A 60,948-nucleotide genomic window follows, 5' to 3' on the forward strand; every position below is an offset into this window, starting at 1 on the left:
CCCCCCATTCTGTTCTTCTTAATATATTTCAATTACATTTATTTCCTTAGTGTTTAAATGCACAAATGTACACAGTCCACATAGAGGTAAGAAGACAACCGGCAGCAATCAGTTCTCTCCATCCAGTCTGTGGCAAGTGCCTTCTTCACTTGCTGAGCCTCCCCCTCGTCCGCACCAATCAAGATCTTTTATACCTCGGGCTGCTCCCGAACTGACTCTGTAGCTGAGAAAGACCTGAAGTTATGATTTCCCCACTTCTGCCTCCCGAGTGCTGGGATGATAGGCAAGCCACCGCGCCCACTTATACAATGCTGAGGATCCTCTTGAGTTTCCTGGTTGCTAAGAAAGCACCAACTGAACTATGTCCCCACTCCCCCAAACAGAAACATGGTGGCTACTGGGCCTGGAAACTCCTAGCACCAGGAGGGCAAAAGGAACATACAATTCTATCTGTAACAACTGCCATGTCTTGTCACCTCCTACGGACACCAAGAGGTCTGGGTGCAACACTGCTTTGCATACACCCATTTTCTCCTCTCAACCTAGGACCTAGTTGTAAGTTTTGTCATTCTGGGGGTAACTGAAGTAAGTGCTCACTGTAAAGTTGGTCGTTAGAAGTTTCTCAATCTTTTCCTTTTCTCTAGTTGGCCCTATGGCCTGGAATTACTACATTAGTTGCTTCAGAAGTCCAGTGCCAACCAGGTAGCCCCAAGGCAGTAGAACATGGGATGACAGATTACGATGGAGGAAGGGACAGTGGTAAGGGCGGGAGGTCTGCAGAGGAAGCAGTCTGACTGGGGGAACCCGTCAGTGGTAGAGGTTTGCATCCTAGGCTTCTTGGTCTGTTCCATTCAGCGAGGCATCAGTCAAGCATTTCCCTGGCGGCCTCTGAGTCAAGCCTTGAGGTCCAACCAGAATGGATGCGGTGTTTCCCTGATTGGTGTATGGGGGAAAGAGAAATGATCGCCTGGCGAGGGCGGTGCTAGCTAGCGTGAGGATTTAGTGTGGCAAGGCAGGCCTCTGTCCTGTCCTGGAAGGCCACAGACGATTTCTCCGGGGAGGCGAGAAGGCAGGTTCCTAATGTTCCACAGAGGATAGAAAAGCTGTCATTTAGGAGGACGGGCAGCATGCAGAAGAGACGCTCATGTACTGCTGCGGGAAGAGACGGGTCTGGAGAGCTGCCACGGCCATGTTGCCTGTGTCTCTGGAGCTCTCGCCGTCCATCGCTCTCAGAACAGAACCTAAACCCTCAGTCTCCACTGCTCTTTCACGCTATTAGCCCTGCGCAGGAGTGGCTAGAAGTGGGTGGGCTGCACACAAAGCCTTGGGAATGCTTAGCACGTAAGCTCCAGTGAGCTCCACCCCACCCTTGGCCTCTACTTTGGACCTCCGAGCCTTTGTATTTGCCATTCGTTCCAGCTTCCGTTACTCTTTCAAAAAGTTGACTCCATTGTTTTTCTTAGGTCATCTGCCTCCCCGGAGAGCTCTTCCTGACCCACCTCACTGGCTACCATAGCTTCTCTTCATACTGGAATGAAAAGGACCTGAAGTACGGCCTCTCCCTCTCCCTTTGCTTCCTTATTTACTCCCTTGTCTACAGCCCTTCTCTGCTGTTAGACTGTAAGTTCATGAAGACAAGTATTTTTTGTCTTTTTTTTCCTGGCTATGTTTCTAGAATCTAGACCAATACCTAGCATCCAGTAGCTGCTTAACAAACAAAGTAAATGAAATGACCAGACAGGGTAAAATGGGGATAGTGGTAAAAGCTCTGCTGAGAAACACTTTAGGGAAGAGATCAGAACCCAAGGCCTTTGGGTTAATGGAGATGTTGAAGATGGGAAAGTAGGAGTTCTGGTCTCGTTCCTGCAAAGGGTGATGGGAATAAGGGGGCTTTGGGATTTGGAGTGGGCTCTGGGTCTCCAAGATTTGAGCAATAGGGCTGGCCTGTGGAGCCCTTGAGGAGTGTTTTCTTGTGGTGGTAGTTGTAATGATAAATAAAAAAGGAAGGTGAAGTGGGTACCTTTCGGCGGGCCCGCTCAAAATATGCCACTAAGCAAACACGCCGTGCACAACAGAGTTAGTGCAAGAGGTTTATTGGGGAGGAGGATGGGGGAGAGTGAAAGGCTGTGCTGGAGTGGAGAAGAGGCAAGAGAGGACAGAGGCAAGAGAGCGAGCTGTCCCTGGCAGGCACATTCAAGGGGTACACATGTCACACATCTGGCTGTGGTAAGGCACCTGGGGACAGGTGATGATGTAACTGCTTTGGCAGCAGAGGCAGGCTGCTGCTGCAGTGGAAACTAACACTCCTCCCTTTGTTCATATAAAAAGGTGAGGACCTAGGAAGGGTTAGCAGGTGAGGTGGGAATGAGGGAGCCATGTTCTCTAGACTGCTTTCCTGTTGTCTGGGAGCATTGGCATAACTTGGCAGGGTGGGCTGAAAGGTACCCATTTTGCCTTTCTTTTTTATTTATTATTACATTGGTGCTGGTACATTTATTATTACATCAGATAGGATCTCCTGGCATTTGGTCTGGTCACACTAGGTTCAGACCTGCCCACTCAACCTGCAACAGGTCAGCTCTCTTCCACCTACAATAGATCTGCTTTCTTGTTCACCGATGGCTTTGCCTTCCATTAAATACTGGCAGTTGGGTCTCTGCCGGGGATACCCACTTCTGACAAGTCCCCTGGATGTGAGGCTTCATTTTTCAAGCACAGTCCTCACTTTCTGGCTTTTCTTGAAGTCCTGGTACCAGGCAACTGGGTCTCACTCAGGCTCTTAGCCTTTGGCCCCTGCTCCTGTGTGATGACTCATTGAATAGCCTGTGTCTGCTCTGTTTGATCCTCCTCCGAGGACGTCTGAGAGTCTTAGATTCTTATAGTGATATTTTGTTTGTAATCTAACAAATAAAGCTTGCCTGGAGATCAGAGTGCAGAGCTAAGTCACTAGTTAGTTGTAGAGACCAGGCAGTGATGGCACACACCTTTAATCCCAGTACTCGGGAGATAGAGGCAGACAGATATCTGTGAGTTCAAGGCCATCCTGGGCTACACAAGATTTAATCTGTCTAAAAGAAACAAAACTCACACAAAGGTGATTCCAGCACCTGGAATCATATGCCTTTAATCCCAGCGCTAGAAAAGTGAGACAGGAGTGATATGGCTGGGCGGAGAGAGGATATATATATATATATATATATATATATATATATATATATATATATATGGTGGGAGGAGACAGGAGCTCACTGCAGTCTGAGGATTTGTAGAGACAGGATTGCCCTTTTGATCTGAGCATTGGTAGAGGTAAGAACTCTAGTAGCTGGCTGCTGTGCTTCTCTGATCCTATCCTTCAGCTTTTACCCGCCCCCCCCAATATCTGACTCTAAATTTTTATTATTAAGAACAATTAGAATCTGTGCTACAGGTTCTGGACTTCCCTCTGCCTCATCCTTGGGAACTGTGTCATACACCTTGCTGTGGGATCCTGTACACTGAATATGTATTGCTCTCATTGGTTGATAAGTAAAGCTGCTTTGGCCTATAGCAAGGCAGGATAGAGCCAAGTGGGAAATCCAAGCAGAAATACAGGTGAAGAAGGGTGGAGTATGGGAGACACCTGCCAGCTTCTGAGGAAGCAAGACATGTAGAAAATGAGGTTAATTCTACAGCCACATGGCAATACATAGATTAATAGAAATAAGTTAATTTAAATGTAAGAGCTAGCTAGTAACAAGCCTGAGCCATCAGTCAAGCATTTATAATTAATATTAAGCCTCTGAGTGGTTATTTGGGGACTGGCAGGTGGGAGAGAAACATCAAGTTACACATTGGGATGTCTTTTGGAGACCCTCTGTTCACTCTGTTCAAATCAAATCTAGCCTAAGTCAAATCTGACTTCAGTATACCTTGGATATGGAAAAAGAATTCTTCACTCTCTTCCTTTTACTTTGCTCTTGTTTCTGTCTGCTCTCCTCTCTAGTTGCCTCTAAACTTTGTACATATCCTGCCTGTATGTTTGTGGCAACATGGGAGTCAGAGATGGAGAGGCCGTCTTCATCTTGCTCAGCACACAACAGTTCTCGCCTGCCATGTCTGCTGATGCAGCTCTCAGTAAGAGAGGTTCCTGGGAGCACCCCTATCTCCTCCAAAGAAGATGGGCAGGCACAGAGAAACCTCTACCTGGAGCTTGCTTAAATGTGGCAATGCCGGCCACTGGGCAAAAACAACCAACCAACCAACCAACCAACCAACCAAAAAACTGCTTTTCACCTCAACTTCTGCCAAGACCCTCCCCAGACTTTGGACAAGCAGAGCAGGTCACTAGGGAATGGATTGCCCCACTATGTCTAGGAAAGGTAGCCTGGCTCTTCCTACCCCAAGTTCCTACTCCACAGGAAAGTCTGTTGTATCTTCTGGGCCTGTCAGCCGAAGACTGCCTCCAATGACCATGAAGGAACTTGGGGTAGCCGTCTAGGTAGCCAGACAGTCCCTGTCATTTTTAATAGATTTGGAAGCTGCTTGGTCTGCACTTGGACTTACTCAGGTGAAGTTTGTCCTTCTCAGAACTCCGATGAATAGGCCAATGACAGCTTTGCTGGTTTAACAGCAACAACCGAGGCTTCAGCTGCCTGCTCAGTTGTCTGTGTATAAAATTCAGATCACAGGCCTCACTTTCCTGGAGCTGTTATTAGGTCTAGACACAGTTTACCTTGTTATCAGACACAGAAAAGAGATAAACTCACAAAACAGATTTCAACACAGCGTTTTTACTCCTCCTTTATGTAAACAAAGCTCACTATACAATGACTACTCTCAGTAACCTGTGTCTCCTGGTAAATGATAAGATAGAAGAAGGGGGAAGTTTATGTGAGGAAGCCCGGCAATGATGGTGCACATCTGTAGTAATAAGGGGAGCGGCAGCGGGGCTGCGTCCCCAAATCCCCAGCCGCCTGGCTCAGCTAGCTTATGCCCCAAATAATTACACGGACACTGTATTCTTTTAAACACTGCTCTGGCCCATTTCTAATCATCTGTGTAGCGACCCTAGGTGCGCTTACCGGGAAGATTCTAAGCCTATGTCCATCCTGGGTCGGAGCTGCATAGCGTGCATCTTCCCTGGAGCGGGCAGCATGGCGTCTCTCCTGCGTCTGCTCCGGAGAGGAGAGCTGTCGAGTCTGACCTCACTTCCTCTTCCTCCCAGTGTTCTGTTCTGTTTACTCCACCCACCTAAGGGTGGGCCTATCCAATGGGCCTAGCAGTTTCTTTATTGCTTAGCCAATGAAATCAACAGATTGTTATGACACTCCCACATCACTTCCCCTTTTTCTGTTTAAACAAAAAAAGGAAGGCTTTAACCTTAACATAGCAAAATTACATATAACAAAACAGTTATCAAGTAAAAGTTACATCAGAAACATTTATACATATAACAAAATTGACCTTAAATCTCTATAAATAAAGCAAAATCTATACTAATGCAAATTATTCATATCTATATCATATCCCCCTTTAAATGTAAAAGAACATTTATAAACTATATTTGGGAACATGGGCGCAGTTTTTTCTCTCCAAACTGCTTCCTGCTGAATGGGGGCGTCGTTAATTAGGTCTTTCATGGTATAACCTGTGTGCTAGTTTCATCTCAGTTGGCAGTTGAGCAAAGCAATTTTCTGAAGATGTTCACAGCAACCCTTCAGGAGGACGTGGTCCATCATACCAAATCGGAATAGAAGAAATGAACAGGGTCTCATCCTCTGCGAAAACAAAAGAAGACTCTCTCCAAAGCATCATATCCTTAGACCCAAATTCAGAAGTCATACCCTCATGATATCCGTTCTGGTTCCACTTGGCAGCCCATATAATGAAATGTCTCTCTGTACTTAGCTCCTTCACAGTCAAAAATTTTAAAGAAAACACAATGTACATAATCCAGACTCTCTGTGAATTTTCCATCTTTACGCGGCTTATTTTTATTTATATCTATAACTATCTGTACTCTGTCTCTTTAAAGACTTTACTTTTACTTTTTTCTTTTTAAACCATTAACTTTATTCTCTATATTCCTTTTCTTCTCTCTCCCAAGCCTATGTACATTCATCCAACAGTGTGACTCGTTTAGTGGTCTGAATCTGTCCTATTGTGAATCTGCAATTTTTTACTATCCAGGAGCACTTTTGATTTGCGCCTTTAAATCACTAGGCGCTTAAGAATCTAAGCTGTGACATTCCTATGTTAACTTTTTGCTTTTTGAGCGCATATCTTTGACCTGGAATAACCCTGTAGACCAGGCTGTCTTTGAACTCTCAGAGATCCGCCTGTCTCTGCCTCCCAGGCATTGGGATTAAAGGTGTTTGCTACCACACCTTGAACTCACAGAGATCTGTTCGTCTCTGCCTTCTAGGCACTGGGATTAAAGGCGTGTGCTACCACACCTTGAAGTCACAAAGGTTTACTTTAAGAATTTTAACTTTTAGTCTGCATATATTTTTAACACACTTTAAATCATTTAAAAATTTTCTTTGTCTTTGAATCTCTCTTTACTGTATATCTCTCTTTTTCTGACCACAAGAGCCTTTAATTTACCAAGCAATATCAGTAGGACTAAAGGCGTGGCTTTGCCAGCTAGATCCAGTCCATTCCTTAGCTTTCCAGCCTCACGGCAGATGTACAGGCTGTAGCCATGTTTATAGCATTTCAAGGTCCCTGCCAACCAGCAAGCTACAACAGACAACACTCAAGTCCTCTCTCTGTAGCCGGCCCTCCTGCCTCAAACAGTCAGAGTTTGCCCTGGCAGGATGGCCCAGAAAGCCGGCATTTTTAAACGGCACAGCTTTTTTCCTGCTACGGCTGAAAACCGAAAAGCATGTGTTCAGCTTTTCATCAACACTGTTTAAGTGTTTTGTGGCAGGACCTCTTAATGAGCCGCAGGGTTTTGCAGCTAAAGCTGAGTCAGGAAGCCTCTTGGGGCTACCAGGTAGGAGCGGCACTCAGCACTTTAATTCTGAGACTGAGCGTGCAGCACAGAAATTCTTTTCATCCAAGTTACATCCAAATCTGACAGGCAGAGCACTACGCAGTCTGAAAACACATCTCTGTATGGCAGCAGGAATCCGCCATGCTCTTCCGCCTGCCTAAGCCTGATTCTGCCTTCTGCCCAGGAGCAGGCGGGGAGCTCTGAGTCATCGTCAAGGTCTCAGAGCACTCTCCTTCAGATCCCAAGCGGGAACACAAACATAAAGCCAGAGTTTGCACTGGCGGCACAGCCCCAGGAAGCCATGCTTTGAAATGACACAGCGTTTTTTCTGCTGCTGTTGCCGAATCAGGAAATCTCTCTACAGCACGCCACCAACAAACAGCAAAAATCTGTGTTAAACTCTCTCTCCCTTATTTTTAAGCCTTCTCAGGTTTTTTAAGTGGGTTTAGTCCATCATGTGGGGCGCCATCTGTAGTAATACGGGGAGCGGCAGCGGGGCTGCGTCCCCAAATCCCCAGCCGCCTGGCTCAGCTAGCTTATGCCCCAAATAATTACACGGACACTGTATTCTTTTAAACACTGCTCTGGCCCATTTCTAATCATCTGTGTAGCGACCCTAGGTGCGCTTACCGGGAAGATTCTAAGCCTATGTCCATCCTGGGTCGGAGCTGCATAGCGTGCATCTTCCCTGGAGCGGGCAGCATGGCGTCTCTCCTGCGTCTGCTCCGGAGAGGAGAGCTGTCGAGTCTGACCTCACTTCCTCTTCCTCCCAGTGTTCTGTTCTGTTTACTCCACCCACCTAAGGGTGGGCCTATCCAATGGGCCTAGCAGTTTCTTTATTGCTTAGCCAATGAAATCAACAGATTGTTATGACACTCCCACATCACACATCTTTAATCCCAGCACTGGGGAGGAGGCAGGTGGATTTCTGGGAGTTCAAGACCAGCTTGATCTACAAGACCTAGTTCCAGCACAGCTAGGACTGTTACACAGAGAAACCCTGCCTCAAAAACAAAACAAAGCAAACCAAAACAAAAGTTCATGTGAAGATATGAAAGTTCAGTTGTGAGGACAGAGGAGCATGTTTTAGGGTCTAAGGTGTTTTATTTAAGGTGTGTAAATTCGAGTTACAAAGCTCTAAGGATGTGAGCGTCAATGGTGATTTTTAAAGGGTAACGTAAGGTATATAACAGAACGGGACATGTTCCAGAGTTCTTTCTCTTGCTATGCTACTGTTATATTAAGTCTCCAAAAGTTCAGAGTCTTGAGGTGACTCAATGGAATTCTGCAAGCGACCAGTCTAGCTCTGGCGGAGCGCCCTCCTATTGTCATAGTCACAGCTCGAGACCTTAGAGCCCCTTTGGTTGTTTTCTAGCTATAGACTTAAAAATGTTTCTTGTTGTGCTAAAACACCTGTCTAATCTATATACACTGCCTTCTGGATAGAGAAAAGAGCGTTAATGCTTCTAACCAGAATCATTTTTGGGTCCCTTCTGACTCAAAGGCGTGAGAGTCCACAGCCTCTTCTACAATGTGGGTTTCAGTACAGATTGCAAACAGCAGGAATGTTAATGTGTCTAAAACGAATCTCTTTTTATAAACTCAGAAAATTATTGTAAGCTCCAGAGTGATGAGGTATTATGGAAAAAGGTCACCAGCCATTCAGGCTCTACAAGAACATACAGCAAATACCAAACCTTTAGAGGTGTGGGGAGCCGTTCCCACATACCCCATTGCAAGATGGCGCTGACCATCAGCACCACCAAGCCAGTGTGCATGTGCATGGTAAATGACAGTTTACCTTGTCAAGCCAGTGCGCATGCACATAATAACTTTCCATCCCTTGCTCTTTGCCTCTCCCGTGGCGTCATAGGGTTTGACAGGCTGCAGCCAGTCAGAGTTTGACACGTCCAAGGTGAGGACTGTTAAGCTAAATAAGGGCCGGGTTTTCGACCCTTGAGGTCTTCTCTCTGTAAGCTTATGCTCTCCCTCTCAAGACGCATAAAGCTTTTCTGCAGAAGGATCCTGAGTGTGCCGCATCGTTCTTGCTGGCGAGATGGTAGCGCGGGACAAAGAGGTACCAACAGCCCTACCTTTAAAATGGCTAACTGAGAAGCCAATATGGATCAAACAGTGGCCTCTAGCTGAAGATAAACGACAGGCATTGGAACAGCTGGTGCAGGAGCAACTAGATGCTCATCACATTGAAGAATCAACCAGCCCTTGGAATTCTCCTGTGTTTGTTGTAAAAAAGAAATCTGGTAAATGGAGAATGGTGACAGATCTAAGAGCTGTCAACAAAGTAATTCAACCTATGGGCCCACTACAGTCTGGAATTCCTTTGCCTTCTCTGTTACCAAAAGGATGGCCTCTTATAGTTATTGATTTGAAAGACTGTTTTTTCACTATACCGTTACAAGAAAAGGATAGAGAAAAATTTGCCTTCACAGTGCCTACTTATAATAATTCTCAGCCTAATAGGAGATATCAATGGACTATTCTCCCACAGGGTACGCTCAATAGTCCTACATTGTGCCAATATTTTGTAAGTAAGCCATTGGAAATAATTCGTAAACAATTCCCCAAGTCCATAATTTATCATTACATGGATGACATCTTGTTATCTGATTCAAATAAAGATACTTTAGAAAGGATGTTTGAAGAAGTAAAGAAAGTCTTGCCTAGGTGGGGATTACAAATTGCCCCTGAAAAGATTCAAAGAGGAAATTCTATTAATTACCTAGGTTACAGAATAGGATTAGAGAAAATTAAAACGCAAAAGGCACAAATTAGGAGAGACCGGTTAAAGACTCTTAATGACTTCCAAAGATTGTTAGGAGACATTTCCAGTCTACGACCAGCTGTTGGGATAACACCTGATCTAATAGTTCATTTAAACAAAACCTTAGATGGTGATAAAGATTTGAATAGTCCAAGAGAACTGACAGCTGAAGCAGAAAAGGAACTGACAATGATTGAGGAAAAATTACAGGAGGCACATGTGGATAGGGTGAACCCAAATCTTAGCTGCATCCTAGTCATATTGCCTTCCAGAATTTCTCCTACAGGGATTCTAATGCAGAGGGAAGATATTATTTTAGAGTGGATATTTATACCTAATAAACCAAGTAAAAAAATTAAAAACTTATGTGGAAAAAGTCTCTGAATTAATTATAAAAGGTAAGCTGAGACTTCGTCAACTAGCAGGTATAGACCCAGCAGAAATTATAGTGCCTTTTACTACTGAAGAAATAAAAAAGTTATGGGAAGACAATGAACCGTGGCAAAGAGCTTGTGCTAATTTTTTGGGAGAAATTAATAACAACTATCCCAAAAGTGGTAGACTTAACCTTATAAAAAGAACTTCTTGGATTCTTCCTAGAATTGTACGTGATGCTCCAATAACTGGAGGCCGTACGTTCTATACTGATGCAAATAAATCAGGGAAAGCAGGTTACAAGTCAGATGAATTGAGTAAGGTGGAACAAAGCCCTTATAATTCTGTCCAGAAGGCAGAATTATATGCCATTCTTATGGTGCTAAGGGATTTTAAAGAACCTCTTAATATAGTTACAGATTCACAATATGCAGAAAGAGTTATCTTGCATATTGAAACCGCTGAATTTATACCAGATGACACAGAGTTGACTTCATTGTTTATCCAGGTACAAGACATAATCAGGAACAGGCTTTGTCCGATGTACATAACACACATCCGGTCCCATACAGGTCTGCCTGGTCCTCTAGCCCAAGGCAACGCTGAGATTGATCAATTATTGATTGGAAGTGTGTTGCAGGCCTCAGAATTTCATAAGAAGCATCATGTCAATAGTAAAGGCCTAAAGAAAGAATTTTCCATTACTTGGCAACAAGCTAAGGACATTATAAAGAGATGTCCTACTTGTTCTTTCTATAATCAAACACCGTTGCCTGCAGGGAGTAACCCAAAGGGCACTAAGAGAAATGAAATCTGGCAGATGGATGTGTTCCACTTTATGGAATTTGGTAAATTAAAATATGTACACCACACCATAGACACGTATTCAGGTTTTCAATGGGCTACTGCCCTGAGCTCAGAAAAGGCTGATTCAGTAATCACACATTTATTGGAAGTTATGGCCATCATGGGTATACCTGCGCAAATAAAGACAGATAATGGTCCAGCATATGTATCTAAGAAAATGAAACGCTTTTTTGATTATTATAATATAAAACACATTACAGGTATACCAAATAATCCTACAGGTCAGGCAGTTATAGAAAGATCAAATCGTACTATAAAGGATATGCTGAACAAACAGAAAGGGACCGAAAATACCCCCAGAAATAGATTACATAATGCTTTATTAACCTTGAATTTTCTTTTCTTTTTTTTTTTTTGGTTTTTCGAGACAGGGTTTCTCTGTGGTTTTGGAGCCTGTCCTGGAACTAGCTCTTGTAGACCAGGCTGGGCTCGAACTCACAGAGATCCGCCTGCCTCTGCCTCCCAAGTGCTGGGATTAAAGGCGTGCGCCACCACCGCCCGGCAACCTTGAATTTTCTTAACGCTAATGAGAAAGGAACGACAGCAGCAGAGAGACATTGGATAATGGAAAAGTCTGCTGAACTAAATCAACCGATTTATTTCAAAGATGTGCTGACCTCTCAGTGGAAGCCAGGAGATGTGCTACGTTGGGGAAGGGGTTTTGCTCTTGTTTCCACAGGAGAAGAAAAATTGTGGATACCATTAAAATTAATAAAGTTTCGATTTGAAGAGGAGAAACCTCTTGGAAAGGAGAAATGAACTCATCCACAATGATGATATTCATACAGGTGGTAAGAAAAACATATAGAATGGGGGCAGGGTTCTGTTCTTATCTCCACAGGAAAACACTCATCTTTGAGAAATTCAAGGGACCCTGGATGTTTGGATGCTGACAGATGGAAAAATACCTGCCCAATAGGAAATATCAAGAAAACTGAATGGGTTGTGTAAGTAATATTAAACCACATTTCTAAATTTATAAAGCTGGTTTTGAAGTTGGACTCTGGCTCAGTCCCTCTCCAATTCCAAGCCTGTTAGTAAGAGAAAAACCCAGAGTTTCTGGAGTTTCTGTCTCATGTCAAGAGCCATGATGTGGGACAGAAAGAAATATGAGTTTAGAAAACATCTTTGCTTTTCTTCATATCTATTATACTTTTCATTGAATATATCTATCATGTCTTTCATTGAATATATATATGTCTATATATGTCTATATGATTAATGTTTAAGTTTTTCATAATGAACAATGAGTTTTTCCTGAAGTGACATTTGAAGTTTCCAGGAAGAAGATGGGGCCCCATAACAACAACTCCACCTGGTTGATATGACGTCATGATACTGATAGCGCTACTACAAGACCTGCTTTGGGTACCAGCTGCATAAGACAGTTCCAACTTGGTTAGCTGAAATGGTGTACATCTTATACAACATTTTGGTCAGACCTGCACAAAATACTCAGAGACTATTGGCAATATTAAAAGACATTGATCTTGAAATTTAACCATCATTTTACTTTCACAGGATCCCCCAGAAAGAACGTCGCCCCCATGACAGCTGGAAGTAATTCTAGAGGACGACGTCTCCTCTCCCAGTAAAGTTTGCCCTTGGGTTTAGGGACATCATTTAGGGGTTGATTATAATTAGTATACGATTGAGGGTTGGGGGAGGAATTTTATAAGCTCAGGGATCATTTTGAAAAAAAAAAGAGGGATGATGGGATAATAGATTTGTAATTGTGAGTTACTGTTTTTAGACAAATATATTGATATAGATTCTTGTATATTGATACAAAGTTAAATTATATTGACTATTGTATGCATGCATGTTTCTACCTCTGTTTAAAACATTCTTATGTATTGACATATATTGTATTGATATATATATTGTATATATTTACCATATTGCAGTGTACATTTCTACCTCTGATTAAGATACTTATATAATGTCTGTGTATTGATATATATTTACCTACTGCAATGTATATTTGTACATTGTTTATATTTGGAGGTCATTGTCCTCATTTGTTTCACAGTCGTTTATTGTCTTAGTCTTTAAGTTAGATAGATATTGAGAATTATATAGACTAATAGTCATCTAAGTTTGTCATTTATAATTAGACTAATCAGGTTCTTTAGATACATAGAGATTATACTCAGTATAGATAGATAATCTTCAACTTCTTCAAAGAGCTGTAGAAAATGGCCTTTAATCTAACTCAGAGTTTTGTGGTAGTGAGACACAATTGCTCCTGGCAACACCACTCTATTCCCGAGAGAATGTTGAGCACCAAAGACACTCCACCTGGAGCCTTTCCTTTTGGCAGAACTGGCCTTGGGGCAAAGAAATGCCCATACCTCAACCACTGACAAAGATACAGAGCATGCATCAATGGATAAAACAGGGCTGTCTTATCCTGCCAAGACAGGGTAAAGATAGTTTTGAAAAGTTGCTTGCCTTTGAAAATGGTGTGTCAGTTATGTTAGGCCTTAGTCAAAGTTGGTGGCTTCAACGCTGCTAATGTGACTTTGGGTGATTGCCTAGGTAGCTAGTTGTCTCTGTGATTTGTTGCATGTTTTGGAAGTTGTTTTACTGAACTTCCTAATTAACCAGGTAACATTATTTCCCTTCTCAGATCTTCGATGGGGTTGAAGACTATATAGATGTAGTTACTTTTCTCTCATGACTTGGCCAAGTTATTTATTATACAAGACCTAAGCTAGTTAGAATAGGATATTTGTACTTATTGTATATAATTTCATAGTAGGTTTAGAACTCTCTTATTTAAACAAAAGGGGGAGGTGTTACGGGAGGTCCTCCCACTCCTCCAGCCTATCACCACTGAGATACCAGCCCATTGGGGCGTGGTCTCTCTCCCTTTAAAAAAGCGGCCACTTCCCTCTCCTCTCGCTCTTCACTTCCTGCTCCGATGGCGACTAGACTTCCTTCCTGGTTGCGCATAGGGCTGACAGTGATCTGTAAGTTTTTTCCCCTTTAAATAAATACCACCCTATTAATCATAATTCCAAACTGGTGTGGCATTGTTTATGACTTACGTCTTCACCAGAGAGTGGACGTGGATTCACCTTGAACAGGTCAAATGATCTACAGTTAAGTACTGTCAATCAAAAGCCTATGTTTCCCCACCTACACCTGTTCCTGATGGTGAGATCTCCTCCACCTTTCCCTGGTCTTGGGGTTCCTTTCCCTCAATTACCAGGGCCTAAGAAAAAAATCCCCCTAAAACTTCTTAACTTTATCTTCTGCTCTGCCAGCATCCTGCTAGGGCCCAGGCATCCCCTCAAAATCTACATCCTGGCAACTTCACAATAGCTGCCCCAAGTGGTCCAATCCCACAGACTGCTGCAACTAAGCCTGCAGTTTCCTAGCTGCTATAGACAGTTCCACAAAGCCTGGACAGAAGTGAAACAGCCAGACATACAACCAGCAACTCCAGGACTTGGCCAGCACCCCAGCTTTCTCGGGTCCCCCAAAGATTTCAACACCCCCAGACAACAGGAAGCAGTCTAGAGAACATGGCTGGATTTTTTGGTGCCCTCCCTTTGCTGGAGATTCTCAGAGAGGGTAAGGTTTGGGGAGGGAAGGAGAGAGAGAGAGAGAGAGAGAGAGAGAGAGAGAGAGAGAGAGAGAGAGAGAGAAACAGGAACAGGGCTTTATGGACCAAGCAGGAGTGAGCTAGAGGTTCCAACCAAACAGTAAGACCTAGTTAGTAATAAGCATAAGCTATCGGCTGAGGTATTATAATTAATAATAAGACTCTGAGTGGTTATTTGGGAGCAGTTGCCGAGACACAGAAACTCCACCTACAGATATCTACCTGCCTCTGCCTGAGAGGTGGAATTAAAGGTTGCCAACATAGCCAGCAAATGAGTGGATTTTGTAGGGAGATTTTCTCAGAGCTCAGGTGTTTGCATAATGGGAGGCAAAGAACAGCAAGGGGAATGTTTCATGTTCAGCGCAGGCTGAGGAATCCACAGTGGGGACATGCAGATGGCTTCGGAAGCAAATTAGTAGAACACAGTAGCAGTGTTCCAAAAGAGAGGAGCTTTGAGCGCATTTATTTCTTAATTTTTGGAGTTTAGTGGAGAAAGTGAAAACTGTGGTTTGTATTGATTATTCTTTTGGCTGAGGCTTAAATAGATATCTGTGGATAAACAAGGAGGATGTTTGGAGTCAAATACGTGGTAGTCAGTCTTAGAACAATATGGCTATGGTTATGGAAGCCCATCCATTGCTGATGGTATCTCTCTGGTTCCCCTTTCCCTGTGCAGGCTTCCTCCAGCTCTTCTGTGTTGCTCAAGGGTAACAGATTGGCATCCCTTTTGCACACTGCAGGTAAATATTTTTAATGATTCACTTTTATTTTATATACATTGGTATTTTGTCTGCATGCGTGTCTGTGTGAGTGTGTCGGAGCTACAAACAATTGTGAGCTGACATGTGGGTGCTGGGAATTGAACCCAGGTCCTCTGGAAAAGCAGTCAGTGCCCTTAACCACTGAGCAATCTCTCCAGCCCCACAATTATTTTTAAAGATTGAATGTTCATAATATCAACCTGTCCTCTACATTCCTATCTCTCTGCCCATACACTATGGTAGTTCTCGGCCATCATCAGAGAACTTTCTCTGCGCATGAATGACAGCTAACAGAAACTCACAGCTGGTCACAGCGTCAGTGGAGTGCACAGCCACAGTGAAAGGGGCCTATATCTTATATCTCTTCCCCCTACCAAGACTCCTGGATTGGGGGGTGGAAAGATATAAGAGCCAGAGGCCGGGGAGGACTGGGGTGAAATAGTGTCTTGGAAATGAAGGACTATAATAACACATAAACTCAGACCAGCTTCTGCTTTCTTTGCTTGCACAGGATCAAGTCAATCAACATTCCAGAATGCGCGAGGGAGGAGCTCACACTCCCCATCAAGGGCTGCCTTGGGAGAGTAAGCCAGTTTCTTTTAAGGCTGTAGTCCCTGGCAGACCATGCTCCAGTGGATGACCCCACACCAAACAATATACAAATTAGACCTGGTAGATTATAAGCAAAACAAGAGGTCGTAGAAATGGTTCCATTGGCAAAGGTACTTGTTATAGAGCCTGAGTTCAATCCCAGGGTTTCATATGGTGGAAGAAGAGAATCGATTCCTGAACCTTGCCTTCTGATCTTCATACATGGGCTGTGGTGTGTTTGTGTGGGAACAGACACTTGCTATGTGTGTGCATACACAAAAATAAATCAAATAAATAATAAACGTAAAAAAGAGGACATGAGGGACTGGAGAGATGGTTCACTGGCTAAGAGCACTGGCTGCTCTTTAGAGAACCTGGGTTCAATTCCCAGCACCATTCACAGCCATCTATAACTCCAGTTCCAGGGGACTCAACACAGGCACACATGCAGGCAAAACACCAACGCACATAAATAAATAAAAGGGCATGAAATTAGGGAGTGGAGTGGATCCCTATGAACTTGGGATAGGGATGGTTGAGATGGATATAGGGTTTGTGGCAGAAATGGGGTCTCAGAGATCAGGGTCGAGAGACGTGAATAGGAATGGAGATTGCCCTCAAAGCTGGAGATCGGGGTTAAGAAGAGTCTTAAGAGCAGGCAGAGATGAGAGTCATTCGACAAGGCTGCTTTCCAACATGCGTAGTACAGTTGCAGGGTGGTTGGTGTTGCAAAGCTGGAGAACACTGCGTGTAGCGATAATGGGATGCGTGTTGCAGAATTGGGGTCGGTGCCAGCGTTAGGAGGTGGAGTGCGAGGGTCGGACTTACGTCCGTGCAGAATTGGAACCACTAGGGGACTGGGTCTCCGGCGGACAGCAGGGAAAGCTGTGTTTCCGGGGCAGGGGGTTCAGCGCCGGCTCCTGGGCGCCCCCTGGCGGCCCCGCTCCCGCCACCACCGCCGCCGCGGTTCCCACAATGCTTGCGTAGCCCGGGCTCCGACTCCCCCGGCGGCGGCAGCTCCAAGATGGCGCAGGCGATCTTCGAGGCCCTGGAGGGTGAGCGCGCCGGGCCGGGGCAGCGGCTGTTCCGCGTGGCGCCCCCTCCCGCCGCGCCCTCGCAGCAGCGGGCCCTGGGCGCGCGGAGGCCGCGGGGCGGAGGGCGGAGGGCGTCCGGGCCGGAACAGCCGCGGGGCGGGAGGGGGCGGGAACAGCCGGGGAGCGCCGGCCCTGCGGGGAGGGGGCCTCGGGACCGGAACAGCGCGGCAGCCCAGGCCGCTGGCGCGGGAGGGTGCACGCAGAGGAAACAGCCGGGGGTCTGGCGCCCTGACCACCGAGAACTCGAGCTGGGGTGGAGTCCTACTAAATCCAGAGCAGGGAAGGAGGCGCTGCCTGTGTGCACAGCCGGGTCTGGGGGAGATCGCAGGCCCACACCAGTAAACACAGGGCGCTCCCTGGGTACTCCTGAGTCAGAACCGCCGCCGCCCTGTGCCTGCTTGGGCCACGCTGGTCCCCGATCCTACTGGATCCGATCCTGTGATCGGCAAGATCACAGAGGTGCCCAGGCCTCAGACTCTGGAGGAAGCGAGCGCCACCGTGTGCACCTGCTGGAGTTTAGCGAAGGATAACTCTAGAGACAGGAGTGGAGTTGGGCACAACTGTCGCCGCCAGGGTGGAGTGAGCAGCTAGAGTGGACACTTGTGGGCAGGCCGGGCAGAAGGAAGTTTTCTAGATGGCAGCCACCTAGGTTCTTGAAGGATCAGTTCTCACCATGGGATGAGAGCGCCTTTTGCTATCTACGAGGGTCCCACTTAACCAGATTCAGTTGACCTTATCCTCCCCCATTTCTACCCCACACCACGCGCATCGCCAATATTGTGGGAAAGATTAGTAAACGAAGGTAACTTCAGCCAGGTGTGGTGGGCCACGCCTGTAATCTCAGTGGTTGGAAGGTGGAGACAGGCAAGAAAATCAGGGGTTTGTTAGCCTTGGTTATATATCGGGTTTGAGGCCAACTTGCGACCGTGAGAAAACGGACAATTAGGAATATGTATGTACAAACTTTGCATACATATATGCACACAATAACATTTTTTTAAAGGCCATGAATTTGAAGGAGAGTGGTGAGGTTATGTGGGAGGGCTTGGAAGGTGGAAAGCGAAGGAACTGTTGTAATCAAATTATAATCTCAAAAATAATAAAAATGTTAAAAATAAATATCTTCCAGAAAACAAAACAAACAAAACCACAAAACAACAAAAAAGAAGACTGCAGAGACAACCCCAGTTTCAGTGTTCTGTGAAGAAAATAGGAGGGATGGTGTGAATCTGGGCAGTCAGGGTCATGGGTGTTTCCTCTTGGAGCACGGTGGGATATTGCATTGTTTTAAATATTTATTACAAGCATGCATTTGTATATTGGATGATGAAAAAATTAAAAGAGAAATCGGAACGTGTGGCTTCACTGGCCTTGGGAGGTCCCCAGCACGAAAATAAATAAAAAATCTGAGTGAGGGAAGCATCGCAGGTGTGTGTGGATCCGGGTTGGCATCCGAAGGACCAGGTGGCGGAAGCAGGTTTGCAAAACCCTGGGGAGAGCAAGATTTCCCATAATTCAGTTCAGCATAGGCGAGCAGCTAGAGAAAAGACCTCCGCTGGTTTGATGAAGCTTCTGAACTTTACCTTGGAATCAGTGTGGCGCTAAGAAAAGGTTTTCATCAAGGCAGCCGCATCATCTGATGTATGTTTTATAAAGTTCAGCCTGTCTTCCGGGGATTGGCCTGGAGGGGGCTGGCTGGCAGCAGGGAGGTGAGTGGGAAGCTCGGCTAGACAACTGAGCCAGTGGAAAGAGTGGAGCTCAGATATCTGTGGGAGACAAAATAGGTGAGATCTGCCAAGAGTCTAGAAACGGCAGGAAGGAAAGAGTGGGGTAAGAGAAAACTCGGGGTGCCCAGGGGCCTTGCTTGGAAGGACAGTGCCCTGCTGCCGTGCTGGTCATGATGGGTGCTAACCGGAAGAGACAGGAGTGGAGGGTAACCTACTTAATTTGGGGCTGTATTTTTTTTTTATTCTTTTTAGTTCATGCATGCAAGTTCTAAGACACAATACAGAGTGGTTCCAAGAACCGATTTCCCCCAGCTTGTGCTGATGTTATCTTTAAACTGGTGACTCTTGCCATCAGTGTGGAAGAATTCCATCGCTACCAGCTGATGGGTTCCGGGGATCCAAGATCCTAGATGGTTCCAAGCCACACTCCGCATCCCTCTCCTCCCACCATTCCTGACTCCTAGCAAGCACTTATCTGTTCCTCACCAATAAAATGTTGTCGTTGCAAGACTATTTTGTAAGTGAACCTTGCCTTTGAGACTTTTATATATTGTATTTTGCCTACCAATTTCTTCAAAGTGCATCTAGCTTGTGTGTTTGTTGGTGTTTGCTTTTTTCTTTTTTTCTTGAGACAGGGTTTCTCTGTGTAATAGCCCTAGCTGTCCTAGAACTCTCTTTGTAGACCAGGGTGGCCTCAGACTCACAGAGATCTGCCTGACTCAGCCTCCTGATTGCTGGGATCCAAGGTGTGTGCTACCACCATCTGGCTAAATTCAGGTTTCTGTCTGTCAGGAAAGCCACTACTTCCTTTTCCTGCTGCTGATGGTCAACTGATGGGGGCAAAGTGCATCTAATTTCCATGTAACCTGAACAACCTGCATCAGCTCAAAGACCCCACCCTGCTGACCGTCATATAAAATTCACTTTCCTTCCCACCATGTTGTAATGAGAGCTGCTTGTTTGTCCCTGGCGGCTCAGCCCCAAAATAATCACACAGAAACTATATTATTTAAAACACTGCTTGGCCCATTAGCTCTAGCTTCTTATTGACTAACTCTTACATATTAATTTGACCCATCTTCATTAATCTGTGTATTGCCACATGGCTGTGGCTTACCAGGTAAAGTTCCAGCATCTATGTCCAGCAGAGCTACATGGCTTCTCTCTAACTCTGCCTTCTTCCTCCTAGCATTCAGTTTGGTTTTCCCTGCCTAGCTCTGTTCTACCCTATCAGGCCAAGTTTATTTTTATTAAACAATGGTATTCACAATATATAGAGGGGAATCCCACGTCACCTCCCCTTTTCTGTTTAAATAAAAAGGGAGGGTACATTGTAAGCAACTTCCAAAACTCTAGAAATGACAAAGACATCTTGCTGCCTAGACAGTCACCCAAAGTTCTTCTGTATTGTTGGGGCATCCATTTTCAGCCTACAGGCCCATAGTATCCAGCAGACTTTTCCATGAAGCAGGAAATTTCAAAGATAGTTCCACCTATATTGGCAGTTTGCCAGTCACTTTCTTCTGTGTCCTGAATGTGTCTGGCAGACTCTTTCAGGAAGCAGGAACCCTGAAGGATCGTCTCACCTTCCTTAGGCAACTTCAGCAGTCATCTCTCTGTAGGTCCTGCATGTTCAGTTTATACAGCATACCATAAAGCAGTCCAGGCAAGAGCAGTTTCTTGTCCAAATGACTAGCAAACTCCATGAGGAGTCTCTTCGATGCTCATCTTCCTCTTGAAGTAATTGGTGCTGCCAGGAGCAGATGTGTCTCATTGTCATGAAAAGTCCCAAGTTCTTAAAACATTTTAAATGCCATATTCTGAAGGTCTCTGAAAGACTATCTGAAATATATAACACCTAACTGAAATATATCTCTATAAATCTAGAAAACCTAACTAACATGACTACAAACTTGACTATTATGGCTATCTATTAACTTATACTTCTTAATTATACATTACATTTTTAAATGAGCTGCACAAACACAATACCTTAATCAAGATCAGAAATACATATACACAGTATAACAAAATTGACCCTAAATTTGTATCAATAAACCAAGATCCATACCAATGCAAATCTCTATAGCATATACCCCTTTAAATGTAAACAAGCATTTATAAACAATATTTGGGAATATGGGCATAGTTCATTCCAAACTGCTTCCTGCTTTTTGTTGGGTGAAGTATTTTTTGTGGTGGTTCACAGCAACCTTTTAGGGGGTCTTGGTCCATCAAACCACATTAGCCTGGAATGAATCCACAGGTTCTTATCTTCTGTGGAAACAAATGCAGAACCTCTTCTCTAAAGCAACATATCCTTAGACCCAAATTTTGAAGACAAGATACCTTTAAAGTATATATGTTGGTTACTTAGCTCCGTTACAGTCAAAAAATTCAAAGAAAACACAATATAACCCAGACTCTGTGTATAGTTCATCTTTACATGGCTTATTTATTTTTACTCTATTACTTTTTAATATTTATTTTATTATCGTTACTCCTTTAATCTATGACTGTTTATACTCTGTCTCTTTAAAGACTTTGTTTTATATTTTATTTAAACAATTTACTTCTTTTCCAACTCTCTATAATCTTTGTCTTCTCTCTTTCAAGCCTAAGTACATTTATCCAGCACTGTGACCCATTTAGGGGTCTTTTTCAACTGGATTTGGCTTTATTGCATTATCTGTAATTATTTTTTGACCAGAACCACTTCTTAAAATTCTAAGCCTTTCTTATAAATGTAAGTGGCACCATTGCTAGGGGAAATACAGCACTGCCTGCTTGCCTCGCCCAGTCCAGCATGGTGGAGGTCTGTTTACTGCCTCTGCATGTCATGCACATTGCCCCAGTTCCAGGTATGCAGTGGGTCTCTGTCACACCATCAAGCAGGTTATAGCACTCTGCTCACAAAAGCCCATTTAAATGCTCCATAGCCAGACCTCCAGAAAGAGTCAGAGTTCATGCTGGCAGCACAGCCCAGAAAGCTGGCATTTCAAAACAGCACAGCTTTTTCTACTGCTGAATCAGGAAAACCTCTCTTAAAGGAGCTGCAGCATGCTGCCAGCAAGCAAAGCTCATTCAGGGAAATAAATGCAGCTAAACTTTTTTTAGTGTCTAGAATTCCTTTGCAAGCCCTCTCAGGTTTTAAATGGATTTTAATTGGCCACGTGGGCACCAGTTTGTTGTAACGAGAGCCACTTGTTTGTCCCTGGCTGCTCAGCCCCAAAATAATCACACAGAAACTATATTATTTAAAACACTTCTTGGCCCGTTAGCTCTAGCTTCTTATTGGCTAACACTTACATATTAATTTGACCCATCTCCATTAATCTGTGTATTGCCACAGGATAAAGTTCCATGGTCTGTGTCCGGTGGGGCTACATGGCTTCTCTCTAACTCCACCTTCTTTTCCCAGCATTCAGTTTAGTTTTCCTCTCCTAGCTCTGTTCTACCCTATCAGGCCAAGCCAGTATTTTTATTAACCAATGGTATTCACAGCATACAGAGGGGAACCCCACATCACTTCCAGGCCTCTGCTCTGTACTTTGAGGCAGCCCAGCACTTTTTCCCTCAGTAAACTGTCTTCCTACCTATGGAGTGGTCTAATTTGGTGTTTTGCTGCATCTGGTTTGGTGGTTTTACTTAGCCAATGCTTTGCAACAGCTCCCCCCTCCCAGATACTGACCTGTACTGCACTGGGACAGCACAGACACAATTTCTTACTGGGACATGAGGTAACATCAATGGGTGTTGATGCTAAGGTTTTGGCACTAGGCACATCCTATTCCCCACCCTCTTCCCTGACTCCTGCCCAGGATCAGAGAGCCTGGCTCAGGCTCTCGCTGTAAATTTCCTCCCCTGACTTAGAAAGGGCGTGAGAACAGACCTCACTTCTGCTCCATGGGCTCTGATTCTCTTCCGACAGGACACTGCTGTCTGTCTCAGGTTCTGGTACCTGAAGTCTCCTCGGAGCCCCTGTCATCCAGCTGTCCCTCTGTCCGTCCATGGCATTAATAATTCTTCTAATAAACTACTTAGCTTTAATTTTGGTGTCCTCTTGAACCATCGACTCCACTCAAAACCTAACAATGGGAAAGAGTTTACAGAAGCTGTGTGTGTAAGACTTTAAGACAATTCTGAAGCCATTTCTGACATTTCTGAATCCTCTCAGCCTCCGTGCCATAGTGCTTCCCCTCCTCCCCTGGGAACCAAGGATCTAACAGCTACACATGCACGTACTCAGTTCCTGAACAATTACCCATATACGTATGTTTTGATTCAGTCCCCTGGGAAACGGGGTCAAAATGACCTCTTACCTCATCTGATCTGGCAACAGCTCTCCAGTCAATTATTGGTAATAGCCCTTTCGAATAAGCCAATCAGAATAGTCAAAGAACAACCCCCCCCTTGCTTCTGTGGCCCCTTTAAAAGTAGACTGTACCAGCTATTTGAGGTCTCTTGGCTTCCCGAATGCTGAGGGACTCTGTCATGACAGAATTAATAAAATCCTCATGCTTTTGCATTGGCTGTGGTGTGTGAGGTGGTCTCTGGGGGCGACTGCTTCTCGGTGTTTGGACGCTAGAGTCCAACATGTGGGAGAGCATGGAACCTAGACCTGTAGCCCTAAGATACGGAATGAGATGAGCAGGAACGAGACCACCGGGGACAGTGTAGAAGGTGGAATCCAGACAGAAGGAACTCCTTCGGGGGTGGGCAGAGGAGGCTGTAAAGGACCCCCAGCAAAGTAGAAGGGATCGAGGAAGGGTGGCACCTGGAGCCATGGAGGGGGTCTTGGTATGCCAGACACTGCTGGATGGCCATTGGTGGAAGGCGAGAACATGAGCATCACTTAGAGGGGATAGAGAAGATTCGAAGGTTGGCAGGAAGATGTGGGCACAGGCAGGTATTTGGAAGATTCCACATCAGACATTTGATGTTGAAGGGACAGAGATAAGAGCAAAGAATGCAAGGAGACTTGTGGGGTATCCAGAAAATGGGGTTTTCAAAGGGCTCTGTGACTTAGGTACGGTCTGGCAATGGCTTTGAGATACTACAGATTGTTTGTTTATAGAAAGTTCAAAAGAAGCTAGACTAGGGGTGTAGGTTGACCCAGAAGGATTCTCACTTCTCCTTTCTTTCTTTCTTTCTTTCTTCCTTCCTTCCTTCCTTCCTTCCTTCCTTCCTTCCTCCCTCCCTCCCTCCCTCCCTCCCTCCCCCCCTCCCTCCCTCCCCCCCCTCCCTCCCTCCCTCCCTCCCCCCCCTCCCTCCCTCTCTCTCTCTCTCTCTTCCTTTCTTTCTTGACGGTTGGGGGTAGGTTTTGAACCTCTGAACATACTAAAACCTTGTCCATGCTAAGTGTGTGCTCTGCCATTGAGGCATGCTCTCAGCTTATTCTTCCAGCTTTTTTGTTTGTTTGTTTGGTTTTTCGAGACAGGGTTTCTCTGTAGCTTTTCAGCCTGTCCTGAAACCCGCTCTTGTAGACCAGACTGGCCTCAAACTCACAGAGATCCGCCTGCCTCTGCTTCCTGAGTGCTGGGATTAAAGGCGTGTGGCACCACAGCCCGGCTTGTTTTTGTTTTTCAAGACAGGGTTTCTCTGTGTAACAGCCCAGCCCTGGCTGTCTTGGAACTTGCACCATAGACCAGGATGGCCTTAAACTGACAGAAATCCACGTGAGGCAGGAGGATCACCGGGAACTCAAAACCAACTTAACCCTTCATAATGAGTTCAGGGCCACTTGGGCTATTAGAGTGAGACCATATCTTAAAAAAAAAAAAAAAAAAGTAGTACAGCGTTCTTTTGAGAAGCTCTCTTTTTTTGTTTTTTTGTTTGTTTTCTGAGACAATGTTTCTCTGTATAGCACTGGCTGTCCTGGAACTCACTCTGTAGAGCAAATAGGCCTCGAACTAACACAGATCGCCTATAGGTCGTGACCTCCTTGGTAGTTAAATGACCCTTTCACATGAGGTCCTAAGACCATTAGAAAACAGAATATTTACGTTATGATTCATAATAGTACAAAATTGTAGTTATGAAGTAGCAACAAAAATAATTTTATGGTTGGGGTCACCACAACATGAGGAACTGTATCAAATGGTCGCAGCATTGGGAAGGTTGAGAACTACTGATTTAGCCCTAGGTGTTCTGGTGCTATATAGGCCAACTGGCCTTAAACTCACAGAGATTCACCTGCCTCTACCTCCGGAGTACTGGGATTAAAGGCATTTTTACACCTGGTTTTAAGAAATTTTCATTTAATACCTTCTCTCCTCTTGACAGCATGTAGTTCTTTCCTAGCTGCGAGAGAGGTTTAGGGATACAGTCTTTACTCTGAGATCATGTCTCCTAGCTGCGAGAGAGGTTTCGGGATGCAATCTTTACTCTGAGATCATGTCTCCTAGCTGCGAGAGAGGTTTCGGGATGCAATCCTTACTCTGAGATCATGTCTCCAGCCTCACGTTCTGGAATCGGTTGCAGTGAAGTGAAGAGAACATGTCTGGGGTTTTTGTGGTAGATCTTGCCTGTGAGGGTGAAGTGAGAGTGGAAGCTGGGCCCCCTTCCTCACAGGTTGCATTTCCTGTTTTAGGAATGGACAACCAGACTGTGTTGGCTGTCCAGTCACTGTTGGATGGCCAAGGAGCCGTCCCTGATCCCACAGGACAAAGTGTCAGTGCACCGCCTGCCATTCAGCCTCTGGGTGAGTACTGAGGGCACGTGAGGTTCGTGGGGCATGGGAGAGAACCGCCTTTGTGACCCCAGACTCAGACTGTCCTCTGGTGTCCTCCTGCTGAACCTGCCCATGCTTCTGTCTGCCCACTGCCTAGAGAATGCAGGTGGTGGTCATCATCATTGGGAATGCCCAGGAGCCTTGAGGCTTCACGACCTTTGTCCTGGAAGTCATGTCTTGGCTTCCCTTCTGTGGAAAGAGAACACACAGATTTTTCTAGCTTATGGGTCAAGCTTGTGACTCCTAGAGAGGGGAAAGGGCTTCTCTGGAAGTCCCGTTGGTCTTTATTAATTTATTTGTAATGTTTTTTAAGACCAAGCTCATAAAGCCCCACTGTCCTCAAACTTGCTATTTAAACACCTGATCCTCATACTTCTGCCTCCTGAGTGCCAGAATTGCAGGTGCGCATCCACCATGCAGCCCATGACATCTGAGTGCTTGAGAATCACTAGGCACACAGGAATAAACACCTGGGGTTAGAGAATAATAATAGCGATATATATATATATATATATATATATATATATATATGTGTGTGTGTGTGTGTGTATATATATATATATATATATATATATATATATAGAGAGAGAGAGAGAGAGAGAGAGAGAGAGACAGACAGACAGACAGATGGACAGACAGACGGATGGACAGGGTCTCTCTAGGTAGCTCTCTCTGGCCTGGAACTTGATATGTAGGAACTTGAACGTGTAGGTTCTTATTCCCATAGTTCTTAACTTGGCCTAGATAGGAAGGTTAGGTTCAGTTTCAACAGTTATAGAATGAGAATAATTGTCCTACCACATCAGAATCTTCTAAGAGTGCTGAGGACTTGGTTTCAGCTGTGTATATAAGAAATGGAAGTTTCAGGGGCTGGAGAGATGGCTCAGTGGTTAAGAGCATTGCCTGCTCTTTCAAAGGTCCTGAGTTCAATTCCCAGCAACCACATGGTGGCTCACAACCATCTGTAATGAGGTCTGGCGCCCTCTTCTGGCCTGCAGACATACACACAGACAGAATATTGTATACATAATAAATAAACAAACAAAAAAAAAACGAAATGGAAGTTTCTGAGGTCAGCAAGATGGCTCCATGCATAAACGTGCTCACCACCAAGCCCAGTGACCTGAGTTTGATCCCCGGAACTCATATGCTAGAGGGAGAAAACCTAATCCTGTGCGTTGTCTTCTAACCTCCGTGTGCAAACTGTGGCTCAATTATACACCCACCCACTAAGGTACATGTTGAAGAAGTGCAAGAAAAGAAGAAGCAGCATCAGCCACCTTCAATCCCAGAAGCAGAGGTCAGCCAGGGCTGCACGCTAAGACCTTGATGTTAGACGAGCCTTTCCGCTGACGCAAACAATTCCAATCAGACCAAATTAGAGAGAATAAAAGATGCCCGTGTTTAATGCAGTGCTCCCAGGTGTACTGGGAAAGCATGGCGAGGGGAAGAGAGCAGGGGAGACCACGCAAAACCCGGAGACCACGTGTTTCTTTTTTGGGCGGCTGCCTAAATAGCCTGTGGGAGTGGTCCTTACCCTCCCTGGAGAGGGGTCACTGCTTGGCAGGCTTTTCCAGAGGTGGAGTCCGGACCAAGACGACTCCCAGCGGAGGGGGCTTGAAAAGGAGCTTCTTGCTCCATTCCTGCCCCATTGGCGCTTCAAGGATGGGTGCCAAGGGCTGGGGTGACGCTTCCAACCCAAGCATCCCAGAGTTCTTGGATATAGGGGTGTCATGGGGTTGGGGTCTCACTTTTGACCAGACTCCTTGGATATGGGGTGTCGGCTCAAGTCTGACTACTTCCTACAGGCTTGGGGCGATGTGGGAGAGGGGAGATCTGGGAGTTGGTGGGCTCGCGTTCAGCCAGAGGTGTGACTCGAGCAGCATCTGGTTTATTGTCATCCTGGAGACCTCAGGCAGCTGCTTTTTGAGGGAGATGAGAAGGCAGGTGGCTAGGAGAAAAAAAATATTGTTATTATTGACCCTATAAATGGGGCTAGTCATGGGAAGTCATTAACTGCCAGAAAGAATGGGACAGAGCAGTGCCCTGGTTGTACAGGTGAGGCTCGGGTGTATAACTGGGACACAATAGCAGATAGAACCAGATTTTAGTTGGTAGGTGTCCTTGATCCAGGGTGAAGTCCCAGGAGCTGGTGCAGGTGTTGGTGCTGTCTGGAGAGTGCTTTGTAAGGTGGTCTTGGCCCAGACAACAGGGGTGACCTGTAAAATATGCTTGAAACTGGGTGAGGTTAAAATAGGCTTTGGAGGCTCTTAGGTTTTTGTTTTTTGTTTTTTTGTTTGTTTGTTTGTTTTTTTTGCCAGACCTGATTTTTGATATAGCAGCAGAACTTTTTCCAGGAACCTGTAGGTATCTGTAAAACAACTGGTACAAATTTACATCTTGGTGTCATAGCAAAAGGCTTGCTTTGAGATGAAAGGTATGAACATTTTAAAGACAGTTAAAGGGAATTGGGAACGCTGGATTTTTAAGATACACCTGAAACCTGTTAGTCCTGGACTATGACGCCTGTGAAAGAGGCACACCTCTCTGTATTCTAGCAGGAAACTTAACAATTGTCTCAAACAAACAAATAAAAATAAAACAATAGCAACAACAAAGCCTAATCTAAGCCAAGAAAGAAGTGGAAGCTTCTACTGGTTTCCTCAAATGAAGCTGATGTTTCTCTCCCTGAAGCCCTGACTGACCATCTGTAGAGCTTTTTCAGACTCTGCCTTCACCCCGTGGTCCAGATGGACTTCCCCTGTTCCCAGTTGATTTCCATCTTCTGGCCAATATGAAGGAGAAGAGAGAAGGAAGAGGAAGTCAGAACCATTTCTTTTTGTTTGTTTTGTTATTGTGATTAGGACTTCATATGTAGGCCAGGCTAGTCTAGAACTCTAGGTCCTCCTGCCTTAACTTCTGGGTGCTGAGACTGTATGGATACCATCATGACTAGCTGTTCCTTTTCCTTTGAATGGAAGTTTGCATAGATATTACACTTCTGCCCTTACTCCATTGGTCAGAGTATAGTCAGGTGATATGCCTAGTAACAAAGCAATTTGGGGAAAATATACTTTAAGTAGGAAATCATGCTGGTCAGTGGCAACGCTTGTTTTTAGTCCCAGCACTCAGGAGGCAGAGACAGGCAGATCTCTAAATTCAAGGCCTGGTCTATAGAGTGAGTTCCAAGATAACCAGCTCTACACAGAAAAATCCTGTCTCGAACAACAAGGCAAAACAAAAAAAAAAAAATAGGAAGTCATGTTTCCCACTAAAATCTGTACTAGTCTATAAGAAGAATACAATGAACATTGGTGCCAGGTTTGGGATTTATCAATGGCTTTGGTAACCAATAACATACACATACAAATTGAGTAATTGGGCGTTTGAGCTGTGGTGTGCTTTAAGACACCATATGCAACTGTTGTTAGCTCTCTCTAGCCTTTAAGTGGCTTTTCATTTATTCAACACATACCCTTTGAGGACCTTCCAGAGCCCAGGATATATCACAGTTACACTGATAAATAAAGCACATTCCTTTCCCTTAGAGAACACACAGTCCGGTGGTAGTGAGAAAATTGTATTTGTGGGGCCAGCCCAGAATAAGGAACTGTGGCCCTGGCTGTAAGAAGACTGCCTGGGTGTGGGGGTGGGGAGATGACTCAGCTAAGAGATTTTACAGAGGACCTGAGTTCTTCCAGTCCCAGCACACATAAAAGATGACTCACAACTGCCAGTAATTCCAGTTCCTATGTTGCCCTCTTCTGGACTCTTCAGGCATTGCACTTATGTGCATGCATAGACACAAATACACAGGCACACACACCCCCCCACACACACCCCCCCCCCACACACACACTACTAAAAATACAAATAAATCTTTACATAAAGTCTTCCTAGGCTGGGCGGTGGTGGCACACACCTTTAATCCCAACACTCAGGAGGCAGAGACAGGTGGATCTCTATGAGTACAAGGCCAGCCTGGTCTACAGAGCTAGTTCCAGGACAGGCTCCAAAGCTACACAGAGAAACCCTGTCTCGAGACTCCCCCACTCCCCAAAAAAGACCTCCTAGAGCTGATGAGCCTTGCAATGTGGTTTGATCTGAGATGAACCGGGACGAGGGAATGGTGGATGCAGAGGTGTGAGGGTGTAGCTGCATAGCCCACTGGAGGCTCACGAGTAAATTCAGTCAAAATAGAGTCTGTATTTCTCAGCTTTGGAATGAAGTCACTGTGCTGTTTCCACATTTCAAGTTGTTTGATACCCGACCACACATGGCCAGCTCTTCCTAAAGGTGCCTGTTGGGCTCTGCACATCCCTAGAGAGCCCATGGCTGATGCTCGGCACCTGCCTGGCAAGCCATGCTGTGTTTTCAGCTGTGGTACCCCATTCTCCACTGCCATCCCCCTGACTCGCTCTTGCTTTTCTCATCGCTCCCTGTGTGGCCTCTTCAGATGACGAGGACGTCTTCCTCTGCGGGAAGTGTAAGAAGCAGTTCAACTCACTGCCAGCCTTTATGACCCACAAGCGTGAACAGTGCCAGGGGAATGCCCCTGCCCTGGCCACAGTTTCACTCGCCACCAACAGCATCTACACTCCTTCAGCTGCACCTGCTGCCGTCCAGCAGACCCCTCCTCCTGCCAACCGCCAGGTAGTTCTTTCTTCCTTCTTTGTTGATTTCTTTGGAAGGTCTCCTTCTGCACACACTGTCCTGAGTCTGGGCAGAACAGTGTTGGGCAGGGCTGACGAAGTCTCTACGCTGTGGAGCTGGATGAGATGGGTAGGACAGAAAGACACAAAGATAGACGTGTTTTGCTGGGCATAGTGGTATATACCTGTCATTCTGACATCAGGAGTCTGGGGCAGGAGGATCAAGAGTCTGAGGCCACACTGGGCTGCAGCTTGCTGGGTGGCAGCAACGTATTTTCTTGAGTCTGCCCACTTTTCTAAGTCATTCAGAAAAGCGTAACTTCTTCCTTCACTAATTTATTAGTCTTCTTTCTTTAACACTTGGGAATTTCTTATTCTTGCTCTGAAGCTGACCTTCCACTGTGTGACTGCTTGTCCGTCATGTGTCTGGTCCCTGTGGTGACTTTAGTGGTATGTTTTGCCCTCTTTCCTCCATTGTCATCTTCTAGCTAGCAGCTGAAATTCACAGTGTACCTGCCCTGAGGATTTTTCTTCTCCTCTTCCTCCTTCTCCTTTTTGGTTTTCTGAGACACGATTTCTCTGTGTAAAAGCTCTGGCTGCCCCGGAACTCACTTTGAACTCACAGAGATCTGCCTGCCTCTGCCTTCCGAGAGCTGGGATAAAAGGCATTGAGTCACCAGTGCCCAGCAAATTGTTAAATAAATTAATGAATTACACTTTTTTCAGTCTACTAAGTGCTAAGATGGGGTGGAAGATTTTACCATAATCTATCTTGAATGATATTTGAGCAGAACTTTGAAGAAGTGACGTTTGAGCAGAGGCTCAGGAGGTGAGGTAATAAGGTTACGTATATAAAATGTGTTCCTGCACTAGCGTGTGCAAGGGCTCTGAGGTTGAAGTGTGCCAGGTGTCCCAGGAGCTACAAGGATGGCAGAGTGGCTGGGCAGGAATAGTGAGGGAAGGTCAGATCGTGTGGGCCCTGTGGGCTTTTACTTGGATGTAGAAGCCACTGGAGAATCTTGAGAAGAGGGACCTAGACTGACTGAACTTTACCCATGTGGACTGCTCTGTGGACATTGTGAGTGCTTGCTTCCCTGGAACAGAAGGCAGGAATATTATTGCTGGACCGGAATGATATGCCTTTCAGAGAGATGTGACTCCTCTGCATTGGCAGGTGACGAGCTCGAGGCTCAGAGATGCGGATGGTTTGCCGAGAGTCAAGTGACCAGGGGCAGCTAGGAGGAAAGGCTCCAGAACATGGGTCTTTAGCTTAGTTTCTGTTCTTCGTGTTCTTCTTTTTTCTCTGTTTGTTGTTAAGGTTTATTCATTTTATTTTATGTGTGAGTGTTTTGCCTGCACGTATGTATGTGTGCTTGATGCCTTGGAGATCAGAAGCAGGCATCAGGTCCCTGGAGTTGGAGTTACAGATGATTGTAAACCTCCACGTGGGTGCTGAGACTCGAACTTGCACCCTCTGCAAGAGCAGGCGATCCCCTTAACCACTGCAGCATTTCCCCAGCCCCTTGTTTTTGTTTTTAAACAGAGTTCCCCTGTGTCACCCAGGCTGGTCTAAACCTTACTGTGTGGTATGTTAACCTCAAACTCCCAGAAGTCCTCTGGCTTCCCAGGTGCTCCTTCAGATGTAAGTCACTACGTGTGACTTGGAGTTAGGTCTCTCACATCGCCCTCCAGCTTCCTCATAGAGCCTCAGACACACCCCCTCCTCTCTTGCTCAGATCTCCACATACATCACAGTGCCCCCATCTCCACTGATCCAGACCCTGGTACAAGGGAACATCTTGGTGAGCGATGACGTGCTCATGTCTGCCATGTCTGCCTTTACATCCCTGGACCAGCCTATGCCTCAGGGGCCCCCACCTGTGCAGGTAAGGAGGCAGGGGCTTCTCATGGGGGTTCTTTTTTTTCCTTTGCAATACTGGGGACTGACCTCAGGGCCTTATACATCTCTCAAGAGTTTCATCCCAGGCCTGCAAACTAACTCCTGTGAAATCAGAATATTGTAAAAGAAAATCGCTTTAGCTCCAGCTCCCCGACATGAAACTAGCAGCCGTCTCTGGCCAGCCTGCTGAGCAATGGAGCCATGACAACCACTGTCCAGCTGTTTTGAGGCCTGTTTTTATTCTTGGTCTAATAGAAACAAATTGAAAATATAGTAGCTCCCTGAGATTTTCCAGTACACATAGGTGACCAGTCACCAAGACCAGAAAGGACCTGGTCCCCTGAACCCACCATTGGTACATGCTGGGAAGCAGCTGCTGTGTGGTCAGTGTCCTGGGAAACATCACCAATCAAGAGCCAGTCCTGCTTTAGAAACCTTTGTTTCTCTTTGACATTGGCCTTCTCTGGGTGACACATGCGTGCCCGAGGCAGGCTAGCTTAGCCAACCATCATAGAGAAGAGGGATCTCAGCCCCGAGCTGATGTCCCTTGATGTTCTCCCAGGTCTTTGTTTCTTTCCCTATCTCAGTACTGTCCTCTGAGCTGCCCAGTGAGTTGCTGTCCTTCCCTTGTGCCGGGTAAAGCCTTTCACGCTGATGAATGAACCGGACACTTCAACACTGTTGTTTTCTCTTCTGATTGCAGAACAGCTTGAACATGCATCCAGTGCCCAACTACCTCACCCAGCCTCCGCCGCCTCCTCCACCCCCTCCACCCTTGCCCCCACCTCCCCAACCCCCGCCCCCTCCTCCCCAGACCCTGGGCCCTTCTGGGCGTTCCAACCCTGTTGGAAATAATGTGGTGGAGGTCTACAGCGCCGCCCCTATGGCAGGGAACGGAACAGTGGAGATCCAGGCGCTGGGGATGCAGCCCTACCCACCCCTGGAGGTGAGCGGATGCGGCGGTGTGGTGGGGTGGATGCCAGGCACTGTGCTAAGGTCACCATGGAGAACCAAAGCAGACCCAGCCTTCTCATGAGTGCCTGCGTGAGGAGAGGAGGGCTTTAATCAATGCGTGCAGTCTGTAGATGGGACATGCAGACTATTGTGAGGGGCCATGTAGCAGATTCTGGGCTTAAACCCAGAATACTTAATTCCAAAACTACTTGGTGAAGTTTGTGCTCTCTCTGTGTGTGAGTTCATGTGTGTGTGTGTGTGTGTGTGTGTGTGTGTGTGCATCTCTGTGTTTCTTTCTTTTCTTTCATTTATTAGTGGATGGGTACGTGTGTGGAAGTCAGAGGAAAACCTGTGAGATTCACTCTCCTATCCTGTGGGCTCTGGGGTTTGAACTCAGGTCATGAGTCTTGACAGCAAAGGCTGTGGCCCACTGAGCCATCTTCCTGGCCCAGTTTATGAAGCTCTAAGGGGTCTTGGGAGTAACTGGCGTGAGTGAGCGAGGTGCACGCTTCTGTGATGATGAAGCTGCAGTAGCTGAAAGTAACTAGGGCCACAGTGAGGGTCCCCCTTTTCGCTCCCCTCTAAGGCTCTCCCCCCTCACAGTGCTGTCCTTTTAGGTGCCAAACCAGTGTGTGGAGGCTCCAGTGTACCCCACTCCCCCAGTGTACAGCCCTGGCAAGCAGGAATTCAAAGCAAAAGGACCCAGCTCCACTGCCCCCATGAGCAGTGCAAGTGGAAACACAGTGGCCACCTTTGACTCCCCACCAACGCTGAAGACCAGACGTGCTAAAGGTGCCAGTGGACTCCCAGAAGGTTGGCCACCCACCCTCCCTGGGCATCCTTCCTTGGCCTTGGCCTCCCCATAGGCTGCTTGAGTATGGTCTTTGTTGTGAAGACTGTTGAGATTGAGTTTGGTGGCATGTATGGAAAGCTTGAACTAGGAGACCAGGAGCAGAAAATCTGGGAATTCCGTTGCATGGTCGCCAAGCAGCCATATTTCTTCTGTTGTTCTGTGTCTCTGTCCCAAGAGGACGGCTGCATTTGTCGGGATGCCTTGTCACCGGAGGTGGCTGCTGAAATGTCAGCAGTCATCAACTGCGTATTCCGGACAGTGAGGAGGAGGAGGAGGAGGCGGAGAAGGGTAAAGGGGACTCTCCCAGCTTCCAGAACCCTATAAGAGACTTTTCTTCCTGTGTAGCCATGTGGCCATGCATAGTTGCAGAGGGAGTTGGGAATGCTTGTCTTGGCCAGGAGCAGGAAAGAGGCAAAGGTGGCTCCCAGTTACACCAGTTGTGATCTTTCCCCTTTTAGAGATGCAAAATATGGAGTCAAAACCCAGGAGTAGATGAGGGAAAGGAACTGGAAATTTTGTTTGCTTGTTTTGTTTTTTCAAGGTGTGTCTCTCTTGTGCATCCTTGGTTGTCCAGGAACTTGCTGGCCTCGAACTCACAGAGATCCGCCTGACTCTGCTTCCCAGAGTGCTGGAATTAAAGGCGTGCACCACCACCGCCTGGCTCAACGAGGAATGTTTTAAGGGCTTGCTTCCCTTTCAACCTCTTCTCTTTTCCCTTCTTCCCGAAAATACACAGTAACATCAGTGTACACCCGCTGGGGATTTAGGTCTTGGTCCAGGATCTCCTCTGTCAGTCACTCACAGTTTAATGGGAGAGATAGGCAGGAAATAAATCAATATTTATGAGTTTCTCTAGGAAGGAGATTACAGGGTAGAAAAGGACACAACCTGCCTATCTGTGTGGAAGGAAGTAGTCATGTAGGTATTGAGGGATAAGCTTTCCAAGGGAAGCAGCAGGTACAAAGTCCTGAGGTGAGACCAGGCTTGGGAGCATCAGGGTTAGCAAGGAGTCCATTGCCGGGTGGAGAGAGTTCTGCAGTTGGCAGGTACAGAGGACACGGAGCTCTGGAAGCCATGGCAGAGGTGGTGGATTTCATCATGAGCAGAGAAAGCCTCGGAGGGGGCTTTGTCTGGCTCCCCCCTTACACAGTCTGCACGTAGATGGAGATGTGCCAGGGCACATGTGTCTGGCCCCAGATACAGGGAAGAAGTGGCTGGAGGTTTCCCCTGTCCCTTCCCCTGTCCCCTCCACTGGGCCCCTGGCCTGACCATGCCTCCCCTTCCTTATCTTTCAGTTGCAGGGAAGCCAAAGGCCCAGAAACTCAAATGCTCCTACTGTGAGAAGTCGTTCACCAAAAACTTTGATCTTCAACAGCACATCCGCAGGTAGCCCGCCAGGTAGCCCTGGGGGGAGGGGCTCCCTTCTCAGGCCCTGTGCCCATCTGCAGGCCTGCAGTGCAGAGGAGGAGGGTTCCCCACATTCTTCTCAAATCTGCGGACTGAGCTTGCCCACCAAGGCCGGAAGATTGGCATGTCTGTGTGGGCGGGTACCCTTGAACTGAGGGAGGCTGCACACACACAAGGCTGCCTGTCTTCCAGCTGCAGAAGGGTTAGCTGGTAGCCAGCCTAGCTCGCTAAAGAGGATCCTTCTTGCTCCAAGAGTCCGTTTGTAAAATGGTAGGGTGGGCAGGCTCGGCACCTCTTCACAATGTGGGGGGACTGGGGTCTGCCATGGCTCTGGTGTTAGGAAATCAGGAACAGTGTGGTGTGGTGACTTCGGCTTTAATCCCTAAAGAGTCAGTGGAGGAAGTCTCAGTTTTGGGCTAATCTGTCTTTGACACCTGCCATGAATTTGTTCATTTCTGAGAGAGAACCAAGGGCCAGTCCTAGATTACAGCCACACGGAGCACGACATCTGTCTAGATCAAGGTCTCCCGATCCTGGCATTATTGGGACTGGCACCTGGGGTCGAGTCATGCCGACTGTGCTTTGTGGAAGGTTTACAATTCTCCTTAGCTTCTGACAGTAGATGCCACCACCTCCTCTCCCCACAGCTGTGACCGCCAGAAATATTTTCAGACATTGGCAAATGTTGCTGGAAGCAACTGGACCTCGTCAGGAACATTGGCAATACTGGAATTGTCCAAACTGGCACCGCTAACCTTGCGTGGCTGTTAGAACTTGGCTAGTGCAGCTGAGAAACAGACTTTTCAGTTTCCCTGTAACGAAGCCAAGTGTGACTGGTCCCACACAGCTGGTGACTTTCTTACTGGGTGGTGCCACTTTTGATCTTCAATGACATTGTTCTATAACCCCTGGATTTTTCTATTACTGCATTTTCATAAAAAAATGACTTTCCATATTCAGTGACAACTAATAGGGAGCTTCTCAAAATTATTTTAAAAGCTGGGCATGGTGGTGCACACCTTTAATCCCAGCACTTGGGAGGCAGAGACAGGAAGATCTCTGTGAGTTTGAGGCCAGCCTGGTCTACAAGAGCTAGTTCCAAGACAGGCTCCAAAGCTACAGAGAAACCCTGCCTCGAAAAAGCCAAAAACAAAAAATTATAAGTTTTGAAAAAGTGTGTTGAGAGGATTTATCACAGCTCTTGCCTCGTGTGTATAAGACCCTGGGTCGAATCCCACCACACAAAACAATAGGAAGTTAATTTTGCCAGGCATGGTGATACATGCCTGCTATCCTGGCACTTAAGATACAGAAGAAGATCAGGAGGGGCTGGAGAGATGGCTCAGTGGTTAAGAGCACTGGCTGCTCTTCCAGAGGAGCCATGTTCAATTCCCACCACCCACATGGTGGCTCAACCATCTGTGGCTCCAGATCAGAGGCTCCACCACCCTCTTCTGACCTCTGTAGGCAGCAGGCACATATGTGGTACACAGACATAAACACAGTCAAAACAACATACACATAAAATAAAAATAAATCTTCAAGAAAAAATGTTTTATCCCAAAGCTGGGTATGGCTTAGTGTAGAGCACTGGCATGTGGGAGGTCTATGGCTGCCATCTCTGTGAGGGCAAAACAAGCGAACAGACTGCCCCGAAGAACAAATGCCTATTAATTTATAACTGAAAAAAAAAAATTCCAGCAGCCGCCAAGTTGAGGAAGTACTGGGGCCCAGAAGATGGCTCAGTAGGTAAAGGATTTGCTGTCAAGCCTCAATAACCTGGTTAAATTTGGGGAGCCACATGGTAGAAGAGAACCAACTCCCATGAGATGTTCTTTGACCTCCACACATATGCTGTGGCACTGTGGCATATTCATGCCTACACACACACACACACACACACACGCGCGCGCGCACACACACGCTTCCTACTTGATACTTCAGCAGTCAGGAAATCTGTCATCTCAGATGTGCGGTGGCCATGGAGAAAATCTGCTGACCGAGCAGCTCCAGATCCGGCTCTTCCTACCTTTGATCTCTCTGACACATTGGGAGAACAGGTCCTAGTGGTGTCAGGACAATGGTCAGCAGCATCTCTAGGCCTTCCTGGTGGCTGTGGGCTCCTGGGTGGAGGCTGTATCCCTATTTCTACGTGAGAATGCTGACTGACCTTGTTCCCCTAGCCACACGGGGGAGAAGCCCTTCCAGTGCATTGCATGTGGTCGCGCCTTTGCCCAGAAGTCTAATGTCAAGAAGCACATGCAGACTCACAAGGTGTGGCCTCCGGGGCGCAGTGGTGGCACCATTTCTCGAAACTCTGTCACAGTGCAGGTCATGGCTTTGAACCCCAGCAGGCAAGAGGAGGAAGACGCAGGTGAGTGGAGCGGGAGGAGCCGCTCCCCCGTTCATCCCTTCGGAAGCTCCAGAGGCAATTTCCGATTGTCTGTGGTACTGGGGACCAAACCCAGGGTCTCTGCGACATCCCCAACCCCAGCCTCATAGGTTTTGATGCTAGTTGGGTGGTTTCCATGACGTCTCTGGGCTTCGGCCCAATTTGTCTGTGAAATGGAACCTGGAGAGCTGAGCGTGGTGTACTTGTGTCACTCCAGCCTGGTGAGCCTAAGATGGGAGAATCAGGAGTTTGAAGTCAGTCTCTGCCACATAGTGAGTCTGAGTTCGGTCTGTGCTATATAGCGGCCTCTCTAAAGAAGGGGCATAGGGTGAACAGAAGGATGCCAAGTATATAAGATATGTGACATTACTCTAATCCTGTGCCCTGGCAAATGTAGGTATTACTCACTAATTACTGTCTGAGTCTGGCTGAGCCTGGATCCTATATTAGAATCCATTCCTCTCTCCCTCCCTTCCTTCCCTCCTTTCTACTTTCCTTCTTCCCTCTGTACCCTTCCCCTTCCCCTGGGTCTGAACTGGCCTGAAACTTGCTACATAGCTGAGAATGACCTTGAAAGCCCGCTCCTCCTGCCTCTGCCTCCTGAGTGCTATGATCACAGACCTCAGACCTAAGTTATTTTACCCATTTTTTGTTGTTGTTGTTTTGTTTTGGCTTTTTTTTTTTTTTTGGTTTTTCAAGACAAGTTTTCACTGAGTAGTCCTGGCTATTCTGGGACTTACTCTGTAGACCAGGCTGGCCTCGAACTCACGGGGATCCATCCTCCTGCCTCTACCTCCAGAGTGCTGTGATTAAAGACGTGTGCCACCACTGCCCAGCTACTTTACCCAGTTCTGTGTGGTGCCAGAGGCTGAATCCATGGCAGGGCTTATTCTAGGCCACAGGCAAGCACTTGACCGCTGAGCTCCTTTACTGGTCCTCAGAATCCATTTTCTGTGCTCCATGCTGTGTCTGTAGTTGATCAGCAATGGAAACCATTGTGTCTCGGTGGGCATCTGCTCTCCAGATGTTCTATGGGCTTCTCATTCATCCGAGCGTTCAGGTGCTCCTGAGCTAACAGTCCTGTCCCAAACACTGGTTTAGTTCTCCCTTGTAGGGCTGGGGACTTATTAGGCTGATAAACAGAACTGTCAGTGGAGATTCAACTTGAGTACCATGATGTAATTTGAAGTTTTTTAGTAGCCCAGCATGGTAGCACATGCATATAATCCTAGTGCTTGGGAGACCAAGGCAGGAGGATTGTGAATTTGAGGCCAGCCTGAACTATAGAGCAAGATCTTGTCTCAGAAAAACAAAACAGGAGGCCATAGAGATTGCTTAGCAGGAAAGTACTTGCTGTTCAGTCATGAAGACCAGAGTTCCAGCCCCAGCACCCACATCCAGTGGCTTACAAACATCTGTAACACAACCCCTTCTGTCCTCATCAACATCCACTCACACAGACATATAGATACACATAAGAGGAATAGAAACAAAATTTGAGATAAAGTTAATCTATTTTACTGAACCTGATACCCTGTTTCGCAGGTAACATGAAGGAATCGTGAGGTTCCTTTTCCTTTGTAGAGCTGGGTATGGAACCTGGGCCCTTCTGTCTTCCTCAGAGCCACACCCTATAAATGGACTTTCTTTGGGTCTCCAGCTCACAAAAAACCATACAGAGACATTAATTATGAAAGCTTGGCCTTAGCTTAGGCTTGTTCCTAACTAGTTCTTATAACTTAAATTAGCCCATATCTTTTAATATACATTTTTTAAAGAATCTCTTCTGAACTGCTTTTTTTTTTCAAGACAAGGTTTCTCTCTAGCTTTGGAGCCTGTCCTGAAACTAGCTCTTGTAGACCAGGCTGGCCTTGAACTCACAGAGATCCGCCTGCCTCTGCCTCCCGAGTGCTGGGATTAAAGGCGTGCGCCACCACCGCCTGGCTTAATCTACGTTTTTTGTGTGACTCAGTTACCTTTACTCTGTACTGCCCGTCCTGTTTGCCCTGCGTCCGGCTGGTGATTCCACCTTTCTTCCTCCCAGAGCTCTCTCTGCCCAGAAGTCTCACCTACATCTCCTGCCTAGCTGTTGGCCGTTTAGCCTTTGATTAAACCAATCACAGTGATGCATCTTCACAGTAAAGGAATATTCCACAACACACAACACCCCAAAGCCATATGGAAATACTGCATGCATTTGTTTGCTGAATTTTTGAAAGTCAGTGTGTATTTACATTTACGGCATATCTGCACTGGGACCGGCTGTCTTCCAGCTCTTCCGTGTCACCTGTGGCTGGTGACCACTGAATAGGACAGTTGTAGAGCCAGAGCCACAGTTCTTCCTACCCAAGCACCAGGGTGAGCAGCCCCAGCCACATGCCAGTGGCTGATGAGCCTTTGGCTGGGCGAGTGCCAGCGGACCTCGTTTATCTGACCCACCGGTGCTCTTTTGGAGTCAGCCCTCTTTTGTGCCTGGGTTTTGCTTTCTGAACTCCTACAGGCCCAGCACCAGGGGCCACCCATTCAGTATACATGTGGAGCCTACTGTGTGCCGGGGGCCACCCATTCAGCATACATGTGGAGCCTATTGTGTGCCAGGCCGTGGGCTGCAGAGGTGAAGGAGCAGGCCCCTGATGTCAGGGAGAGTGGGGGATGGTCTAGTGAGCAAAGAATGAGGAGGCCTGGGAGGCAACCTGAATATGTTTAGGATTAGGGATGTTCTGTTTCTAACACCCGTGGAGAGATCACAGTCTGAGTGAAGGCAGGGTGCGGAGCAGAGATCACCAGCTGTCTCTTAGTCAGAATGTATTTTAAGGGCTATGGATGTAGCCCTGAATGGCCTGGGTTCAGCCCTCAGCACTGTATAAACTGAGTGTGGTGGCTCAGATTTACATTCCCAGCCCTGGGAGTTAGTGGAGGAGGATCAGAAATTCAAGGTCATCCTCAGCTACAAGCATGTTTGGGGCCAGCCTGGACTACCTAAGAGCCTGTCTGAAAAAATAAAATAAAGAACGTATGTTAGTATTTCAGCATCATGTCTGACTATACTGGAATGCATACGCTTAGTACGGTCCTGAATACAGCATTTGAGAGCGAGTCTGTGGTCGCTGTCCCAGGATGTCCTGCATGGTGCAGTTCTTGTCCTGCCTCACTCGAAACCTTCTCTGTGGCTTTTTTCTCTCGGCATAGGGTTGGGCCAGACCCTGCCCAGCACCACACAGCCCCAGGCCTTGCCCGCAGCAGGTGAGGATGAAGGGGGCAAGCCAGAGGCCAAGCAGGTGGTCCTCATCGACAGCTCCTACCTGTGCCAGTTCTGCCCCAGCAAGTTCAGCACCTACTTCCAGCTCAAGTCCCACATGATCCAGCACAAGAAGGAGCAGGTGGGTGGCCATGAAAGCAGAGGGCACAGCTGCCCGTTTGTGAGCTTGATGACAGGAGGGTCCCCAGTGCTGCCTGAAAAGGGACGGGGACAAGGCCAGCCTTCTCCATGGCGCTTTGTCCTGAAGGTAGACTGCTGGAGGAATGATAGATAGCTAAGTTAGACGGTTAGGAAGTTTGTTATCTGACCTGGCAGGAGGCTGAGCCAGGGCAAGCACTCAGCTCAGATTCAAGGGCTTTGTGTCCTGTCTTGCCAGCTCTGGTGGCTGTTTCCATAAGGTGTGGCCCTGTCTTTCATGTGGCTTACCTCCTGCTTGCTGCCTTCCCCTCCTCCCATTTTTTTTTACAAACAGGTTCTCACTATGCAGCCCAGGCTGACTGGAACTGTCCATGTAGACCAGGCCAGCCTCAGATTTGCAGAGATCCACCTGCTTCTGCCTCCACCCTGCCCCGTGCTCTATTTCTGACTGTTGGTGTGTGTGTGTGTGTGTGTGTGTGTGTGTGTGTGTGTGTGTGTGTATGTGCACGCGCGTGTGCTTGTGCACACAAGTGTCGTGGAGCATGTGAAGGTCGGAGGACAACTTAAGGGAGTTGGTTCTCTCATCTTACCAGGGGTCCCAGAAATTGAAGTCAGGTTGTCAGTGGCAAGTACCTTTACCGGCTGAACCATCTCGCTGTCCCATCAGGGTTACCCATTGTAGAAAATCCAGTCATAATATTTCTCACGAACAATGGAAACCTTTCCTGGCGGAATTCTCTGTAGCTCTATGGATCACAGACAGTTTTGTTTTTATTTTTGTTTTAAGTCAGGGGCTCACGAGGCTGGAGCTGTGGCTTAGTGGTTAGGAGCACTGAGTTTATTTCCCAGTACCCACATCAGGTGGCTCACAACTGCCTGTAAGTCCAGCTCCAGGGGATGATGCCCTCTTGTGGCCTCTAAGGGCACCTGCACTCACAGGTATGCGCACGTACAGGCGCTGAGGATGACCCTGAAGTTCTGTCCTTCTGCCACTGAAATAGGGCTGCATGCGTGCTCAGCAAGCCTGCTATCAACAGAGCCAGCTGAACTGTGTCCGCAGCTCCAGAGCTCGCTCTTGTCACGCAGGAGACTATTCACATGCAGACAGTAATAGAAGACTGGCCAGTCGTTAGGGTTTTATTTCTCTCCTGTCAAAATGGCCCAGAATAAAAAAATTTAAAAAAAATTAAAAAAAAAAAAACAGCCCGGAATGACAGTGCTGGGCTTGTCTAGCAGGCTTCTGACTTCCTGCTCTAGAGCCTTTAGCTTGTGGTGTTCACCCTCAAAACTGTAGAATAGTTGCCGTGTCTCCATCTATCACATTTATATTCCAGTCAAGATAAGTGCAAAAAATATGGAAAGGGTCTTGCTAGCAGGCTTTTGCCATTTTGTTTTGGGAAGGATGATCACCCCCAAGACGGTTGCCTGCATATCATTGCCAAGAAGAGTGACATAGCTGGTCTAAATTCAAGGAGGACCAGGGTTTTACCCAGTCTGTTGGTACCCTGGGCAAATTGGAGTTGACTCCATTAGGAATAGAGAGGTTTGACACTGTGTAAGCACTTGAGGAATATTGGTGACTACCAGACTTCTCAAAATATTGAAAGTGTATATAGAAGTGAGACCAGGCACATGTCAGCATGTCACACAGGTCATGAGAGAAGCGGTGGAAATGATACAGTTAATGAAAGTATGTGGAACATACCTCCTGCATTTGACTGTCCCCACATCAGACCGCTAAGTAGACACAGATTTCATTAATGTTTCTTCCATAACCTTGGGAGTTACCTCTTCTATCTAACAACAACAACAAAATCTCTTTAGGAATAGGGCGTGGCTCAGGGGTCCTGTGCAAGACCCTGAGTTACATCCATAGCATCACACACATACATACAAAAATCATTTGTAGGGCTGGAGAGATGGCTCAGAGGTTAAGAGCATTGCTTGCTCTTCCAAAGGTCCTGAGTTCAATTCCCAGCAACCACATGGTGGCTCATAACCATCTGTAATGGGGTCTGGTGCTCTCTTCTGGCCTGCAGGCATACACACAGACAGAATATTGTATACGTAATAAATAAATAAATAAATATTTAAAAAAAATCATTTGTACTAGATTTTTTTAAAATATTTATTTATTTATTATGTATACAATATTCTGTCAGTGTATATGCCTGCAGGCCAGAAGAGGGCACCAGACCCCATTACAGATGGTTGTGAGCCACCATGTGGTTGCTGGGAATTGAACTCAGGACCTTTGGAAGAGCAGGCAATGCTCTTAACCTCTGAGCCATCTCTCCAGCCCCTTGTACTAGATTTTTTTTTCAAATTAACATTGAACTTGAGAGTCTGGGTCCTAAGTCAATACTAAATAGTCAAAAATAGCCATGTTCCCAAAGAGCAGGAGGACCTTAGAAGAGTTTATTGGGTAACAATTCCAAAGATGATCCCCAGACTAGTGTCATCTGAAAACATGTTTGGGCGCCAACATCTGCCAAGTCAGACACTCTGGTTATGGTACCTCTCAAATTTTTCTTTTCTTCTTCTTCTTCTTCTTCTTCTTCTTCTTCTTCTTCTTCTTCTTCTTCTTCTTCTTCTTCTTCTTCTTCTTCTCCTTCTCCTTCTCCTTCTCCTTCTCCTTCTCCTTCTCCTTCTCCTTCTCCTTCTCCTTCTCCTTCTTCTTCTTCTTCTTCTTCAATATGGAGTCTCAAGCTAGCTATAAACTCACCATGTTGCTAAAGATTATCTTTTTTATTTTTAAAGATTTATTTGCTCTATTTTAGGTGTTTGAGTGTTCTGGCTGTGTGTGTGTCTGTGTATCATGTGTATGCCCAGTGCCTTGGTCAGAAGAAGGCATTAGATTTCCTACTGTTGGAATTATGGTTATGAACTATCGTGTGGGTTCTGGGAATTGAACCTGCGTTCTTGTAAGAGCAACAAGTGCTCCTAACCCTCCTAATGGCTGAGGTATTGCTCCAGCCCCTCCGATTGTGATCTAAGATGCCTTTCTTTTCCTGCCTTTTCTTCCCAAGTGCTGGGATTGCAGGTGTGCCCCACTGCCCTTGGCTAATGGTATCTACTCATTTGAGAGCCATGGCATTAAAGACCATAGTGTCACCACTTCACTGTATTTCTAGGTCTTGGGTAATTTTTATGGATCCATTCAGGCTTCACAAAGCCATAGGGAAGGGTAACTGGCCAAGAGGAGAACCCTGCAATCACAGTGAAGCCAGGAGCTGAACCTGGTGCCACAGCCTGTGATCCTCAGGAAGCTCATGCAGGAGAATCTCAATTCAAGTCTTGACTGAGCTACAGAGGGAGCTCAGAGCCAGCCTGGGTGAACTTAGTGAGTACCTATATCACAATAAGAAGTAAAAAGAGAGCTAGAAATAAAATTCAATGGTAGGCTGCTTGCCCAGCATTTGGGAGGCCCTGGTTTCATCTGTAGGGACCAGGGGAACCGCTGGCAGGTTGCTCACAGCAGTGTTTATAGCCCCATGCCCGGGTCACAGGGTAGGGGTAACAAGAGGCGACCCCCACCTCTCTCACCTCCCAGTTTCTCTTCCCAAGGTGTACAAGTGTGTGGTCAAAAGCTGTGCCCAGATGTTCCCCAAGCTGGACACCTTCCTGGAGCACATCAGAAGCCACCAGGAGGAGCTGAGTTACCGCTGCCATCTCTGCAGCAAGGACTTCCCCTCCCTGTATGACCTGGGTGTGCACCAGTACTCCCACAGCCTCCTGCCGCAGCACAGCCCCAAGAAGGACAGCACCGTCTACAAGTATGTGTGCATGCCACAAGCCACGCTGGACTGGGGGCAGGGAGCCTGGTTCGGGCTGCTCAGAATCTGTGAAATACTGCAAAGGGAAACTGAGACCAAGAGCTGGGGTCCAGTCTGGAGTGTTTGGGCATGAGTGAGGAAAAATGATACTGACTCTTCTCAGGCCATTCTTCACCTGTCAGGCATTTATCATAGAAACCTCACCTTGAGGGACTGGAAAGATGGCTCAGTGGTTAAGAGCATTGCCTGCTCTTCCAAAGGTCCTGAGTTCAATTCCCAGCAACCACATGGTGGCTCACAACCATCTGTAATGAGGTCTGGTGCCCTCTTCTGGCCTGCAGGCATACATGCAGACAGAATACTGTATACATAATAAATAAATAAATATTTAAAAAAAAAAAAAGAAACCTCACCTTGAAAAGGGTAACTAGGGGCCAGAAAGATGGCTCAGCGAGTACAGGTGCTTGCTACCAAGTCTCACGGCCTGGGTTTGATTCCTAAGACCCAACTGATGGAGGGAAAGAGCTCATTTCCATCTATTGTTCTCTCACCTCCACTGGCACACACACATGTAAAATAAACAAATTCAAAAGAAAAGAAAAAGAAAAAAGTTAGCTGAGCATGGTGGTGCATGCCTTTAATCCCAGCACTATGGAGGCAAAAGCAGGTAGATCTTTCTGAGTTCGAGGCCAGCCTGGTCTACAAAGCGAATTTCAGGACAGCTGAGACTGTTACATAGAGAAATCCTGTCTTGGCCGGGCAGTGGTGGCACACGCCTTTAATCCCAGCACTCAGGAGGCAGAGGCAGGCGGATCTCTGTGAGTTCTAGGCCAGCCTGGTCTACAAGAGCTAGTGCCAGGACAGGCTCCAAAGCTACAGAGAAACCCTGTCTCGAAAAACAAAAAATAAAAAAAAAGAAAATCCAAAAAAGAGAGAAGTATTGAGGGCTAGAGAGATGGTTCAGTGGTTAAGAGTATTTGCTGAGGACCTGGGTTCAGTTCCTAGCCCCCAAATAGTGGTTCATAACTGCCTGTAGCAGAAAAGGGATCTGGTGCCCTCTTCTGGCCTCTGTGAGTTCCTGCAGGCACAAGGTGCACATAAACTCATGCAGGCTCACACACATAGAAAACAGTCTTGAAAAACTGGTGTTCTAGGGCTGGAGAGATGGCTCAGTCGTTAACGGCTAGGCTGCTGACTGAGAGCAGGTGTTCCACAAACAGTCCTGAGCCTATGAGGACAGGTGGTGACAGGTATCTATCTGGGACACCTTCCACTAAATATTTTTATGTTGCGATGGCTTTTGTGTTTCATGCAAACTTATACCTGTAGAGATTTGTCTGGTGACCTCTCTTACCTCAGAAACTTCTGGGTGAGGCTTCTGGGATTAAGATAAGCAAATGCAGATCTTTGAGCCAGAATTGTTGTTGCTGGGGAGACGGGTGTGTGAACAAATGCTTCTTGTACACTATAATGAAATGCTGCCAACCTGCCCTCAAATAGCTCAGGAGGCAGCTGCTTCAGGGTTGCCTGAGGGTGACAATAAGTACGATGGAGCCATCTGCCAGTGCTCAGATCCCAAGCTGACGAGAGCCAATGCATGGCTTTGGAGAAAGTGTTGAACACAGCCTCAGTTTCCTCTCCTGTGATAAGCGGTTCTGGCCATGCTTAGCCTGTTAGAACAGGACTGTCCCCATGTCACTGCCTGCCAATCAACATCTCATGTAGTCCTGGATGATTTCACTGCACAGCCAAGGATGACCCCTGACTGTTGATTGCCTTGGCGGGTTACTTAGTCTAGGGTTTGTAACCTGCCTGGCAGTTCAGTTATTCCGCACACCTGGCACTTATCTCAGCCGGGTCTCCCTGGACTCTCGAGGCAGAACGACACCCTGCAGAGTGGGGTAGCAGGTTCTGTTACCAGGCACTCCTCTCCTTGGGGGCAGGAAAGGCCGGACCAAGGACCTCTCCCCAGTCGCCTCTGGAACTCCTCTGTAGGGCATCTGCAGCCTCGATGTCAGATCCAGATTTTATTTTCTTTCTGTGAAAAAAAGCACAAACATATCCTCGACCCCAAATATATATAGGTCGGGTATTGTAAGGGCCTTTCCACCTTGCCCTAGCAAAGCTCAGCTTGGTGTTATCGCGCCAGATCCGTTTGCATCAGGATCTGCTTGCAACTTTTATGAATTGCTTCCAAGGAGCCTTGGCATGCTCCACAATCTTTTTTTTTTATTCTTACCCATATATGCAGTTCTTCCATTGGAAGAGCCATTTGTAAAATTTAGCATAAAATCCTTTAAGGGATTTTTTTCTATAACATTAGTAAAATACAGTTGTGTGATTTGTAGCAATGATCATCTGGGAAAAGATTATTGTTTTTGCCTTTGAATTGAGCAAACACAATTGTCCAGGAATCAGTCTTAAAATTATCAATGAATCTATTGTTTAGTATAAGAAACATTGATCATAGTCAATATTTTGTCAAACCATTTTTTAGCTTTTATCCTGCCCTTTTGTATCAGACAGGCTACTGTTTTAAATTAAGAGTTTAATATCTTAACTGGCAAAACTGTGAAGGTTTAGCCATAAACAGCATTTTTTTATAAAACTGTTGTAGAATAAGTTTATACTTAATACATGTACTCGCCATAGCTGAATCATAATTAATATACTGTATTTGTTGATTATTGTATATTTTATCTGTTGATTTATATTTTACCTGCTTGAGTACCTGTTAGGCAGCTGTTTTAAGCTCTCTATTGGAAACTGTTTTTTGTAAGAATTTTACCTAGCGGCTCAAGGTCTCCCATAAGAATAACTAGGGCTTTAACCATTGGACATCCAACCAAAAGTTTGTAAGCTATCCTCCTCTTAAGTTTTAAGTCTGCCTTGCAGATAGGAAAATGGAAAAAGGAAGCATTTTAACTAATAATGCTGGCCTCATTAGACACCAACATGTAGAAGAATGAAAATAGATCCATATCCATCTCCATGTACAAAACTTAAGTTTAAATGAGCCAAAGGCCTCAGCATATAAAAATTATGTTGAACCTCACAGAGAAAAAAATTTTGAGGCACACTTTGCCACATCTCAAACACAGCCTCAGTGGCACAAACGTTTGGAGAAACCATAAATTAAATCTCCTGAACTGAGAAACTTTTATATAACAAGGCTAGAGTGGGAAAAGATCTTTACTTATTATAAATCCATTCCAAAAAATATATGAAGAGCTCAGGAAATTAGTTATTAAAAATTAATCCAATAAAAATATTTGTTACAGACCTAAACTGAAAACTCCCAGACAAACTAAAAATGACTGAGAGACATTTAAAAAATGTTCAAACATAACATCCTTTAGCCCTCAGAGAAATGCAAATCAAAACTCTGAGATTTTATCTTATCCTTGTAAAAATGACCAAGATTAAAAATTATTATTAACAATTTATGCTTAAGAAAATGTAGGTAAGCAGCCGGGCGGTGGTGGCGCACGCCTTTAATCCCAGCACTCGGGAGGCAGAGGCAGGCGGATCTCTGTGACTTCGAGACCAGCCTGGTCTACAAGAGCTAGTTCCAGGACAGGCTCCAAAACCACAGAGAAACCCTGTCTTGAAAAACCAAAAAAAAACAAAAACAAAAAAACAACAAAAAAAAAAAACAAGAAAATGTGGGTAGGGGGCTGGAGAGATAGCTCAGAGGTTAAGAGCACTGGCTGCTCTTCCAGAGGTCCCAAGTTCAATTCCCAACAACCACATGGTGGCTCACAACCATCTGTACTGAGATCTGGCGCCCTCCTCTGGCGTGTGGGCATACATCAAGGCAGAATGTTGTATACATAATAAATAAATCTTTTTAAAAAAAAAGAAAAGAAAATGTGGGTAAAGGAAAAAACTCCATTGCTGGAAGTGCATACTGACAGTCACCTTTGGATCACACATAGTATTGAAAAACCTGGATAAACCAGACTCCCCCAGCAGGAAGAGAAGAATCAAAAATCCAGGGCCAGCCTGTTCAGCGACCCTGCACCAGGAACTAGCGAAGACAAAACCAGACTGCAATCCTGATAACAATCCCGAGAAACAGGGAGCCTCCCCAAAGATTTATTGATGTTATTTGCTCCCTAGTTACAAAAGTTATTTTTGTTAAATACAGAGAAAAGGACGTATTTTTTAATTTGTTGTTGTTATTTGACCGTGGAATGTCAGAAGAGGGCATTGAGTCCCTTGAAACTAGAGATGGTTGAGAGCTGCCATGTGGGTGCTGGGAATCAAACCCGGGTCCTTTGGGTGAGCAGTCAGTGCTCTTAATCACTAAGCCATCTCTTCAGCCCTGATTTTCATTTTTAAAGACATCATCTGGCTTCCTTGGTGGATAAAAGACATCAGGGGTCAGGAGGAGTTAGGGAAGCCAGTGAGGCCCCTATATAACTGGAGGGTTCTTGTCCTACCTGGTTCCACAGCCACTTTTAAAATAACCAACCGAGGCTTAATATTAATTACAAACTGTTTGGCCTGTTAACTCAGGCTTCTTATTGTCATTATTATTATTTATTTATTTATTTATTTATTTATTTATTTATTTTTGAGATAGGGTTTATCTTTAGCTTTGGAGCCTGTCCTGGAACTAGCTCTTGTAGACCAGGCTGGCCTCAAACTCACAGAGATCTGCCTGCCTCTGCCTCCGAGTGCTGAGATTAGAGGCATGTGCCACCACCGCCTGGCTCTCAGGCTTATTATTAACTGGCTCTTACAACTTAACTCATTTCTATTAGTCTATATTTTACCACAAAGCTCATGGCTTGCTTTCTCACATCTTGTTTCTCTGGGAGCTGCTGGTATCTCCCTAACTCTACCTTTTTTTTCCCCTTTGTCTTTGCTTGGATTTTCCACCTGGCTCTATTCTGCCTAGCTATTGGCCAAATCAGCATCTTTTTTAACCAATGGTAATAAACATTTTCACAGCACACAGAGGGGCATCCCACATCACTCCTACACCTGTCTCAGCAGCTCAGCTGAGGGTGGGGAATGTCGGAGCAGAGTGCATGCATTTGAGAATGAATTTCATGTAGGATTTTACCTCCTGAAGTTGGTTTTGGGGAAGCAAGGGAAGTCTCCATACTTGCTAGAGCCCATCTCACTCTTCCTTCCCACTTAGGTGTGTCAAGTGTGTCAATAAATACTCCACTCCTGAGGCCTTGGAGCACCATGTACAGACGGCCACTCACAGCTTCCCCTGTCCACACTGCCAGAAGGTAGGTATCGCAGAATCTTCTTCCCAGGAGGCTGTGAGAGGGACAGTGCCCTGCCTGAAGGCTTCGACTAGCCGGTGCGCTGGTGCAGGCCTCTAATCCCAGCACTCGGGAGGCAGAGTCAAGCGGATCTCTGTGGGTTGGAGGCCAGCCTGGTCTACAGAGTGAGTTCCAGGACAGTCAGGGCTGCACAGAGAAACCCTGTCTCACAACAACAAAGACGTGGATGATCATTCAGTGACAGAATTCAGGTTGTCTAGCATGGCATCTGCAAAGAAGACTTTGCCGAGCGTGCTGACACCTGATGTGGGTCTTGAGGGTTGAATAGGAGTTTATGAGACTAAGAAAGAACGGCCTTTGTGTAGGAAGAACAGCAGCAGCCTGGGCGGCAGCTCAGAGGGACTGTGCTTTGGCTGGGCTCAGGAGTGCTCAGAGAGCCGAGCGGTCTGCAGGACTGGGTCTGACCCTCTGGCCTCCAGCCCTGTGGGCAGGTAGGATGATGTTTCCAAGAAGCTCAAACCAGGTTCCCTGAGCTCAGAAGGTGGAAGGTGGTGAGAGAAGGGGTCCTGGAACCTGACCTGCCACGATCCTGTCTCTCTCCAGGTCTTCCCCTGCGAGCGCTACCTGCGACGTCACTTACCCACCCATGGCAGTGGTGGCCGGTTCAGGTGCCAGATCTGTAAGAAGTTCTTCCGGAAGGAGCACTACCTCAAGCTGCATGCCCACATCCACTCAGGTGGGTGCCCTATGCACCGCTCTCCCCATCTCTGGCCTGCCCCTCTGTCTTTTCTTTCTGTACTGGCTCCTTTCCCCTGAATCCCTCTTCCTGTCCTCAATACTGAACCTCACTCGCCTGTCCTCACCTGTGAACACGGGACTCCCACCCCCTCACCTGTGAACATGAGGCTCCCACCTTCTTACCTGTGAACATGGGGTTCCTATCACCTTGAAAGCAGAGGTGAAGCAAGAGATGGTGGCGCACGCCTTTAATCCCAGCACTTGGGAGTCAGAGGTAGGTAGATCTCTTTGAGCTCAAGGCCAGCCTGGTCTACAGAGTGAGTTCCAAGACAGCCAGGGCTACACAGAGAAACCCTGTCTCAAAAAAATAGAAATAAAAATAAAGAAAAAGGAAGGAAGGAAGGAAGGAAGGAAGGAAGGAAGGAAGGAAGGAAGGAAGGAAAGAAAGAACGAAAGAAAGAACGAAAGAAAGAAAGAAAAGAGAGCGGTGGGGGGGGCTTGACTCTGCTCTCTGGGTGCCAGCCCTGCTAGGCTACCTCATGGCTACTGTAGGGTGACTGTCCTGCAAATTCCTGCCTCCTCTACTAGGTTCCCAGCTTGAGGTATAGTTAAAGTTTTGAGATTGTTAAATTTTTATGGAGGAGGGAAGAGACGGTATCTCGTATATAATCAAAGCTGACCTTGTATTCCTGATCATCCTGCCTCTACCTCCTGAGCACTAGGATTACAGGTGTGTGCCGCAAGATTCAGTGTGTGTGTGTGTAAAATGGGTGTGGACGTGGCATACACATGCGGTCCAATGGCCGCCTTGGGTATTTAGCTCTTACCTTCAACCTTGCTTGAGGCAGGGCCTCTGTTGTTTGCTGCTGTGTACACAGGCCAGCTTTGGGGTTTACGTGCCCAGGGATTCTGTTTCCACCTCTCATCGCCCTTTAGCCTTACAGGATGACAGATGTGTGCTCCTCTCCCAGTTTTATGTAAATTTAGAGATTTGGACGCAGGTCCTCACACTTGGGCAGCAAGCATTTTACCCACTGAGTCATCTCCTCAGGCCCAGCATAAGTACCGGCTGGGTGTGGTGTACACACGTAATCCTGGCTACTCAGGAGGCGGAGATGGGAGGGCCAAGTGAGTTTCTCTTTCAACATAATACCAGACCAAAAGCAAATCCCACGCTAGAACCTGTAGGTCCCAGCTTATACAGTGCTCCCAGCTCCCTCCCTAGTAACTGCAATTACTGCCTAGTTTGGGTGACAGATTAGAAAAAAAAAATTATTTGTTTGTGTGAGCTGATGTCATATGCATGTGTACCCTCAGAGACCTTAAGAGAATGGTATGTAGTTGTGCACTGCCCAACAAGGGTGCTGCTGGGACCTGAACTTAGGTCCCCTGGAAGAGCTGCTGCAAGCTCTCTTAACTGCCTAGTCATGTCCTCCAGACCCTCTGGTCTTATTTTTTATCTGTTCAAAACACTTTCTTTTATGTAAGTGAGCACATGGCGTAACTCTATTATCTGCTTATTTCCTTAACAGTATGTCACAAAGACATTCCTAGGCAGTGCTTTCCTTTCCATAGCTGCTTAGTCCCATCAGTTCCCTATGAGTGAACTTCTCTTTTATTATTACTATTACTATTATTACTATTGTACTGGAGATTGAACCTCAGGCCTCATATAGATAAGCCCTACAAATGAGCTATACTCTAACCCCAGATCCTTCAATAAGTTTTTCAGCCATTATTATTATTATTATTAGTTAGATAACATTACAGGTTATAGTGGTGCATGTCTTTAATCCCAGCACCCAGGAAGCAGAGGCAGGCAGATCTCTGAGTTAGAGGCCAGGCCTGGTCTACAGAGATCCAGTACATCCGGGGCTACTCAGAGAAACCCTGTCTCAAGAGGGGAAGAAAGAAAACTGTGATAGGGGTTGGGTGGAGAGATGACTCAGTGGTTAAGAACACTTGCTGTCCTTCCAGAGGACCCAGGTTCAATTCCTAGTACCCAAAGGTCAGCTCACAACTGTCTGCAACTGCAGTTCCAGGGCATCTGATGCCCTCTTCAGGCCTCCTTACATCAGGCATGCACAGGCACGTGGCATACAGACTTAAATGCAGGCAAATAACGACATACACATAAAAATAAAAATAATTATATATATTTAGTTAAAAATCTATTTTAGCCGGGCAGTGGTGGCGCACGCCTTTAATCCCAGCACTCAGGAGGCAGAGGCAGGCGGATCTCTGTGAGTTCTAGGCCAGCCTGGTCTACAAGAGCTAGTTCCAGGACAGGCTCCAAAAGCTACGGAGAAACCCTGTCTCAAAAAACTAAAAAAAAAAAAAATATTTTAAAGCTGGGGTTATGGTGTGGTGGTGTCGTGCTTTCCTAGTGAGCATCAAGCCTTGAGTTCCAGAGTGACACATTCCTGTAATCTTAGCACTTGGGAAGGCTGAGGCAGAGGGATTGGAACACTCCAATCCAGTTTCGGCTATGCAGTGAAAACCTGCTCAAAAACTGAACAAAACCCATCCAAACTCTGTGCCAAGTCAGAAGAGAAGCTCCTCCTTCTGGGGCATTCAGACTGGTGTTCCCACGTCCCCACAGGCGAGAAGCCCTACAAATGTTCAGTGTGCGAGTCTGCATTCAACCGCAAAGACAAGCTGAAGAGACATATGCTGATCCATGAACCCTTCAAGAAGTACAAATGTCCCTTCTCGTAAGTAGGGGCTGCCTTATTGATGAGGTTGGGCTGCGTTACCTCAGAGGGGCTAATGTGGAAGGCTGGACTGAGGGCCTCTTGGGCCCTGCCTGCCTCACTCCCCACTGCCCCCTTTCCTAGCCCTTTGATCAACAAAGGCAAGTGTAGGCACCAACGAGAGGATTTATGCACCTGCGCTCCCTAACTTTGGGTGACTTTGGGTTTCAGGATGCACACAGGCTGCAGTAAGGAGTTCAACCGGCAGGACAAGCTGAAAGCCCACATTCTCTCCCATGCTGGTAAGAGGCTTAGGTGGGGGAACTGGCTGAGATAAGATCCCCAAGATACAGCTATTGGAAGGAAGAGCAGGCACCGGTATGACGCTTATTGTCCGGCCTGGGGTTTCTGCTCATGTGTTCATGGGAGCTAGAAGCCAGGTCTGCGCTGGGGGCCTTGGCATAGCAGAGGTGAAGTAGATGCAATCCCAGCCCCTTGGGAAGTAGATGTGAGCTGGACTATGTCGGTGCCATCCAAGGTGTGGCTAAGGGCTTGCCTGGGAAGGCTGGACAGAGGTCCCCTAGCCACCTTCTGGGCAAACAGGAGTGCTTATCAGCATCCCCTCCACTGTCCCTGCCCCCCTCCACTGTCCATGCCGCTCCTCCACTGTCCATGCCCCCTCCACTGTCCATGCCCCCCCTCCACTGTCCATGCCCCCCTCCACTGTCCATGCCCACCCCATTCACTGTCCATGCCCACCCCATCCACTGTCCATGCCCACCCCATTCACTGTCCATGCCCACCCCGTTCACTCTCCATGCCCACCCCATCCACTGTCCATGCCCACCCCATCCACTGTCCATGCCCACCCCTATCCATTATCCATGCCCAAACCCCCATCCACTGTCCATGCTGACGCCCCATCCATTGTTCATGTTTCCCCTTCACCGTCCATGCCCCCTCCACTGTCCATGCCCCCCCTCCACTGTCCATGCCCACCCCATTCACTGTCCATGCCCCCCTCCACTGTCCATGCCCACCCCCTCCACTGCCCATGCTGACGCCCCCATCCATTGTTCATGTTTCCCCTTCACCGTCCAGGCTGACCCCATCCACTGTCCATGCCCACCTCACATCAACGGTATGTCAGTGTGACGTCTTCCCCTTACTGTAACAATCAAAACTGTCTCCAAAAATTCCTGTGGAGATAAAGTGGCCTCTGTTAAAAGCTTGAAAATGGTAGCATAGACAAGGAGGATGCCTCAGCTAGTAGACACTTGCCTGGCATGTATAAAGCCCTGGGTTTGATTCCCAACTACACATAAACTAAGCATGGAAGCAAAAAACTAGGGAGCTGGAAGCAAGAGTTCAAGGTCATCTTTGGCTTCATAGCAAGTTCAAAGCCAGCCTGGGCTACGTGAGACTTCCCCCTCCTTTTTAAATCAGAAATGGGGAGAGTTAATCAAGGACTTTGACTTTGAACAAGGCTTTGAGCCTTGGTGCTGCCAGCTTCTTGCTGGGTGGTCTCAGGCAAGCAGCTGCTCCTTTTGGGCCCCCAACCCCAGGAGGCTGAAGGGTGAAGGTATTTACTGAAGGAGCCTAGCCCAGCAGGGTTGGTGTGGAATCAGGGAAGTCCTCCACAGAGCCTAGGCTTGAGGAGAGAGAGGAGCTAGGAAGAGAGAACAAGTGCAGGCCCCTGGATAAGGAAAGCCCAGAGTGGGGGGGGGGGGGTGAGGAGGGGCTGGGCAGACCACTCCCTCATTTGTAGGAAAGGGCCTCAGCAGGGTTTAGGCACCAAGCCGTTTACTGTTTTGTGCTTTACAAAAACATCTCTCTCTCCCATTGGCAGGGGCCTGAGGGGCACAGGTGAGGCCAGCAGCCCAGAGGTGGTGGCTGCCTCTGGCCACCCAGGGAGAAGTGGTGTGACGTATGGAGTCCACCAAGGTTTAAGAATTCAGCAGATTATTTCAGACGCGGGGAAAGCAGGTGCAAAGGCCCAGGGGCAGGAGGATGCAGAGTGTGGGGGAAGTGACAGGGGACAGTGGAGCCTGGTGAGGCCTGGCCACACTGACACTTGTCCGCTCCGAGGCTGCAGTTATTCCTGGGTGGGACATGTGCGGGGTGAGGGGCTGTGCCTCTCCCTGATGGCTCCTCCCTCCCCAGGCCTGAAGCTCCACAAGTGTGGGCTGTGCAGCAAGTCCTTCAGCCGCCGAGCCCACCTGGCCGAGCACCAGCGCTCACACACGGGCAACTACAAGTTCCGCTGCGCCGGCTGTGCCAAGGGCTTCTCGCGACACAAATACCTCAAGGATCACCGCTGCCGCCTGGGCCCCACGAAGGACAAGGACTTGCAAGCCCGGAGGCCTCCCCGGAGGAGAGCAGCCCCACGTGGTGGTGGCAGCATTGTCGGTGCGCACAAGGAGGAAAGCCCTGTGCCCGACCCACTGGGGCTGGAGGAGCTAAAGGCTGCAGGGCCCGCACCCGAGGCTGCTCCAGGCAAGCCACCCTTCGAGCAGGACGCCGTATTGTCTATCGTGGTGGGCGGAGACCCAGAGCTGGTGGTGCCCGGGCACACCGAGGGTCTGGGGTCCAACCTGGCACTGGCCGAGCTGCAGGCCGGGGCTGAGGGTGCATGTGCCATGCTTGCTGTCCCGGTCTACATCCAGGCCTCCGAGTGACCAGGCTGGACTTCCCGGGTGGAGGGCCATGGCACAGCCCTTTTGGAAGTTATGTATCAACCCTATGCCACCGCTGTCCTTCAATGCCCTGCGAATCGGCTGAGGAGCCCCGTAGCACTCACAGGGGCTGAGGCAGGCACCGTAGCTCTAGGGCATAGCAGTGGTAAGAGAGATGGCCAGGGCTGGAGAGATGGCTCAGTGGTTAAGAGCACTGGCTCCTCTTCCAGATGACCCAGGTTCAATTCCCAGCACCCACATGGCAGCTCACAACTGTCTGCAACTCCAAGATCTGACACCTTAACACAGACATTCATGTAGGCAAAACACCAATGCAAATAAAATAAAAATAATTTAAAAATAAATAAAAAAAAATTAAACAAAAAGAGAGATAGTCAGAACATGAGATGCCCAGAGGCTGAGTGATGGAGGCTGGTACCTATCCAGGCTACCTAGGGTGGCCTCAGATCGGGCTGCTCTTTCTGCTGGCTGAATACTTCCTGATGGAGCCCTCAGAGGACTGTGTGAGGTGCGTATGTAAGTGGCACTCAACCTGGGGCTTAGAGTGTAGCTAGCAGCCAGACCTGGCTTCAGATGTCCCAGTGTGGCTTCGAGCAAGGCGCTTCACCTCTCTCTGCTCCACGTTCCTCACCTGTACAACAGGACTTGATAGAGTGCTACCTCTTAGAGCGTCCTGAGGACAAAGGGCTGCACACAGTACCCACGGCTTGGAAACTGCTCAATAAGTCTCAATAAATGTTTTTATCAGTGACATGTGTCCACTAAGGCCTGAGCCTTAGTGTTTCCTTTCTTAGCCCCGAAGGGGCAGTACTCCTCTCTAAAGCCCAGGCTGATGTGCCCTGTAGCACCCACATCATAACCAGCCAGGGAGAATCACAGAGGAGCAGGCTTGCCCAGACGGGTGGTAACTCTGACAGTTGGCAGCACTCAAGAAGCTGAGGCAAGAGGATTTCGAGCTTCAGGTCAGCCTGGGTTACAGGCTGCCAACCCCTCTCTTTCATGGGTGGAGACCCGGTGTTTTCTAGATGCTATTACATAGCATGTTCTGTGCGAATGGCCCCTGGAAGAGGTTTATACTTGTGCGTGGGACTTCAGAATCCTGGGTCTTCCCTGCATGCTGTCAGTTCAGAAGCTCTGACTATAGACAGAAGCCCTCCCCATGCCCCATGTCTAGTTGTTCCCTCCGTTCCCAGCTGGTTCGGGTGGGAGGCAGGTAGGAGAAAAGGGCCCTTAACTCATGTTTATCCATCTCTTCACAGCCACCCTCTGAACCATGTTGCTTCTGTTACAGAAAGGGAAACTGAGGCAGGGCACAGTAGAGTTGACTGATGACTGAGCTGCCTAGAAGCCTGGCATGACCTTCAGAAGCTCTGTGCCGAGACCCAAGGCTGGAGCTCAGAGCCATACCTGACTTCCCACATGGGGGGTGGGGGGTGGGGGCAGCTGCAGGAGGGGCAAAGCCATTGGGGATGGGTGAGGGCTCCAAGTGTCCCATCTGCAAAAGAGCTAGAGGACTGATGGGGACAGGGATTTTTGAAAGAGATGACATTTGAGCTGGGGCTTTGTTTTGGTTCACGTGATTGGCTGGCTAGTTGGTTGGCTGGCCGGCAGGCTGATTTTCTGAGACAGGGCCTCACTCTGTAGCTCACTAGATAGCCCAGCCTGGCTCCAAACAAGTGCTGGGATTACAGATGTGGCCCATACCGGCTGCCACAGAGAGCTCGGGTGGGAAGACAAGGGAAGGCAATGAAGGAAGTATGTGTGAAGTCTGGGCTGGACAATGGCCCAGGGTGACCGGATATTGGGAGGAGTACATGGAAGGTGACAGCTGTATTCATACAAAGGACACTGCTCATGTCACACTGCCGCAGCCATCGGGTGTGTGCTACTGCTTCCCCGAGTTTAGAGTTGAGGAAGCAGAGGCACAGAGAGGCACACTCCTCGCCCAAGCTCACACAGCGTGCGAGTGGCAGAGCTGGGAGTCAAGCTCTGCTTCCTCATGCCCCAGCCACTCTGCTCTGTTGACATGTGAGCTATGAGCTGGTGACGGAAGTTGGCTTTTATTCTCTATATATCAAAGGCGTCCTGGGAGGTAGAGAACCTGTTTTTAGACTGGAGCGGGACCATTCAGGGAAATATTGACACACCTGCGTTCATGCTCAGTTAGAGCTCTGTTCCCAGCAGCACTTGCGTGTTCATGTGTTTTCCATAAATCACTCACTTGCCATAGGGTTGCCATTGTTTGAAGCACTCAAGTTAGGCACTGAATCCAGTTTGGGAGCTGAGATAAGGCAGTGGGGGCTTCAGAGGTTGCCAGGCCAAAGCCACGGAGCAGGTACGTGGCAGAGACAGATCACAGAATAAGGCAGATTTGGCCTGGGACTGTGTGAGGGAAGCTGGACACCCCTGGAGTCAGTTGACACATGTATTCCTAGGTTAGCAGGTGGAGACTGAGCCCCAGAGGAAAGAAAGCCCTTCATCAGGGGTCACAGAGAAGTGGGGGCACAGGATCCAAAGCACCTTGAAGAGCCCCAGGTTGCTGGACAATGTAGTGTTAAGAGGCTGAGCATCCGGGTCCCGCCCTAATGCAGAAAGAACACAGACTGGAGTCAGGTAAGGTATGCTTGAATCCCAGCACCGTGCTTTCTAGACCGCGGTGAATGCTTCTGAATCTCAACTTTAATTGGGATAGTTTATGGTTTCAGAGGTTTAGTTCATTATCACCATGGTAGGAGATGGCAGTGTGCAGACAGACGTGGTGCTGGAGAAGGAGCTCGAGAGTTCTGTGTCTTGATCAGCAGGCAGCAGAAGCGATGGTGACACTGGGTGTAGCTTGAGCACAGGAGACCTCAAAACCCGCCCCATAGTGGCAGACTTCCTCCAAGGCCACACCTCCTAATAGTGCCACTCTCCCTGGGCCAAGCATTCAATCACGAGTCTATGTGGGGTATTCCCATCCAAACCACCACAGTATGCTACCTGATGAGGTGTTGTGTCCAGATTACAACCCGCAGGGAGACCACCAGAAACCAGAGAAGTCCAGACTGCAATAAGCCAGGTTTATTGTTAGTGTAATATGAGCTAGCTCGAGACTCATCTCCACACTCGATGCAGTAAGGCAGGGAGGAGCTCGAATCCCTTTGTGGGATCAGCTTTTTAAAGGCAAGAATGACAAGCCCTTCAAGACCATCAGGGGGCTTGGCACGGGTGCAAGGTCCTTGCTCTTTCCCATCCTGTTACATCAGCTTGTTCTTTGTTTTCAGTGCAAGGTCACCATATCCCTGAGTCAGGACATCTTTATCAGTTATCAGTCTCCACCAGGTGGCCAGGCGTCCTTGTGCTTTGAAAATTTTCCGAGTGTGTGTGTGTGGGGGGGGCGTGCTATCTTTTCTAGGAACATGAAGCTAGTCTGGGGTTTTGATTTTAAAACACCCTGCTAGGAAATTCCTTCTCGTTCCTCTGAGAATAAGGGATGAGGGTCTCACAGAGGCTGATGCCATAATTTAGGGGGATAAAATAGGTAAACTGGAGAACAACGATTGGCAACTGCTGGGTGGAATCCAGTTAACAGACAGGCATTGACCATGTTAGGAAAAAAGAAAAAAGTGGAATTCTCAAATAGTGGTACTAACGTGCCTCCTTAGCGCAGTAGGCAGTGCGTCAGTCTCAAATAGTGGTACTAACGTGCCTCCTTAGCGCAGTAGGCAGCGCGTCAGTCTCAAATAGTGGTACTAGTAGAACATTTGTCTCACACCAATAGGGTTCTGCGTTCAATCCTCACCACTGCCAAAGAAGGTAAATAAATGAATAAATACCAGAGGGGTGGTGGTGTACACCTCCGGAGGCTGAGGTAGAAGGATCACAAGTTCAAGGTCAAACTTGGCTACTGAGTAAGTTCAAATTCTGCCAGAGCTGCCGTGGCAGGACCACGTTTCAAACAGGCTTGATGTGGATGCTTTGTGTGCATATGTGTGTGTCCCTGAGACAGGGTTTCTCTGTGTAGCCCTGACTGTCCCAGGACTTTCTATATAGACCAGGCTGACCTTAGACTCAGATCTGCCTGCTTCTGCCTCCCAAGTGCAGGGACTAAAGACATGGGCCACCACTGATGTTTTAGTCCCAGCACTTGGGAGGCAGATCTCAGAGTTCAGGGCCAGCCAGGTCTACATATCAAGGCCCTGTTTAAAAAAATATTGCTAATAGCCTGGTGTGGTGGTTTGTGTCTTTAATTTTAGCATTTGGGAGGCAAAGCAGGTGAATCTTAGTGAGCTCGAGACCAGCCTGTTCAACATAGTAAGTTTTCTATTCCAGGCAGAGCTATATTGTCAGAGGAAAAAGAAAAAAGAAAGACAAAGAAAGAAAGGAAGGAAGGAAGAAAGAAAAGACTGGGGGTGTTTTCATAGCATGTGTGAAGCTTGGGGTTCAATCCCTAATATCCCATAAAACCAAGTGGTGGCACACATGTAATCTCAACGTATGGGAAGTGAAGACAGGAGGATCAGAAGTTCAGGGTCATCATTGGGTATATAGCAAATTGGAGACCAGCCTGGGATACATAAAACCCATCTCAAAATAATAAAGTAATAAATAAGCCAAAATAGTGAAATTAAAATGAACTACAAATAAGACAAAAAAAATTATGGCAAAAATGTACTACAAGGGGAAACCTATGATAGATTCCTTTATGCTGGGATTCCTTTTAAGCACGACTCCAGCATGACGGTG

General features: G+C 47.1%; 1 protein-coding gene across 2 annotated transcripts; it reads left to right on the plus strand.

Moving 5' to 3' along the window:
• The first annotated feature begins 16,883 nt into the window (after positions 1 to 16,883).
• Znf341 (zinc finger protein 341) lies at positions 16,884 to 56,972 on the plus strand. 2 transcript variants are annotated; one of them, XM_075962620.1, is made up of 15 exons: positions 16,884 to 17,020; positions 25,379 to 25,489; positions 29,976 to 30,172; positions 31,908 to 32,057; positions 32,775 to 33,017; positions 33,643 to 33,838; positions 35,174 to 35,264; positions 37,469 to 37,659; positions 40,867 to 41,057; positions 44,642 to 44,850; positions 50,003 to 50,099; positions 50,700 to 50,832; positions 53,437 to 53,548; positions 53,759 to 53,829; positions 55,691 to 56,972. In XM_075962620.1, exons 1-15 carry the CDS (start codon positions 16,990 to 16,992, stop codon positions 56,203 to 56,205), a joined length of 2,538 nt encoding a protein of 845 aa, XP_075818735.1. In that variant the 5' UTR covers positions 16,884 to 16,989; the 3' UTR covers positions 56,206 to 56,972. The 2 variants fall into 2 exon arrangements, with proteins under 2 accessions (XP_075818735.1, XP_075818736.1); XM_075962621.1 differs by having other exon boundaries at positions 33,643 to 33,817; positions 55,691 to 56,538.
• The last annotated feature ends 3,976 nt before the right edge of the window (positions 56,973 to 60,948 follow it).

Source organism: Microtus pennsylvanicus, chromosome 2 (genome assembly GCF_037038515.1).
Source record: "Microtus pennsylvanicus isolate mMicPen1 chromosome 2, mMicPen1.hap1, whole genome shotgun sequence".
Lineage (NCBI taxonomy): Eukaryota > Metazoa > Chordata > Mammalia > Rodentia > Cricetidae > Microtus > Microtus pennsylvanicus.

Bases quoted from the DNA above. Each gene is read 5' to 3' on its own strand.
- Znf341 (XM_075962620.1), top strand. From the start codon at position 16,990: ATGGCGCAGGCGATCTTCGAGGCCCTGGAGG. The intron at 32,058-32,774 runs GTAAGGAGGCAG...TTCTGATTGCAG, and splicing joins AGGGGCCCCCACCTGTGCAG to AACAGCTTGAACATGCATCC. The intron at 37,660-40,866 runs GTGAGTGGAGCG...CTCTCGGCATAG, and splicing joins GCAAGAGGAGGAAGACGCAG to GGTTGGGCCAGACCCTGCCC.